Source organism: Cibotium barometz, chromosome 54 (assembly GCF_041138505.1).
Source record: "Cibotium barometz isolate CiBa-2024 chromosome 54, ASM4113850v1, whole genome shotgun sequence".
NCBI classification, from domain to species: domain Eukaryota; kingdom Viridiplantae; phylum Streptophyta; class Polypodiopsida; order Cyatheales; family Cibotiaceae; genus Cibotium; species Cibotium barometz.
The window spans coordinates 33,269,100-33,341,188 of NC_141099.1; the positions used below are offsets into that span (position 1 = coordinate 33,269,100).

At 41.0% G+C, this 72,089-nt stretch overlaps 2 protein-coding genes and 1 non-coding gene across 4 annotated transcripts; all 3 read left to right on the forward strand.

Annotated features, from left to right (window-relative positions):
- The first annotated feature begins 545 nt into the window (after nucleotides 1-545).
- Nucleotides 546-752, forward strand: LOC147608065 (small nucleolar RNA U3). The gene has a single exon (XR_015264648.1). It is a non-coding gene; the product is annotated as a small nucleolar RNA U3 (small nucleolar RNA).
- A 19,858-nt stretch (nucleotides 753-20,610) lies between these two features.
- On the forward strand, nucleotides 20,611-24,067 carry LOC147608066 (pentatricopeptide repeat-containing protein At3g16610-like). Its single transcript, XM_086790155.1, has 2 exons — nucleotides 20,611-23,688; nucleotides 23,861-24,067. The coding sequence occupies exons 1-2, from the start codon at nucleotides 20,611-20,613 to the stop codon at nucleotides 24,065-24,067; spliced, it is 3,285 nt and encodes a 1,094-aa protein (XP_086646281.1).
- Nucleotides 24,068-66,245: 42,178 nt separating this feature from the next.
- On the forward strand, nucleotides 66,246-71,769 carry LOC147608067 (ent-kaurenoic acid oxidase 2-like). Of its 2 annotated transcripts, XM_086789823.1 has the most exons (9): nucleotides 66,247-66,601; nucleotides 67,342-67,675; nucleotides 68,672-68,821; nucleotides 69,595-69,849; nucleotides 70,246-70,323; nucleotides 70,402-70,483; nucleotides 70,690-70,796; nucleotides 71,005-71,126; nucleotides 71,542-71,769. In XM_086789823.1, exons 1-8 carry the CDS (start codon nucleotides 66,369-66,371, stop codon nucleotides 71,092-71,094), a joined length of 1,329 nt encoding a protein of 442 aa, XP_086645949.1. In that variant the 5' UTR covers nucleotides 66,247-66,368; the 3' UTR covers nucleotides 71,095-71,126; nucleotides 71,542-71,769. The 2 variants fall into 2 exon arrangements, with proteins under 2 accessions (XP_086645950.1, XP_086645949.1); XM_086789824.1 differs by lacking the exon at nucleotides 69,595-69,849 and having other exon boundaries at nucleotides 66,246-66,601.
- Nucleotides 71,770-72,089: the final 320 nt, after the last annotated feature.

A 72,089-nucleotide genomic window follows, 5' to 3' on the forward strand; every position in this document is an offset into this window, starting at 1 on the left:
CTCTACAAGGACGCTTCCGGGATGCTCCGATCCACGAGAAAATATGCCTGCAACTCATAAAAAAAATTAACTCTGGAAACACTTATCCCTTGTCTCGGGATTATTTCTTGCGGGAATGATTCTCCTTCTCAGCCGAGAGAGAAAGGGTCTTTGAATTTTCTGATTTTCAATTTTTTCAAATTGAATAATGAAAAAAAATATATATATATATAAAAGAAATGGTTTTTTTTCTTTTCCTTTTTTTTTTGGCTTGTCCCTGGCCCGCTGGTGGGCGTCTGGCGTGTGCTGGGCGTTTATCGCCGGCTGTGTGGTGGCCGCCGTCGTTGGCTGGCCGGTGCCGGTGCCGCCGCCGCTGGCCGCCCATGGCTGGCCAGCCGCCGCCGCCACTGGCCGCCGCCGGCCTGGCTGGCTTGGTCGTGTTAGGCCAGAAGGCGACGCTGCCAGATAGTTTGGAGGGTACTGAAGCTCGCGCCCCACAAACACCGTCACACACAGCTTCGAGTAGCTAAATGCGACGGCTTGTTTCTCTCACGGCGCATCGACGAAAGCAGAGAATGTTCGGTCGTACATCTTGCCTGAGCATTCCTGCTCTGACAAGTTGCACAGCCCGGACGACGAAAGGAGTCCAGCCGCCAGAGCGTGAATAACTTGCCAGGGCTGCTGGGTGTCCCCGCCCTCCGCCCTGCGCCTTGATGACCGTCCCGCCGTGCTCATTCCGCCGGTGGTGAAGTCTGCTGGGCGATCTGACGGGTGTTATCCCCACCCCGCCATTAACGTATAAGTGGGCTGGCCTGGCTGGTTTTCGCCGCCCCACCCCCCACACACATAGGTTTCGTGGGGTTGGTCTGCGCCCCCCCCACCTCAACACACAGGCGGTTTTTTTGAAAACCTTCAACGCAGAATATTGCGAAGCGATTCAACGCAGAAAAACACAAGAAAAATGAAAACAAAACAAATTTTGCTTACCTCTATGCTGTGTGTGACGGGGAGAGAATGAGAGAGAGAGAGAAAGAGTTCTTCCCTTCCAAAGTCTTGGCCCTCCTCCCTCCACACATTCCCTTGTGGAGATAAGGGTGAGGAGATTGTGGATGAAAACCACCGGCGAACGAGTGGGCTCCGGTCCCCCGTTCGCGCGCGGACTCTCACGATCCCTTCGAACCATGCTCTGATACCAGTGTTAGATACCCGTAACGCCGCTACGGGCGTTACCACGAGAGGGGACGGCCTCTGGCTCACCACCCAGCCATAGAGGAAGAATGAGGATTGCCCCTCATCCCCCAGGCTATATAGTGTGTGGCCTGCCGTCCACACTAGCCTGGCCGCCCATGACTCCGCATGGGCGTCCTCTCCCACTGAACCCCGGATATGGCCATTCGACGTCGGTCACGGGCATTACAGCCTACGTGACACCCTACTTGTATCTTCTTGTGCAAAGATTCCATCAGTTCACTCCATCTCCTCCTTTCCTGCCTTCTTTCTTTAGCTCTCAATTTCCCAACCCCCCTAATGGTACCATGTATCCCACTAGCAAAGGATCTCTAGGATCCCTCAGAAGTCCCTCTCTTTTTAAGTTTTCAAATGGCCTCTTCAATAGTAAAAATAAAAAGGTCATCCTTGAGTAGCAAATTGTTGACTCTCAATTTCCTTGTGGGATATTGATTTAGTTTAACCTCCTCCCAGTTAGTCATGTGCCACTCCAATTTCCAAGGCATATGATCAGAGAGAGCAGGACTAGAATCAACTGTCATTGTCGTCAAAGTGTAAGGAACCCAAACTGCTGCTCTGCTGATTGAGAAAAACCCTATTAATCCTAGAGGATGAACCAAAATAATGCAGGCTAAAGTAGGTGTGCCCAGGGTCAGACCCCCAATCACCCATGTTCCACCCGTCAATCAATCCCATCTTTCCTCTCAGTTCTTCCCATCTCCTTTTCTCTTGACCCATCAAAATGGTGCTCCCCCCACACCTATCCAGTTGTTTTTCAACCATATTAAAATTGCCCAAGAGGATACAATGGCCATGAATATTGAGATTATCAATCCATTCCCGCATTACACTTCTAGCCTTATGATTGTGAGCACCATAGATATGTACCACCTACATCCATTCCCCATTAACTTGAATCTCAACCACTAAAATCTTGCCATTTGGATGGTTAGCAATTATATTAGGTTTTAAATTATTTTTAATAATAGTCATCACTCCACTATACCCCCCATTCACTCCCCTATACAACACAATCCAGTCTTTCTACCTATCCTTCCTAAAGGATTTTAATCCAAACAAATTATGCTCCTGGATAGCCATAATGGAAAGCCCCCTAATCCTTGACTAATCCCAAAAAAGTAGAGCTCTTTTTCCTATCCTCAATCCTACATTCCATGTACAACCTTTAACTTCCATTGACTTACTCATGTAAAGGTTGTTTCCGAAACCATGTCCACCTCCTCATCATCTCCTTTTTGTGAAGCACCTTTTTGGATCTCCTTCCAAGCCTCTTCCACCTGCCAATTGAACCTTTGTACATAAGATGTCCCCCTATTTGAGTATCTCAAAGGGCTCAGATTGCTTTGGGACTTACTCCCTCTAGCTTCTCTTACAACCGGTTTGTTTTGGGCCTTTCTTGCCTCTTCCTTGGTTTGCATGAGATTCCCGAGATCAGCTTTCCCCTTAGTTTTTATCTAGGCTCCCTCAACCCGACCCCCCCCCCCTCGCTTGCTAGAACTTGTTTCCCTTTTCCTTCTTTTAATACCTCTATGTTTGCCTCTATGTCTTTAACAATACTATCCCCACTAGTTTCTCTTTTCTTCCTCTCCTTATTTAAAGGTTTTGCATGAACCCCCTGATGCAGTTCTTGGCTATATGCCCAAAGCCACCACACCTAAAACAAGCTCCTGGCGGGAATGGGCCAAATTTCACGCTCAACTCTATCTTTCCTAGTTTTCCTAAGTCCACCTCCAGAGTTTAAGGGGTCTCCATCAGGGTATTCCATGTTATACACACGCTATTCGCTTGGTGCCCTCCCACTTCACCTTTTGGAAGATGCAATATAGGTCCAAGTGCACATGCAAGTTCACCCCAACGTCGGCCTAAGCTAAGGAGGCAAGCCCACTATTTCTACCCAAACACAACAAGCCTCTTGCAGATTTTTGTTCACATCAAAAAAGGGTCAAAAGGAATAGCCGGTACAAGTCTATGCCCCATGAACCTTGGTGCTTTTGCAAACAACTCAAAAATTTCTTATCCTTTGGTGAACAACACATTGAAAATCTCCTTACCAAGATAGAACACTTGAGATACCACATTATGATGAAAGATATCTTCTTGCAACCACTTGCCTAGATTGACTTTGGATGGGGGCTTGCCAGAATAGACTACAATCACACTACACATTGAGAAGAGACCTACCTGATTCCTAATCAACTCCGAAGAGACTCTCATGGGATACCTTACGTGCACTCGATTGTGACTTCTGAGTTTGGGCATTGATGCTCACCACGCAATCTAGTTAGGAAGTATCCTCTTTCCCTCCCTCTCCCCGTCTTCTACTTTGCACAGATGCTTCGTGTCTTCAGGTCCTCTAGCTCCTAATCCCCTACCATATCCCTCTACCACCTCATGTGCCATTCTCTCTCCATCTGGGTTGCCAGCATGCGTTAATCGGTGCCCTGCCTAGCATACGAGACCATACACTTCACACGCGTAAATTAAATCTCCGTATCCCCACATCCCCACTCCCTCCTCAACTTCACTGCCTCATGGATTGGTTTTAGGGCCTTTTTAACGCAAGACATCTTGCATTTTTGACTTTTTAGAATTTCAGCCATGTGTTTTTTCAATGCTTATTCTCTCTCTTTATCTCCCTCCCTTCTCTCTACATCTCTCTCTCTCTCTCTCTCTCTCTCTCTCTCTCTCTCTCTCTCTCTCTCTTTATCTCCCTCCCTTCTCTCTACATCTCTCTTTATCTCCCTCTCTTCTCTCTCTACATCTCTCTCTCTCTCTCTCTCTCTCTCTCTCTCTCTCTCTCTCTCTCTCTCTCTCTCTCTCTCTCACATAAGGGATTGTTCTCTCTTTTTCTTGTAATTTTGGAGCTACAGGCGACTTGCTCTTTCTCTCCCACTCCATCAACATATGGTCCAAGTGCTTGTTGGAGATGGTGGTGTGGGTAGCTGGAGCTATTGGTTTGTAAGTGGGGTAGCTAGAGATACAGGTTTGCAAGTGGGGGATTGGTCTGCCTCTTCAAGAAGATAAAGGAGGGGGTGGAGGCTCTTTCTCCTATCTCTCTCTCAGGAGATGAGGTGGGGCTCCATCTCTGCATTCATCTTCTTCATGTGTGTTTGCAGGTGGGAGGAGATGAAGTGGGGGTTTAAGCTAGGAGGAGAGGAGGGGGGATTTGAGGCAGGAGCAAACACGTTTAGGTATACCTTGGGACAAATGATGCTTGAGATATCTGTCTCTAAGAATTGTAATGTGGTGAGAAGTAGTGCATGCTAGAAGCACGTGGTAGGATGCATGTGCAAGCCGCGAGAGAGCAAAACGATGATGTGAGGAGGGGTGGAATATGTGCACGACAAGGTAAGCATGGTGATACCACGTCGTTATGTTATTTTCCATGCTATCATACGTGCTTCCGTGCACATCTATCTGCATGCAAAGGCAGTTGTCTTTTTTTATTTGCCATGCCATTGTGCCTTCTTGTCGTCATGCACGTCCACCCACACGTTGCACCTAGACATTCTTCTTCTATCTCTTCCACCATCATTGATGTGATGGATGTCTTGCATGTGTGGTTCGCTATTGCTATTGCTAAGTCTTCTAGGTTCTTTTGCTCTACTAATAAGCAGCGATTTATGCTCCAAACCATCATTCCTTGTTGTCACACTCATGCTATAGCAGCTTGGGTATGCCTAACATCCCTGTATTCACACAAGAAGGTGGCCTAGACGGCTAGATGGTTTAGAGATGGCTTGGATTAGATTTAACACATTGCCAAATAGGCTACGTGCTACACTAGAACACTAAACGATCGCATAGAGTAGGTAGACCTTACTCTTGGAGGGTAGATACCCTATCTTCACACATTGTAGGGTTGTGGGAGGTGGAAAACCTATGTAGCAATTTCTATTTCTTCTTTATAGGCCGGGTCTACACTACGAACGGTTTTGAAATGACTAGTTATAGCCTCCTCGTGTATACCAGCCTATAACATGACCAACCCCTTCTCCACACAGTTCATCAATCATGATTGTGAGTTTACTCCCTAGCTTCTACTAGCATACAACCTCTGTCTTAGCAATTCTAGATCAGCCAGTCTCACAGGAGCACATGAGTGTGGGGGATTTGCTATCAATTATATCACTTTAGTAATACAATCTCTATTATTGTGTAATTCCATTTTTAAAGTTTTGTGTTGATCCTACTTCTTGCAAGTGTTCTCTTGTATACACTGCATGTTGTATCCTCTTACATGGTATTAGATCTCCGGTTTGATATAAAACTTCTTTAGTAATTAATGTCTAGTAGTCCCTTAAGAGAAATAACATCTGCTGCTGCAAGACCCTATCCACCATGATTTGGTGTGCTGATGAAAAGTTTAATAGCACCAATTATCCTCTATGGAAGTTCAAGCTTAAGGATATTTTTTCCTCTTTATGAGCTTTACTGAGACACTCTCATTGGTGTTGATGTTCAACCCAGGGATGTAGATGGAAGCTCGTATAACCTGTTGACCTTGTCCAAGCTTGGAGAAGAAGGGATTCATATGATCTCTGCAACATCATCACATAGAGAGCTTGTCCAAGCTTGGAAATGAAGGGATTCACATGCTCTCTGTGATATCGTCACACTTGCATGATGGAGGATAGCGTGCTCACCATCGTTTAGCATGAAAGATATCATACTCACCATGGTTCAACATGTCTTCACAGTTGCAGAAGCATGGTTCAACATGTCTTCATAGTTGCAAAAGCATGGGCTTTGTTTTGCAGACCTAGTACAAGACCACTAATTCCTCAAGGATTTAGAATCTCAAAAATCAACTTCAAAGAGAGGTTGAATGAAGGTGAGGCATTTCTCACCAAAATAAAATATCTTCATGACTAGATGGTAGCAATTTACATGAATGTTCTCTCTCCCAAATTTTTCTCGTTCGCTATCTAAGGAGTGGAAAGATAAGAATGCCACATATGATATTATATGGTGTGTGAGTGTTGACCAAAAGAGTGGAAAAGAGTGTGCCGCATGGATGCACACATGTAAAGTGAGATGAGGGCTATCTATATTAGAAGCCTCATTGTATGGTTCATTATGATATGCAATAGAACTTGTGTTGAGTGTGCTACTCTCTCTCTCTCTCTCTCCTCTCTCTCTCTCTCTCTCTCTCTCATGGAGTTCTTGGTGTGGTTTAACCCACCTTAGTTATGCTTAATCTAGGTTGCTAATCACCATGATCAATCCCATATTAGGAATCTCAACATGATATCAGAGTTAGGATGGGCTCTTGATCATGGTGCATATCTATGTATGGTTTTCTTGTTTATGAGGTCATTTAATTAAGCATTATTTTCATTTTAAATAGATTCTAGATCTATTATTGTTTGGGTGTTGCTGCTAGGTATCAATCTCACTCCCTTGACAATGAAGGTGTCTCCAAATTGAATATCCAAGTGAAACATATTGTTCTCTCAATGGTATACACTAGGCACTTCAAAAGACACATTATTGTAAGTCGCCCACAAGTAATTGGTAGAGTGTCAACCTTTTGAAATACCAAAGGTAGAACATAATTTCTCCTTAGTAACAGTTGCAACTCCATTCGTTGTTAACAAGATGCAAATTCTTGCATTGTGATATTCATTAGTCAAGGTTGCCAATTCCATTACTCCATAATCCACAATGGCATCATTGTTCCTCTAGAAAAGCATACACATCAAGATTTAAAAAAACCTTGATCTCAATAGCTGTGATTTACTACTAGGGCTTTTCTTAGAAAGGAAATAGATGACTCATGTTTCAAGGGAATTATTTATTTTCTCCTCCTTCTCAACCGTGGCTATCATTATTTCCATTTGGTTATCCTAGGACATTGGTTTTTGCATCCTTACCACCGCCACACATTTGGATGTTTCAACCATTACCAACATTTTTTAGAAGATAGACTCTTGACAACTTGAAGATAGTTTATCCAGTGGCAAAACAGGTTGTAATTAGCAGAGATGTGATCTTTGATGAGATGGGAACTCGGTACAAAGAAAGTGAGCATGTCATAGTTGATGACATAGATGCAAATGAGGATGTGAATCTTCCTAATGCAGGAATCTACAAGTATGAGTGGACCACTTGAGTCATCGAGTGATAATGTGAGTCCATGGTAAGGAAGATTGAGACATGATGTGAGCACTAAGAGTAGTGTTGTAGTGGACAAAGGAAAGAAGAAAGTTGAAGGTATTGGCATTGATACTACAGGTTATGATTCATCAAGCTCAGAAAGCCTTGATGAAGAATTGGGGATTCCAAAAATAAGAACTCTAGGTGTTAGAAATGACAAGTATGTGCCACCACATGCTAGAGCACATGAAGCTCATAGTAGTGAGCCACAACCAGTGAGGAGATCACAAAGAGTGAGATACCCAGTACATAGGTTGACATACAGAGGTTATGCTATGCATTATGCATATATGACATCAGTGGTAAAGCATGTAGAGCCTTCATGTTTTGAAGAGGCTATTGGCAAGGAGACATGGGATAGAGCCAGGGATGAGGAGATGGATGCCTTGGTGCTGCATAATGACACGTGGGATTTGGTAGATTTGTCAGATGTCAAGAATGTGATTGGTTGTAAATGGGTTTACAAAGTGAAATGTAAATCAGATGGTTTAATAGAGAGGCATAAAGCAAGGTTGGTTGAAAAAGGATATGCACAGACACATGGTTTGGATTATGATGAGACATTTAGCCCAGTGGCTACAGTTAGGTCTGTGATATCTATGGTTGCTTCTTGTGGATGGAATCTATTTCAAATGGATGTGAAGAATGCCTTCCTCAATGGTGAGCTACAAGAGGAAGTATTTATCGACGAACAGCCAAAGGGGTATGTACACCCTAAGTATCCCACACGTGTATGCAGATTGAAGAAAGCATTATATGGTTTAAAGTAGGCACCAAGATCTTGGAGTGACAAAATAAGCAAGTATCTTATGAGCATTGGTTTTCATGTGGAAAACTAAGATTCTTCACTTTATGTGAAGAAGACACATAATGGATTGGTTGTGATAGTCATTTATGTGGATGATTTGATTGTGACAGGTGATCATGGGAAAGACATTGAGGATGTGAAGACATCTTTAAGCACACAGTTTGATATGAAGGATTTGAGTGAACTCAGATTCTTTCTTGGTATTGAGGTGATCATGGCATCTCATAGTATATGGCTGGTGTAAAGGCAATATGCCTTAGACATGTTAGAAAAGTATGAAATGACAGGTTGTAAGCCTATGATGACACCTTTGGAGCAAAATATGAAGCTTATGGCTAATTTGGGTAATGAACTGGAAGATGTCACCATGTACAGGAAAATGGTTTTGGTAGTCTTATCTACCTGACTATTACGAGGCTGGACTTATGTTATGCTATAGAACTAGTAAGTCAGTTTATGCAAAGTCCCAGGAAGCCTCATTTGGATACTTTCAGGAGGATTATGAGATATGTGAAGACCATTGCCCATTCTAGTCTAGTCAGGGAAAGAGTTGAATGTGTTATGGTTACACAGATGCAGATTGGGTAGGAAGTTCATATGACAGGAGATCTACTAAGTACTGAGCTAAATGTTGAAATCCTACTATGGGATTGATCATGGTGATTAGCAACATAAATTAAGCATAACTAAGGTGGGTTAAACCACACCAAGAAATCCATGAGAGAGAGAGAGAGAGAGAGAGAGAGAGAGAGAGAGAGAGAGAGAGTAGCACACTCAACACAAGTTCTATTGTATATCACAATGAACCATGCAATGAGGCTTCTAATATAGATAGCCCTCATCTCACTTTACATGTGTGCACTCATGTGGCACACTCTTTCCATTCTTTTGGTCAACACACACACCATACAATATCATATGTCGTATTCTTATCTTTCCACAATATCTTGCACCTCTGGGGTGCCTCCACACACTCAATCAAATAACCAAAGCTTTAGTTTACATTGTACATTTCAACACCCCTCCTCAATGTAAACTTAGGTATGTGAACTAATCATCTGTCTAACCAATTTGATCAACTCACCTCTCACCCCCAACAATTTGGCACTGCCAATCTCAATATGCCAATCTCAATACTCCCCCTTAATGCAAATTGGAGTGTTCAACAAGTGTGTGTGCATGTGCCTAGCTAACCTAGACACGAAGTCCATTTTGAGCCCACTTGCTCATAGTGGAACCACTGAGTCCAATTTGAACATAAATGTTCGGATGGGAAACAACCCCATGTAGTGTGACGCCTATGCATGCACAACTTAACGCACACCACAATGACATCCATTTCAAGCACAACTTAACGCACACCACAATGACATCCATTTCAAGCACCTACGGGCTCGGACAGGGGACCCTCATAACATGGGTGAGTTGCAAGTTATAATCCTTTTTAAGGCTCTTTGTGGCCTGGGTAGTAGGGCACCCTCATACGTATACAAAATAAACCTTGTGCCACTCATCACCTTCATAGATCACAACATGGCTACGTCAATATCCTTTGCATCTCTTGCATATATCATAGCGGGCTCACATAGCTTCAAGAGACTGAAAAATGTGTGTGTGTGTATAAATGCTATAAAGCATGTTAATGAGGGCTTATGCTTGGATTTATTTACACCATACAAATTTTAAACCCTTATCTCTTAGGGTTTCAAACGACCACTTGAGTTAATAAAAATAAAAAAAAGCCTTATCGCTTCTCTATGGTTGGTCACTCTATGTGCTTCTCCCAAGGTCAGGCTTTGTCTTCTCCAATGCTACCCTGCACCTGCAGTTCATACCCACCATGGCTTTCTCCTCTCTACTGGCTACTACAGCTGCCATGCTGTTTGTTGATAATAACAAGCATGTTGTCGCCCTGGTTGCTCTACTATGAAGGGCCTCAGTCCTTCGCTTCACCACCAACACACTTATTGATGGACTCACAGCCGTTCTTGGTGCTACTTCTTGTAGGCAGCTTCGATGAGTGGGAGAGTCAACAAGCACATGCTGCTCTTCGTGCTTCTCTTCTCATCTCCAACTCTTCCTCGTTGCTTTCATTGGCCTCCATGACTCTAGCTACAATGCTACTCCTTTGTGGCCCACTTAACACGTCTGCACAACCAAGCTCTCTTCTCTAGAGCTTTCATGGCAACTTTGACTACAACTCTTCCGCGTTGCTTTCATTAGCCTCCATGACTCTAGCTACAATGCTACTCCTTTGTGGCCCACTTAACACGTCTGCAGAGCCAACGTCTGTAGCCAAGCTCTCTTCTCTAGAGCTTTCATGGCAACTTTGACTACAGCCTTGCTATGTCAACTTTGACTATAGCCTTGCTATGTCAACTTTGACTACAGCCTTGCTATGTCAACTTTAATGTCTTTTCTTTGATAATCATTGTGTTACTTACTCTCCCTCTACCAAGTGCTACCGGCTCTTCTCTAGCTGATGTTGATGTGCTACTTGCAATTGCCAACTCTCCTTGCTGTTGTGACTGTGTGTTTGCCTCTCTCTACTGCATTTAACAGTGACTATGTTTGCCTTCTTGTCGCTTTTCTCAGTGATTGCCTACCACCTCTACTACTTTTGGATTGCATTCTCTCTCATTAGAAACCCCAAGATGTTTCTCAACTACGCCTCTTACAATTTCTGCAACCTCCTTTCCATAAGGTTCTTGTAGTCACCATTCTTGATACCTTTAGCTCTCATATGAGCTTCAAAACTCCATAGCATCTCCCATTGCTAATTTGCCTCTCCAAGACCTCCAAGTTAAGGTTCCATGATCATTGACATGGCCTTCATGAGCTCCATGATGTACATGCTCCAACCATGCATGCACATTCAACAAGGATGCTTTCGTTCATGGATTTCCCGCAAGAAATCCGAGGTGCCAATTCTATGAAAGAACCTGCAAGTCTTCCATCTTTGTTGCCCATCCTCCGTGAGCAACTCCATGAGTATCCTTCTTTGATACATAACACCATGTACTCCATCTTGAGCCCATATTCATCTTGCCACCAATTTGGCAAGAATGCACCTCATACACTCTTTGCCCGCAAGCAAAGATCCATGGGATCCACATATCACACCACTAAGCAACCCTTCATTTAACATTGAGAATTTTCTCATGCTCAAACCAAAAAATTTAAGGAAAACTACAAAACCAACCTTATCTTGAGACACCATTGTCTCCTTGGCACCTCCTTATTGATGACGATGTAGACTCCAAAGGTCTTCATATTGCTAAAATCTCCATTTTCAACTTTCTAGGCAGCTTCATAATCTCTCCAATCACCAACATAATCTCTCTCCAAATGCAATACCTCGGGGTGTGCACTGCTAAGAAATGCAATACCTCGTGCAATACTAATGACAATGAGTGTGCTTAAGTTTTTCTCATATTTAAATGAAAATAATGCTTAATTAAATGACCTCATAAACAAGAAAACCATACATAGATATGCACCATGATCAAGAGCCCATCCTAACTCTAATATCATGTTGAGATTCCTAATATGGGATTGATCATGGTGATTAGCAACCTAGATTAAGCATAACTAAGGTGGGTCAAACCACACCAAGAACTCCATGAGAGAGAGAGAGAGAGAGAGAGAGAGAGAGAGAGAGTAGAGAGAGAGAGAGTAGCACACTCAACACAAGTTCTATTGCATATCATAATGAACCATACAATGAGGCTTCTAATATAGATAGCCCTCATCTCACTTTACATGTGTGTACATCCATGCGGCACACTCTTTTCCACTCTTTTGGTCAACACTCACACACTATATAATATCATATGTGGCATTCTTATCTTTCCACAATATCTTGCACCTCTAGGCTTGCACCTCTAGGGTGCATTCACACACTCCACCAAATCACAAAAGCTTTAGTTTACATTGCACATTTCAACATTGAACTCCTCAAATATGATAGAGTAGGCCTAACACCAACATTCAAAGATGTAATAAAACTATCATACATGGGTAGCCCTTAGATAATAGCGAACGAGAAAGATTTGGGAGAGAGAACATTCATGTAAATTGCTACCATCTAGTCATGGGTAGCCCTTAGATAATAGCGAACGAGAGAGATTTGGGAGAGAGAACATTCATGTAAATTGCTACCATCTAGTCATGAAGATATTTTATTTTGGTGAGAAACGCCTCACCTTCATTCAACCTCTCTTGTTGAAATTGATTTTTGAGATTCTAAATCCTTGAGGAATTAGTGGTCTTGTACTAGGTCTGCAAAACAAAGCCCATGCTTCTGCAACTATGAAGACATGTTGAACCATGGTGAGTACGATATCTTCCATGCTAAACGATGGTGAGCACGCTATCTTCCATCATGCAAGTGTGACAATGTCACAGAGAGCATGTGAATCCCTTCATTTCCAAGCTTGGGCAAGCTCTCTATGTGACAATGTTGCAGAGATCATATGAATCCCTTCATCTCCAAGCTTGGACAAGGTCAACAAGCTATACGAGCCTCCATCAACATCCCTGGGTTGAACATCAACACCAATGAGAGTGTCCCAGTAAAGCTCATAAGAGGAAAGAATATCCTTAAGCTTGAACTTCCATAGAGGATAATTGGTGCTATTAAACTTTTCATCAGCACACCAAATCGTGGTGGATGGGGTCTTTGCAGCAGTAGATGTTATTTCTCTTAAGGGACTACTAGACATTAATTACTATAGAAGTTTTATATCAAACCGGAGATCTAATACCATGTAAGAGGATACAACATGCAGTGTATACAAGAACACTTGCAAGAAGTAGGATCAACACAAAACTTTAAAAATGGAATTACACAATAATAGAGATTGTATTACTAAAGTGATATAATTGATAGCAAATCCCCCACACTCATGTGCTCCTGTGAGACTGGCTGATCTAGAATTGCTAAGACGGAGGTTGTATGCTAGTAGAAGCTAGGCAGTAAACTCACAATCATGATTGATGAACTGTGTGGAGAAGGGGTTGGTCATGTTATAGGCTGGTATACACGAGGAGGCTATAACTAGTCATTTCAACCGTTCGTAGTGTAGACCCGGCCTATAAAGAAGAAATAGAAATTGCTACATAGGTTTTCCACCTCCCACAACCATCCGAGCTCATCTTAGGCCCCTACAATGTGTGAAGATAGGGTATCTACCCTCCAAGAGTAAGGTCTACCTACTCTATGCGACCGTTATGAGATAGTGTTCTAGTGTAGCACGTAGCCTATTTGGCAATGTGTTGAATCTAATCCAAGCCATCTCTAAACCATCTAGCTTTCTAGGCCACCTTCTTGTGTGAATACGGGGATGTTAGGCATACCCAAGCTGCTATACCATGAGTGTGACAACAAGGAATGATGGTTTGGAGCATAAATCGCTGCTTATTAGTAGAGTAGAAGAACCTAGAAGACTTAGCAATAGCAATAGTGAACCACACATGCAAGACATCCATCACATCAATGATGGTGGAAGAGATAGAAGAAGAATGTCCAGGTGCAACGTGCGGGTGGACGTGCATGACGACAAGAAGGCACAATGGCATGGCAAATAAAAAAAGACAAGTGCCTTTGCATGCAAATAGATGTGCACGGAAGCACGTATGATAGCATGGAAAATAACATAACGACGTGGTATCACCATGCTTACCTTGTCGTGCACATGTGCCACCCCTCCTCACATCATCGTTTTGCTCTCGTAGCTTGCACATGCATCCTACCACGTGCTTCTAGCATGCACTACCTCTCACCACGTTACAATTCTTAGAGACAGATATCTCAAGCATCATCTGTCCCAAGGTATACCTAAACTTGTTTGCTCCTATCTCAAATCCCCCCTCCTCTCCTCCTAACTTAAACCCCCACTTCATCTCCTCCCACCTGCAAACACACATGAAGAAGATGAATGCAGAGATGGAGCCCCACCTCATCTCCTAAGAGAGAGATAGGAGAAAGAGCCTCCTCCTCCTTTATCTTCTCGAAGAGGCAAACCAATCCCCCACTTGCAAACCTCTATCTCTAGCTAGCCCACTTACAAACCAATAGCTCCAGCTACCCACACCACCATCTCCAACAAACACTTGGACCATATGTTGATGGAGTGGGAGAGAAAGAGCAGGTCGCCTGTAGCTCCAAAATTACAAGAAAAAGAGAGAACAATCCCTTGTGTGTGTGTGTGTGTGTGTGAGAGAGAGAGAGAGAGAGAGAGAGAGAGAGAGAGAGAGAGAGAGAGAGAGAGAGAGAAGGGAGGGAGATAAAGAGAGAGAATAAGCATAAAAAAAACACATGGCTGAAATTCTAAAAAGTGAAAAATGCAAGATGTCTTGCGTTAAAAAGGCCCTAAAACCAATCCATGAGGCAGTGAAGTTGAGGAGGGAGTGGGGACGTGGGGATACGGAGATTTAATTTACGCGTGTGAAGTGTATGGTCCCGTATGCTAGGCAGGCACCGATTAACACATACATGCTGGCAACCCAGATGGAGAGAGAATGCCACATGAGGTGGTAGAGGGATATGGTGGGGGATTGGAACCTAGAGGACCTGAAGACATGAGAAGCATCTATGCAAAGTAGAAGACGGGGAGAGGGAGGGAAAGAGGATACTTTCTAACTACATTGCGCGGCGAGCATCAATGCCCAAACTCAGAAGTCACAGCCGAGTGCACGTAAGGTATCCCATGAGAGTCTCTTCGGAGTTGATTAGGAATCAGGTAGGCCTCTTCTCAATGTGTAGTGTGATTGTAGTCTATTCTGGCAAGCCCCCATCCAAAGTCAATCTAGGCAAGTGGTTGCAAGAAGATATCTTTCATGATAATGTGGTATCTCAAGTGTTCTATCTTGATAAGGGGGTTTTCAATGTGTTGTTCAACAAAGGATAAGAAATTTTTGAGTTGTTTGCAAAAGCACCAAGGGTCATGGGGCATAGACTTGTACCGGCTATTCCTTTTGACCCCTTTTTGATGTGAACAAAAATTTGCAAGAGGCTTGTTGTGTTTGGGTAGAAATAGTGGGCTTGCCTCCTTAGCCTAGGCCGACGTTGGGGTGAACTTGCATGTGCACTTGGACCTATATTGTATCTTCCAAAAGGTGAAGTGGGAGGGCACCAAGCGAATAGCGTGTGTATAACATGGAATACCTTGATGGAGACCCCTTAAACTCGGAGGTGGACTTAGGAAAACTAGGAAAGATAGAGTTGAGCATGAAATTTGGCCCGTTCCCACCAAGAGCTTGTTTTAGGTATGGTGGCTTTGGGCATATAGCCAAGAACTGCATCCCGCGCCGGGGGGGGGGGGGGGGGGGTCATGCAAAACCTTTAAATAAGGAGAGGAAGAAAAGAGAAACTAGTGGGGATAGTATTGTTAAAGACATAGAGGCAAACATAGAGGTATTAAAAGAAGGAAAAGGGAAACAAGTTCTAGCAAGCGAGGGGGGGGGGTCACGTTGAGGGAGCCTAGATAAAAACTAAGGGGAAAGCTAATCTCAGGAATCTCATGCAAACCAAGGAAGAGGCAAGAAAGGCCTAAAACAAACCGGTTGTAAGAGAAGCTAGAGGGAGTAAGTCCCAAAGCAATCTGAGCCCTTTGAGATACTCAAATCCCTGTAGCCCTTTGGGGGATGTTAATAGAGGGACATCTTATGTACAAAGGTTCAATTGGCAGGTGGAAGAGGCTTGGAAGGAGATCCAAAAAGGTGCTTCACAAAAAGGAGATGATGAGGAGGTGGACATGATTTCGGAAACAACCTTTACATGAGTAAGTTCAATGGGAGTTAAAGGTTGTACATGGAATGTAAAAGGGATTGAGGATAGGAAAAAGAACTCTACTTTTTTGGGATTAGTCAAGGATTAGGGGGCTTTCCATTATGGCTATCCAGTAGCATAATTTGTTTGGATTAAAATCCTTTAGGAAGGATAGGTAGAAAGACTGGATTGTGTTGTATAGGGGAGTGAATGGGGGGTATAGTGGAGTGATGACTATTATTAAAAATAATTTAAAACCTAATATAATTGCTAACCATCCAAATGGCAGGATTTTAGTGGTCAAGTTAATGGGGAAAGGATGAAGGTGGTACATATCTATGGTGCTCCTCACAATCATAAGGCTAGAAGTGTAATGTGGGAATGGATTGATAATCTCAATTGTCAAGGCCATTGTATCCTCTTGGGCAATTTTAATATGGTTCACAAACAACTGGATAGGTGTGGGGGGAGCACCATTTTGATGGGTCAAGAGAAAAGGAGATGGGAAGAACTGAGAGGAAAGATGGGATTGATTGATGGGTGGAACATGGGTGATTGGGGGTCTGACCCTGTCAAGAGAAAAGGAGATGGGAAGAACTGAGAGGAAAGATGGGATTGATTGATGGGTGGAACATGGGTGGATTGGGGGTCTGACCCTGGGCACACCTACTTTAGCCTGCAATATTTTGGTTCATCCTCCAGGATTAATAGGGTTTTTCCCAATCAGCAGCAGTTTGGGTTCCTTACACTTTGACGAGACGATGACAGTTGATTCTAGTCCTGCTCTCTCTGATCATATGGCCTTGGAAATGGGAGTGGCACATGACTAACTGGGAGGAGGTTAAACTAAATCAATATCCCACAAGGAAATTGAGAGTCAACAATTTGCTACTCAAGGATGACCTTTTTATTTTTACTATTGAAGAGGCCATTTGAAAACTTAAAAAGAGAGGGACTTCTGAGGGATCCTAGAGATCCTTTGCTAGTGGGATACATGGTACCATTAGGGGGGTTGGGAAATTGAGAGCTGAAGAAAGAAGGCAGGAAAGGAGGAGATGGAGTGAACTGATGGAATCTTTGCACAAGAAGATACAAGTAGGGAAACTCAAAGAAGAAGAAACTAATATGTGTCTTAGGTGGGTGTCAAATAGGGTTGAAATGTGAGGATGAAAAATTTGCTAGGGAAGAGGAAAGTAATTTAAAATGGAAAACCTTTAGTAATAACAAAAGGAAACCTAGTAAACATCTCTTAAGGCTAGCAAAGGAAAAAAACAACAAGGAAGTGGTGGGAATGATTATAGATGAAAATGAGCAAGGATTGAGAGGAATTTATCTAATTGCCAAGAAGTGGGTAGAATTCCTATGCTCCACTCTTATCATGAAAGAATATTGTTCAAGCAGAAGGTTTCAAGCTGAGAATAAGCTGTTAGGGCTGGTTAATCATACAATGGACACATATGAGGCCAAGGGGCTTGAGAGAGAGGTGGATGCAGATGAATGCTAGGTGGCTCTTCTAAAGTTGGGGAGAGAGAAGTCCCTTGGGTGGGATGGCCTATCTGTTGAATTCTTTATTACCTTCTAGCCATCCTTAAAGGACCTGGCATGGAAAATATGCAGAGATGCCTTTAATTCCCGTAATTTGGATAAAGACCTGAAAGAGGGGCTGGTGAAACTTATTCCCAAACAAGCATCATGCAATAGGTTCAATCACTGGAGACCTATCACTTTGTTGACTGTTATATACAAAATCCTAGCCAAAGTCATTACCTTGAGAGGATATTACCGCTATTCTTCAAGAAATTAGACAGTATGGCTTCATAAAAGGTAGATCAATCTATGACAATATCTATGCAGCCATGCTAGGGAGGGATGTGGCCTTGAAAATCCATCAGAAGTGCATACTGTTGCAACTTGATCTAGAGAAGGCCTATGAGACAGGGTTCATTGGTCATTTGTGGCCAGGGTAATGGAGAGGCTATGTTTTGGAATTAGAATGGCTACTTGTATTTACACTCTTAGTTTAGGTGGACATTCTAAACTGTAGTAGAATGGACAAGTGGTGGGGGGTTTTGAAGTTAATAGATTTGTGAGGCAGGGTTGCCCTCTTGCCCCCCTACTATTTGCTTTTGCATCTCATCCTTTGATAGTGGCTTTGGAAGATGCCTATTCAAAAGGTAGGGTGACTGGACTGAAATTGAGAAATGGTGAGTAGTTGGTGATACAATGCTTTGCTGATGACTCATTACTTTTCTTGAAAGCAGATAATGACAATTTGAGACAAGATTTGTCTATAATTCAGGAATTTGCAAAAGCCTCTGGTTCCAGGTGTAATATACATAATTCTAAGATCATAAGCTTGTCTGAGGATAATGATTTTGACTTCGAGAGATGGAGATGTGAGGTTATTAAGAGGAGACAGATTGTTAGACAGAGGAGACAGATTGTTAGACACCTAAGAATTCCCGTTGGGGAAGAGGTTACAAATAAACAACTGACTGACTGGGCTTTAGAGAGGTTTATCTTGAAGGTGAAGAAGTGAGAAGGCATTAGAGTTCCCTTTCATGATAGGGTAGTAATTTGCAATACTGTGCTAAATGCTTACATCATGTTCTTGTGTCCTGTTTTAGAATTTGGCAAATGTCACTGGAAGAAGATTGTGGGTTCTATAAGGGATTTCCTATGGAGGAATGGGAAAGCTAATAAAAAAACTTCAGCTTGGCTTTCCTGGGACAAACTATGCTTACCCAAGAGTGAAGGTGGTATTGGTATTCTGCACTTACCCTCTCAGACCATAGCCAGGACTGCTCTTCTCCTCCCTAAGTGTCTTTAGCAAGAGGAGATATGGACCAATATGGTAAGGGAGCTAATGGAAGATTCTCATATCTAATCAGGTAGGTGGCAAAGACTAGGATGGAAGGATAAGCTGCTCTCTTATGCCCCCCTAAAAGTCACAGGCTCCCCCCTCTGCAAGATGCTATGTAGCAAATAGAAGGAGGCTTTGGGGTTGATGGTCTAGGATGGATGTTGTAGAGCATCAAGGAACTCTTTGTTAAGTCTAGGGACATTTGTGGAATCACAAGTTCAACCGTCCCTTAGCCCTCTAGAACATCAGCTTTGCTAAGAAACTAAATAATAAAGGGCTAAGAAGGCTAGCAGATTGTTGGGATTGGTCCCAGCAGTGGGGTGGAAAGAATTCAAAAAGCTAGAAGAGGAGTTTGGACTTTCTTCAAAGGAAGGGCAATTGGTTAGGCAGGTACTAGACGAGGTACAGAAGGACTGGACATCCACATCTTTTGATGAATCTTGTAGAGTTAAAGATTGGGACTGGTATAATAGTGTAAAATTGGATAAAGGGGCAACCAAAGACCTGCACAAGGAGTTAAGGAAAAGTGAGGTGAATGTAGATTATTGTAACAAAATATGGGGGTAAATTGGAATCCCAATAGCTAGAGGAGGAGATGGAAAGCAATATGGGAGGCATGTATCTCTATAAAGTCTCAATTATTCCTATGGAGGGTATGCATGTGGGCCTTACCTATTGGGATCAAGCTGCTTCAGAGAAACTTTACTAATGGATGTTGTCCTAGATGTGCAAGTATGTTCTGGAAGATGGGAAACATGCCTTTTCGGATTGGCCTGCCATTAGAGGGGCATGGGGCAGAGTTGGGAAATGGGTCTTTGTAGTATAGGAATCCAAGGCCAGTGGGGGGATTTGATCTTAGGGAGATGGGAAGCTAGTGAGATGGGGCTGCTAATTTGATCTTCAATATAATCAGGTTTTGCTGCTTGTGGGAGATATGGAATACCAGAAATTGCACTGTCTTTCGGAAAGAAACCATTCTTGGGGTGGATGTGACAGAGTTGATGCACAAATGTATATACATGTGTTGGTCTGTTTATTATGTGAACAAGCTAAATAAGGACGAGATGGCATAGCTAATTCAGGCCCTGCAAATTGGCATAGCTTGACCTTTATATTAACTAGGGAGACTCTTATGCAAAGGTGATTTATTGGAGAGGCATTCTCCCAAAGGGTGCACATGTGAAGCGATGATTATACAACTAAGATAGCAAATCTCCTGGGAGCAATCTTCTTTTGTGTTGGAAGATGAAAGGTGGAATCTAATATGTAGTCTACTTAACAAGGATTTGTAAAGCCGGGCATAGAGTTTTTCTAGAAATATATCTATCTATCTATTACATATTAACCATGGCACAAAGAGAGGAGAGAAAAAATAAAGAGAGGAGAGAAAAAATAAATCTTGGATTTCTAAAAATAGATTGACCCTTTGTATTCCAGCTTCCATTCCTGCGTTTAGCTTCTTAATGTCTCCATAGCAAAGAGCGGATTGAGTACTAATATATATAACCAAATTAATTGGGTGCTGCTAAGCATCAAGGCAAGCCATATTGGATGTCAAGCGCCAAAATGGCAGCTTCCTTGCCCTTACGACTCTTGGGCGAACAACCGCCTCCATGGTAAGCTCAACTCGCCTTGCTTCAGAGCTAAGTGTTAACAAGCTTAACATAACTAAACTGTCCAAAATAGATGAAGATTATCCGCATTTCAAGTCCTATGGCCTGCTTAGCACCCAACGCATGTGTAGTTAGGTTTGGATTTCGGCGGATGTAACCCTCTAAAACAATGGCTTTAGAGCTTGGTTTGGGTATAGATAAGCTGTGGTGGGTGGTCGAGGGAAAGGAAAGGGCAAACAACACGTTGCTTGGTGGTGATCAAGGCTTTCTGTCCAACTTTGAAGACTCTGCCATTGTTGAGGGGCTAGCCAATTCTAGCTTCAAGTTGAAGACCCACTCGGATGCATCTACATCACACGAGCTTCAACTGAACATCCCATGGGAGACTCGACCTTGCAAACCAGGGAGAAGGGCACACTTGGGTCCATATCAAGCACATGATAACATCCCATTGGAGACACTACCCAGCATAGAAGCAAGAAGGGCACACTTAGATGCATCTAAACCATATAATAACATTCAATGGGAGACACTATGTGGCAAAAAAGAGAGAAGGCCACCCATGGATGCATCTAATAACATTCAATCTGAGACACTATGTGGCAAAGAAGTGAAAAGGCTACCCATGGATGCATCTAAAGTACATGAGGTTCAACAAAACATCCAATGGGATATGCTATGCCCCAAAGAAGCTCTTGTTTCTTTGCAATGCATGGATGAGTTGCCCTCATTGTATAGCTTGGTCTGTGTCATGCAGACATTCCGAAAACATAGAAATCTAGCATATGCCATGAGCCTGCATGTGTACATTTGTGACCATGGGCTAGAAGTCCACAATTTAGTCGGGAACTACCTAATCCCCATGTTTGTGGAGTGTGGAGGCAGGCCGTATGCTCAGCAGGTTTGCAATAGATTGGATCACCGGAATGAGTATTCTTGGGTTTCTCTCATACAAGCATGTACTGATGATGGTGAGCCACAGCATGCCCTTGACCTGTACCTGAAGATGCAAGAAGATTGCGTGCATCTTGGAAGGCATGCATTTGTGGCTCTATTGAAAGCTTGTATCAGGTTAAATTGTGTGGAACAAGGCCGACATCTGCACGCTGAAATCGCTGACAAGGGATTACATAGAGATCCCTATGTTGGCAGCACTTTAGTGGATATGTATGCTAAATGTGGCTCGCTTGCCGAAGCACAAGAGACATTTGATGGTCTGTCGATTCGACCTGTTGTGTCCTGGACTGCATTGATTGCAGGATATGCTCAACAAGGGCTTATCAAGGAAGCGCTGAATCTTTTTCAACAAATGCAATCTGAGGGTGTGCCTCCAGATTCTGTTACATTTGTGTGCTGCCTCACAGCTTGTGGCAGCATAGGAGCCCTAGAAAAGGGCCAAGATTTACAGGCCGAGATACTCAAAAAGGGTCTCGAAAGAGATCCATATGTCTGCATGTCATTGGTTGATATGTATGCCAAATGTGGCTCACTTGCAGAAGCACGGGAAGTGCTTTACAAGCAGCCGGTTCGAGATGTGGTTTCATGGACGGCACTTATTGGAGGATATGTTGAACTTGGGATGGGTGAGGAAGCTTTGAACTGTTTTCAAGAAATGGACCTGGAAGGTGTGCCTCCAGATCCTGCAGTGTATATGTGCACCTTGAAAGCATGTGGCAGCATACGATCCATAAAGAGGGGCCGAGAAATTCATAAGGAGATGGTCAAACGTGGTCTGGAAAGAATCCCATTTGTTGGCAATGCATTGGTGAATATGTATGTGAAGTGCAGCTCTCTTGCAGAGGCACAAATGGTATTCAACTTGCTGCCAGTTCAAGATGTAGTCTCATGGACAGCAATGATGACAGGATATGTCGAGCTGGGGCTAGGAGAGAAAGCACTGAACTGCTCTGAACAGATGCAATCAGAAGGCATCTCTCCAAATGATGTCACCTTCATTTGCGGCTTGAAAGCATGTGACAGCACAGGAGCAATAGGTAGGGGCCAAGAAACACACTCTGAGATCATCAAGAAGGGCTTTGAAAACGATGGTGTTGTCGCAAACACACTGATAGATATGTATGCCAAGTGTGGTCTTCTAGCAGAAGCACGGGCTGTGTTCAACAAACTGCTAGTCCGAGATGTCGTGTCGTGGAATGCACTAATTGCAGGATATGCTGAACATGAATATGCTGAGGAAGCACTGAACTGTCTGGAAAGGATGCAACTGGAGAGTTTGTCTGTGGATGTTTTCACCCTTATAGGGAGCCTGAGAGCTTGTGGAAGCATCCAAGAATTGGACAAAGGCAAAGGAGTATATATTGAGGTTGTTAAGAAGGGATATGAAAGAGAGCCTTTTGTTGGGAACACCGCAGTGGATATGTATGCCAAATGTGGATCACTTGCAGATTCTTGTGTTGTATTTGATAGGCTGCCAGTACGAGATGTTGTTTCGTGGAATGCACTTATGACAGGCTATGCTGAGCATGGGTATGATGAGGAAGCTGTCAAGTCCTTGGAACAGATGCAACTGGAGGGTGTGTCACCTGATGCCATCTCATGGAATGCAGCAATATTCTGCTCTGCTGAGCAAGGAAAAAGTGAGAAAGCTATTAAACTCTATGCACAGATGCAAGAACAAGGCTTATTACCTGAAGGTGCAGTTGGTTTGAGTGTCCTAAAAGCATGTGGCAACATAGCAGCTCTAGAAATGGGGAAAAAAATTCATACTCAGATCTTCAGAGTGGGTGGATTCAAGGCTACTGAAGTGTATTTGGCAAATGGCTTTATTGACATGTATGGTAAATGTGGAAGCATGAATAGTGCTCAGCAGGTGTTTGATGCAATGCCGGCAAGAGACATTGTCACATGGAATGCATTGATTGGAGGGTATTCCCGTCAAGGAGAGGGCAGACTTGTTCATAATTTGCTACGGAGAATGATAGAGGAAGGTGAACAGCCTGATGAAGTGACTTTTCTAAGTATTCTTGCTGTATATAGCCATGCAGGTCTATTGCGTAAGGGCCACAAGTTTTTCGAAGCTATGAGAGCAGAGTTTGGTGTCAGTCCTACTATCAAACACTACTCTTCCATGGTTGATCTTCTTGGTCGCGCTGGACAGCTAGATGAGGCTGTTTTGCTGTTGGAGGAAATGCCCTTTGAACCAAATCTTACAGTGTGCCATTCATTAATGTGCGCATGTCGAGGATGGGGTAACATAGACATTGCATTCCAGGCCTTTGAATGTGCAGTAAGATTGGATCCAAAACATCCTGCAGCATATATCTTAATGTCCAGTATCTACTCAGATGCCAACATGTTAGAGGATGCAAGGAAAATTGATGCAAGGAGAGTAGATATACAAAGATGGAGGGAAAAGAGAGAGTTGAATTAGGTTGAGTGCTTTGATCTGCAAATTGCAGGACACCAAGGTAGCAGATTCCTCTTCAGGAGGGCTGTCAAAGGAAGCCAGGAAACAGCTGCAAAGGCCACCAGCTAAGGCACCCTTCAATACAGTCTTTTTTGGCATTCCCCCCCTCACCACCACCCCCGGCCCCCCCTTCTTTTCTTTTTCTAGAGGGGCCAAGCCTGCTTATTTTCCCTCTCCTTTGCAACAAGCATTGCAGTAGGCATCCAGTTCTGCAATGTATCAGATCCTCAGCCTTGGCATGTGTACAAGTTTGTAGGATAGTCAGCTTCTGTTTGGAGCCCAATATTTAGACTACAAGTCTCACACACTGATGCATGTGGACATTATCTCCACCTTGAGGCATCATACTTTGGCCATAGCAGGAGAACCGGCTGCAAACATGTGGATCAACAGGCATAATAAAGTTGAGACTGACACAATAAAGTTGACAAACTTGCCATACTCTCTGATCTACATGATCAATAATATATAAAGTCTCTCCTTGCCAACTATTATGTCCATCAGCAAAACTTGGAAACCCAGAGACATTGGAAACCCAGAGACAATATACTTGATCTACATGATCAATAATATATAAAGTCTCTCCTTGCCAACTAGTATGTCCATCAGCAAAACTTGGAAACCCAGAGAATTTGATCATCAACCTCCATGTCACATGCAAAAGCCTTAATCATACATAATTGAGTTAGCTGTGCAATTACTGTGGTGCAAACACTCATACACATGCAAAAGCCTTAATCGTACATAATTGAGTTAACTGTGCAATTAATGTGGTACAAATGCTCATAGAATTGGACGGCCTTGTACTTCTCTGTTTGGCTTTGTACACCTACTGATGACTAAATGTGGTTCTTCATGACGGAGTCATACTTTGGCTACATGGCTCCATCGAATTTGCATTTGCATACCTTAGCAAGACTTGTACCATTATTATATCTACCATAGTGTAATTGACAAGGTTTGCTTGGGTCCTCTTTTGCTCCTCTATCCTCTTTGATTGATCTATGCGGTTTGGTACATCCGGGATGGTTGGTGGATTAGTCCATTCAAAGAGCTACTTCATTTGCTTGTGGAATCGCTTTGAAGCTCTTTTTGCATATGATATGGCTGTTCCAAGAACACTACATCATTGACTCACCACAATCCTCCTTGCCTCAAGGTTATAGAGTTGATAACCCTTCAACTATATATTATACCCAAGGAAGATGTACTTGCAACTTTGTGTCTCTGGTTTGAGTCTGGAACATGCATATGCATATTGAGGAGTCATTCTCTTAATTGCTCGGGTGTAGCTCCAATCTACAAAATTAACTTCCTTGAATAAGAAGGTTTTTTTTTTTCTCTTTGAGCATACTGTGAGCCATTTCAAAAATTATGTAGTTTTTGCATTTTGCTATCCCATTTGCTTTGGTGTTTGAGTAATGGTCAATTATCTCGTTCCATGCTCTTTGCAATAAGCTATGAATTTTCTTGAAGTGAACTCTCTATTATTAGCTTTTTCTTTTAACTTATTATCAACCATTGTACGTGCATTTAAAAATATTCAAAAAGTCTCAACTTTATCTTGTTAACCACTCTGTTGGTTGATACGGTTTCAACCACTCGACTTATTGTAAGGCGCTTTGCCATCTTACTCGCTCGAACATGCATTTACCTTTTGTACAATGGTGCTAGAACATATAAAGCACCTTACCTTGTTCTTAATGTCAAATAGAGAAAGTCTAAAGACTCCGTGTACATACTTTCTTAAGACCAGGAATAAAGGCCGTACCATTCTTAAGTTTGGCTTTTGGCCAGCCAAATCTTTTGTAAGATGACACTTGAACACATAAAGATGACAATTGAGAAAGTCAAAGGACTTTGCTAATTCTAGTAATAAAGTCCAAACTATTTTTAAGTTTGGCCAATCTAGTGTGTGTAAAAACTAGTCACTTGTATATAAGTCATTTTTGGCAATAAGCAATACACAATCATTCCCTTGCAATAGAATACTTGTGAGCTCTTCTCTTCTCTATTCTTGCTTGCATGTATGTTATTGGATCTTGCTTGCTTGATGGATGCATGCTAGATAGGTTTGTTTGTAGGTTTTCCTCTTGCATTAACATCTTCTTCTTTTCTCACCTTTTGTGAGAGAGAAACATTGCGAAGGCTATCCCTTTTTGCCTCCATCTAGGCACAGAGAGCTTTTTCTTCACCCCATTGGTAAAGGAGAATTTTGGTGTGACAATGGATTGATGACATGACGACGGACAAGCTAACGCACCCACATAGGGAAGTTACAATCGTGACTCAAGACCAATAACACATGCTTCGGAAAGGCTAAGGTTAGCTCTTGACTTGAACATATTTGCACCATTGTTGGGACTAGCCTAGGGCTTAGCTCCATTCATCCATCCATTCCAAGATATTAGGATTACCCAATATTTCTTAGTGTTGATTAGGAGGTCATACTTCAAAAACATACAGTTTTGGAGTCTTGGATGTGTTGTTAATTTTTTAATTTAATTTTAATTTTTCTATTTTCATGACTTGGAAGGAAAAAATCATGTCTTGGTGTTTTGCATGATTTTAAAGCCCATAAAGCTTTGATCTTATTGTATTGAGCCAATGAATAGCTTAGCAATCATAATTAGGAGTGGAAATCCACTCCAAAAACATAAGCGTTAAGCTCCATTAGGTATGAGATAGTTAATTGTGTTCATGCATTTCATAAAATTTTCATGCATTGTAAATCCAACAAAAACAATTAAAAAACACTTAGTCATTTTTGCATAAAAATCATTCACTAGAATTAGGATCCTTAAGCACCTCCAAATCAAGACCAAAAAATCTCAAAAACTCACCTCTCAGGTTGACATGAGCCTATGGTCCTTCGAAAAAAGACGTGAGCCTGTAGATGTGAACTTGAAAATGTGAGCCTATAGACGTGAGCTTGGATATGTGAGCCTACAAATGTGAGTAAAGAGGTAGGTATACCTAATATTATACCAATCCATTATTATTACTACCTTAAAGACTTGTAAGGACATACCTACTCATGTTCTTTAAGGCTTTTCTTGTCATACAATCTACGAATTCTAAGAAAAATTCTTATCATTTGTAATTATTGGAGTATTAGAATATAATTACCCATAAATACACACTAACCTCGTCATTGGCCTATTACATAAAAGTGTGTGCCTAGGTAGGCCTTTTTTATATTTGAAAAATACGTGAGCCTATTTCATATAAAAAAGCAAGAGTCGACCAGATGTGAGCTGTAAAAAACTTGAACATATGACCCTGCATACATGAGCTTGGACACATGAGTCTAGAGGCATGAACTTAAAAACATGAGCCTGAAAAAAAATAGGGCTTCAAAAAACCAAAACTAATGTGTGTGTGTGTGTGTGTGTGTGTTACCAAAAAAAAAGTTTTTTTGTAGCTTAAGTAGACGTATTTGAAACCAATTTCAGATATGATTCAAAAAGCACTAGAGACCATTTTACCAAAGTGAAACCCTTAATACATCCCGATCTAGACTAATTATTAGAAAGGACAATACAATCAACTATAATGTATTAAACCACACTTTCTCAAAGCTACCCAGCCTTCATAAATAGCCAACACACTTAGTAGATCCCTTGATAAGAAAGCTAGACTCCTTCGGATCCACCTCAAGTAAGGAGCTTTGGGAAGAAATGAGCCAACTAAACACAAACATGAGTGGAGAATGGCGAACTTGGAAATAAGAGCCACCACACGGTCCTCTGAGCCCTAGATTCACCAATTGGCTTTGTAAACAATGCCATAAACTTCATGAAAAGGCACTAAACCGCCTTATCTTTGGGCAAAGCATCAGTGATCGGTAGTAAGAACCTCAAGGTTTGCCCCCTCAAGAAATGGTCAAACCATGTTGGATGCCATAATGTTTCAAACATTTAGTATCGATCCTAAGGTGGGTTTATCCCAAAAGCTAGCCACCATAACTAATAAATAGCCTAACAACTACAATTAACGGTAATTGGGACATGTCTCTTTTGATGTACCGTTAGGGATGAGTGTTCCTTAAAACACATAATAGCAAGTGGGAGTTCTACTCTCCATAGGAGCTCATTATAGAAGCGTCTTTGCCATGGAACCAAGTTCTTCTGTCCATTCAGAAGAGGAACATGGAACATGGGGAAGGGTAAAGAGCTAATGTTGGGGGGATACCTAAAACCAAAGGGATTTGTAAGGGCATTCACATAACATGTCCTCAACTACAAGCAAGCTTGCAACCTCAAAGCCAGGCCGTCGGAGGAGGACAAGTGCTAGTGGAAACCACATAGCCCAACCCATGGGGCAAGAGATCCCATTCCTTGAAATAGAGGGTTTTGCGCAACCACCTTCTTACGTTCCATTGACATGTGAATGTATAGAAGGCATGCTTAGGATGAGGTTTAAAATGGGAAGGGGGTTTGTGACAAAACGTAGGTCCTAGACGCTCAGAGTTGGACAAAACAAAGCTAATCCACATCTCAAGGATGATGATCAAATTTGATAGAAGTGGAGATCCCATTCAATATCTAGATAATTTTAATCAAATTTTTAAGGCCATGGAAAGGATTTATGATCCCTACCAAGATCTATTCATTTGGACTTTACCTTAAAGGCAAAGCAAGCTAGTGGTTTCGGTCTCTAACCCACATAAAAATGCCAGCTACTATAACAAGGTCTTAAGACACATTCAGTGGATTCTTGCCTAGTGGAGCTAGGTAGAGCCTTATCACACAAATCTACAATCTTAAACAATAAGAGGGAGAAACAATGCATGACAGCATTGGTAGAAACAAGTATCTCTACATAAGATGCAACCCTCGCAAAAAAGATTAGGTAACTTACCGCTCTCATCGATTGGTGTAGAGATTGGTCTCAAGACTAAGAGGCTTCGTGACCTTCTCTACAGTTCTAGACTTTGATGAGTATTATTGATGAGGCAATAGAGCATCTTTGATGAGAGTTTTCCATTGATATGAAGATATTATTCTAAGAAACAAACCAAGATTTCAATAATTATACACCATATACATATCCAAAGTGGTTTAAACCATCACACAAGCTTGATGACATATCATACCTCTCCACCATTCGAAATTCCTAGTTTGATCCTTGAAGTACTCTCCTAGCCTTGATGAAAAAAACTCGCAGATTTCTCATGAAAAAGAGGGGGGGGGGGGGAGTATACTAGAAAATGGCAGAGCTATGCACACTCTACAAGCACCATTATTTCACTCAAGGTTGATAGCTCACAATATCCCATGTAACTCAACCTTAGACTTTATGCATCCACCCATTTCTCATGCACTCAACCACTCCTAAATGCATCACACAAGCTCAATGGCATACCGTAGTTCTCCAATAGAGCCGAAACCCTTGGTTTGATCCTTGGTAAACCAACCTAGGATGTCTTTGAGAATGTACTATATTGAAAACCAAGCAAAGTACTATCCTAGCCTTGATGGAAAAAAATTGTGGATTCTCCTAGCCTTGATGGAAAAAACTCACGGATTTCTCATGACAAAAGGGAGGGAGTATACTAGAAAATGACAGTTACACACACTCTACAAGCACCATTATTTCACTCAAGGTTGGTAGCTCACAATATCCCATGTAACTCGACCTTAGACGTTATGCATCCACCCATTTCTCAAGACGTTATGCATCCACCCATTTCTCATTCACTCAACCACTCCTACATGCATCCACCTATAAATCTTGTTAACTCCTTTATTTATACATTGCTAGAGTTATCTATTAGTTCACCATGCTTATCTCCACATTAATAATTATTTTTCTTTCTAGAAATCACCCCTAAGGTTTTTGCACCCACCTTCCAACCTTAGACTTTAGTCTTTCACCCATTCAACATTGGATTAATTGAAATGTGCACTCTATTTATAGTATTTACCAAGTCTAATGTACACACACATCCTAGCATAATTTCTGGATATTTATTGTCATTTAAATTTCTCAAGAATAGCTCATTTATTTTTTAGAAAAAATTAATATTATTTTCATTATTTCTTTCTCTTTCTAAAATTAATGTGCAAGAGGGACACACTTGTGCACATGTGCACATGTGCACATGGAAAAACCCTAATTAATTTATGCATGTGGTAACTTGGCTATTAATCTTAATTTTTATTTTCTAATTTCTTAGTTTTTTAGGCTCCCAGGTTTCTCATTAAAATACACATCTTATTAAAATTTCACATTCTCTCGCTAGTAATATATACCTTAGAAACTAATATATCGGTTGTATTAGGATAAGGGAAGAGGGAACTTCCATTCTCCCCCACTTGAAGATTTGAGATGTCCTCATCTCGCAAACTGGGTTAATATCTTTCTCTTTCTCCCAAGTAACATCCTTAGTAGTCAAGAAAAAACTTTCATTCTCCCCCACTTGAAGATCTGAGATGTCCTCATCTCGCAAACTGGGTTAATATCTTTCTCTTTCTCCCAAGTAACATCCTTAGTAGTCAAGTAACATCCTTAGTAGTCAAGAAAAACTTCCATTTGAGTAAATATTCTTTTAAGATTGTGTTTATAAGGGGATTTTCTTTGACATCTAAAATTACTTCTGGTTCTAATTCCACTTGACCTTGGGCAGGAAAAGCAACCTACTCATCATCTAATATATGATTCAAATATGGGACTTCAATAAAATTACATGAAAGACATTGTGGATTTTTAAGTATAAAGGAAGTAAAAGTTCATAAGCTTGACCTCCAATGCTCCACATAATAACATACAGTCCACAATATGTGCTTCAATGATGCTGAGATGTATTGTAAGAAAATTCTACAAGATGTAGATAATTAATCCATCTTTTGGATTCTTGTCCATAAAATGTTTGAAAAATATCTTTGATCTCACCTGGTTTACCCTCTCTGTCTAGTCACTAGTTTTCAGATGATAGACAGTATAAGATCTAGAAAGTAGTCTAAAAGCGAGATGTGAATGTAGCATCGCTATCACTAACACTATCCTTCTAGGTAATCTACGGAGTGAATATATCTTTCAAAAAGACAATCAAGAGTAGCATAAGTCTTTTTCACTAGAATCAAGTGAGAAACTTTCGTCAAGAAATCTACCACTACTAAGATGGACTCATATCCTACATTAACTAAAGGTAATCCCATAATGAAATCCATACTTATGCACTTCCATTTCATCTATAAAATGTCTAAAGGATGCAAGTTCCTTGGCACTTTTATCCTTTCGGCGCCTTTGATCTTTTGGCAAACTAAGCACTGGTGAACATGTTGTAGTACGTCCTTTTTAAGTCTAAGCCAAAATAAATGCATCTTTATAGCCATGAATGTCTTCACATAGCTAGGGTGTCTTGCTCTATAGGGATATCATGAGCCTCATCTAGAATCCTTCTCTTCATATCTCCTCCTTCAAAAACACACAATTGATTATTGAAGTGCAGGCATCCATCCTCTAGCTTGTATCCTCCTTGAACTTTCTTCACTTCTTGGGCCATCTTACTTTCTTTCTTAATTAGGGAAATAAAAGGGGTAAAGAATTTATCTGAGCTAATCTTCTCCTTAATCTCAATGAGTAAGGGATTTGAAATTATTGTGATTGCAAGTAAGGAGACTTTCCCACTAAGTGTGTCATGCGAGTAAGGGATTTGAAATTATTGTGATTGTTGCAAGTAAGGAGACTTTCCCACTAAGTGTGTCATGCGAGTAAAGAGACTTTCTCACTAAGTGTGTCATGAAGTAAGGAGACTTTCCCATTAAGCATATCAGTGAACACATTCTCTTTATCTAGCCTATACTTGATTTCAAAATCAAACTCTTGACATGTTTACATATATCTTCTATGTCTCATGTTAAGATCATTTTGAGTGAGAATCCACTTTAAGCTCTCATGATCTGTAGCCAAGGTGAAGTTATGCCCAAGGAAGATAGTGTCACCAAAGCTTCAAGACATGTACTATTGCAAGAAAATCTAGATCATGAACAACATAGTTCTTTTTATGAGGTCTTATTTTTTGAGACTCATAAGCTATAATGAGGCATCCTTTCTACATTAGGATTCCTCCAACAGTGAGTCCATTGGCATCTATGATAATTTCGTAGGATTTTCCTAATTTATATAACTTCAACACTTGGTTTGTCACTAACATAACCTTTAGCTTATTAAAGGTACTCTAACACATGATTTTTCACTAACATAACCTTTAGCTTATTAAAGGCACTGTAACATATGGAGAACTATAAGATTCCTCCCCAGCCTCTCAAGAAGTCTAGTATCTTCCCCTGTAATCAAATCCCTCTTCAGAAATATATAAAAACTTATTTCTACCTGTTTTTTGGCCTAGAGAGAGAAAATCTTCTAGAGAGAGGTGTTTTAATTTTTAAATATTTTTGGATGGAAACATATCTCATCTTATTAAAAAAAATTCCCCCGAAACAGAAGTTCAAAAAGAATTTCAGAAGGTGCATTAGAAATAAATTATAATTTGTTCAAAAGGCCTTATCCTAAGGGTCCAGATTTTTTGAAAATTTTAAATTAAGGTTCCTATGGACCAATAAGATTAATCCAAATGTAGGGAGGAGGTAAATTGAAGAAATAAAGAAAATACCCCCAAAAATGAGTAAATACTCACAATAAAATTAGATATTTCATCTCTCCTCTCTCCTAGTTCAAAACTGGATCCAAAAAGTGAACTAAACTGACCCAAAAATGGTCAAAAATTGACCAAACTGTTCTGGAAAATTATAGAATCAATTTGCTTGGTTAGAAGCTCACTTTTTCCTATAAATAGAAGCCTCCCCCTTTGTAGAAGCTTAATAGTGTTTTATGCACTGTTACTCTACTCCTCTCCCCAGAGCCAAAAACAGTGAATTTATTGATAGTTCATTAGTTTTTGACCATTTCCTCTTCAAAAGAATTGGTGGCCACTCTTGTTGCAAACAAGAGTAGATCCCTCAAACCATCAAGCCAAAGGAAAGCTAACAAAAATTCATGTAAGCTAGAAATCCTACTTTTTCTTTATTCCATTTAACTTTTTCTTTATTCCATTTAATGGTTTTTTAATTTTTGTTTTCTTTAAAATGAAAAATGATGTTATGCCTTGTTGGAAAGGCTTTCCCCCTCTCTTCATTCTTGTTACCATATTATAGTAGTGATGTGTGTGAACACACTTAGGACCGCCGGGGCACTTTTTCCCTCACTAGGAGGTTTTTTCCCCCGTGCATTGTATATACGCCCATTATCTTCTAGGGCTTGTTATCTTTCTTTTTTGGCACTCATAATACACTACTGTGTTGTGCTCAAGCTTCCTCATCTTCTTGAAGGTGTGTGTGCATTCCTGCAACCCTAATTCCAACAATTGGTATCAGAGCAGGCTTCCTCCTCCCGGGCAGCATCACCGGCACTTGCCGCTTCATCTCCTCCGATTGCGACGAGGTTTCACGAGCGACTGCAGGTTAGTATATGCCGTGGGAGAGCCCGAAGGGATCGGTCATTTCAGAATTTTGATCTGAGGTCATTTCGCCCTCCGTTTTTGCATTCCAAGTACTGCGCAGGCAAAATCGTCCTACTGTGCAGATTTTCTGTCAAGATTAAAATCTGCAGGACAGGTGCCCATTCGTCTGTTTTGGGCTGTGCTACATAGCACAGGTCGATTTTATACAGGTTTGCCTCTTACAGACAGCATTTACATCTAGTAGTACAGTCATTGGCCATGGCTGACAACAATGATGTATTCCGCATGTTGGCTGCTGAGGATAAGTTGGATGGCACCAACTATCCATTGTGGGCATATATGATGCGACATGTATTGGTAGCAAAGGGGTTATGGAACATTGTGCAGGGTATTGATGCACGTCCTATTGTGGCTGGGAATGCTGCAAACACATCAGAAACAGGTACTGTTGATGATGGTGCAGGCACAAGTGCTGTAGCAGCTGTTCGAGAACCACCACTTTCAGCAGAGCAGATTCGTTGGGATGGTAGAGATGCGCAGGCTCATGCCTTGATTGCGCTGTCTGTCAAACGTACCATTATCCCACATATTCGCTCCTGCAGGACTTCTAAGGATGCTTGGGATGTACTTGCCACATTGTATCAGGCAAGAAATGAGGCTCGTGTTGCTTACCTCCGAAAACAGTTGGAGAGTGAGCATATGAACGAAGGTGATTCTATGGATAGCTTTTTGACAAAGATCAAGGATTTCAAAGAGCAGCTCATTTCTGCAGATGAAATCCTGTCTGACAGTTCACTTGTGCAGACTGTTTTGAATGGTCTACCAGATTCTTATCAGGGTTTTGCTTCCACTCTTCGCTTGATGATGAAAGGCAATCCCAATGCCTTATCATTTGAGGAGTTAGTTTCTGTTTTGCTGCAAGAAGACCAGTCAAGGCAAAACAGGAATATTATGCGTGTCGCAGATCAAGCTTTCGTTGCTAGTCAGAGAAGCGGGAAAGGTAAAGCTGGCTTTTCTTCTAGTAAGCAGAAATCTGCAAATGCTGCGCAACCAAAGAAGGAAGACAAAGATGAGAAGAAGGGTGACAAACAGAAGACATTTTGCAAGTACTGTAAGGGAAATGATCATGTCATCAAAGCGTGTCCTAAGCTGGCTGCGAAAGAGGCTAAGAAGAAAGAGGCTGGTATGGCTGTTGCAGATGCCTCTCCTTCTAACAATGAATCTGCTAATGTTGTGCTAGATACAGAATGGGCATTCAATGCGCAGTGCAGTTATGACCCATCTTTGCATGACACATGTATGTCTGCAGTAGATTCAGATGTATGGTACTTTGACAGTGGTGCCACTAAGCATATCACCTCACAGCGCAGTTTATTCACTTTCCTTGAGTCTGCTCCCACAGGGAATACTGTCACTTGTGCCAATAACTCCTCTTATCCCGTTGAAGGAGTTGGACAGATTGTGCTGAATGTTGCAAATGGCAACACCTTTACACTTTTTGATGCATTGTATGTGCCAGGGATCAAAAAGAATCTGCTGTCAGTCTCCGCATTTGCCAAAACAGGTTTGGTTGTAAAATTTGTGGATGACAGATGTACTGTTCATGATCTCTCTTGTGGTGACATCATTGTAGCATCTGGTTCACTATGTCGAGGGCTGTATAAGCTCAATATGGATGGCAAATGTGTAGAGGATTCAGCATGTGCTATTATGGATACGCAGGCTATTTCAAATGCAAAACTGTGGCATGCACGTTTTGGTCATCTGAATTTTGCAAGTTTGCTGCGCCTGCAGAAATCTGAAATGGTGTCTTCTTTGCCTAAGCTTGAGGCACCTGTCAAGCATGTTTGTGAGGGCTGCATATTGGGTAAAATGCAGCGTGCTTCCTTTCCCAAAGATGGATCAGTGAGAGCTGAACGCAGATTGCAGCTTGTTCACAGTGATGTTTGTGGTCCCATGCAAACTCCATCATTTGGAAATTACCTTTACTTCGTGACTTTCATTGATGATTTTACCAGGCATGCATGGGTATATCCTTTGAAGGCAAAGTCCGAAGTGTTTTTGTGCTTCAAACAGTTTTTGGTTATGGCTGAAAATGTGTCAGAAAGTAAGATGGGCACCCTCCGTTCAGATCGAGGGGGGGAGTATATGTCTTCAGAATTTAATGCATTTCTGGCTGAGCGTGGGATAAAACACCAATGTACAGTGCCGTATACACCACAGCAAAATGGTGTGGCTGAGAGAAAAAACAGGTCTCTCATGGAAATGGCAAGATGTATGGTTAAGAGTCAAAGTCTACCACATGGTTTTTGGCTTGAGGCTGTCATGTGTGCCACTTATGTACTAAACAGGTGTCCCACCAAAGCATTACAGGTTGTCACTCCATATGAGGCTTGGCATGGCCGCAAGCCATCTGTTGGCCATTTACGTGTTTTTGGTTGCCTGGCATATGCATTAGTGCCTGTGCAACATCGCAGAAAATTGGATGACAAAGCTGTCAAATGTATTTTTGTTGGATATAGTGCTGAGAGCAAAGGCTATCGTTTGTATCATCCACAGACAAAGCGCATTTTGGTTAGCCGTGATGTTGTATTTGTGGAAGATGCAGTTCAGCCCTTGGTTTCATGTACTAAGGAGACAGATATCAGCTCACGTGATGTCTATGATACATTGTTGCCTCTTTTCAATGGTGCACAGTCAAGTGCAATACCTCATGAGGCAGTTTTTCAGCCTATGCAGGTTTTAAATGATGGCACAGATCAGCCTATATCTGATGCAGATGTGCATGATGCACTTGAGGATGAGAGACAAGAGATTGAGGGCTCTAGGAATATGCCTAGATGGCTGGTGCAGACTTTGCGTGACAGCAAGTTGGATGCCCCTTTGTCTAGTCGCACTCGTTCTGGCTCTCATGGTGCCTCTTATGCGTCAGATTGTTATGCATTGGCTGTTTCTAGTATGTGCGATGAAAGTGAGCCTGTTTCATTTGATGAGGCACAAAGTTCAGAAAATTGGATGGCTGCTATGCAAGCAGAATACGATGCTATTATGAAGAATGGTACATGGTCTTTATGTGACTTGCCTCCTGGCAAGAAGGCCATTGGCACTAAGTGGGTATACAAATTGAAGCGTAAGCCTGATGGCACAGTGGATCGCCATAAGGCTAGGCTTGTTGCAAAAGGTTATGCTCAAGAGAAGGGCATTGATTTTGATGAGACTTTTGCTCCCACATGTCGTATGACCACTGTTCGTAGCATCTGTGCATTAGCAGCTCATAATGGTTGGAATGTACATCAGCTGGACATAAAGACTGCGTTCTTAAATGGAGATTTGCATGAGGAGGTGTATGTATCGCAGCCTCGTGGTTTTGTTCAAAGAGGGCAGGAAAACAAAGTGTGCAGGTTAAAAAAGGCTTTATATGGTTTAAAGCAAGCTCCACGAGCTTGGTATGAAAAAATACATGCATATTTGACTGCACATGGGTTTCAGAATAGTCCAACAGAAAGCACTTTGTATGCTAAACGTGTGGATGGTGTACATCTAATCATTGCTCTCTATGTCGATGACATGCTGCTCACAGGACCAAATGAGAGTCATATTGCTGATTTTAAGGCTGATTTGAATGCCTCTTTTGAGATGTCAGATTTGGGGCATTTGCATCATTATTTGGGGATACAATTTAAGCAGTGTGATGGAGGTATTGCTTTGTGTCAAACAAAGTATATTGAAACATTGTTGCGGAGATTTGGCCTTGAAGACTGCAAGCCTATTGCTACTCCAATGGAGACAGGTTTGAAGTTGAGTCTTCATGATGCTGGAGATCACTTTGATGTCACACTCTATCAGACAGCTGTTGGTTGCCTCATTTATGTATGCATTACGAGGCCAGACATTCAGTTTGCAGTCTCACAGGTGAGCAGATTTATGCATAGCCCAGGCATTAAGCATTGGCAGGCAGTGAAGCGTATCTTTCGCTATTTGAGTGGTACTCGGCATCTTGGGTTGTTTTATCCCAAGGGGGGATCATTGCCGCCAGATTTACATGCTTTTTCAGATTCTGACTGGGCTGGTTGTTATGACACACGCGTGTCCACGAGTGGTTTTTGCTTCATGCTTGGAAGCTCATGTATATCATGGTTGAGCAAGAAGCAGCCTACTGTGGCCACTTCTAGTTGTGAAGCTGAGTACAGGGCAGCTTTCACAGCTACGGTTGAGTGTGTGTGGCTCAGACGCCTTATGGCTGATTTGGGTGTTGGGCAGCCATCTGCCACCACCATCTTCACTGACAGTCAGAGCGCATTGGCAGTTGCGCGGAACCCAGTGTTCCATGCTCGTACGAAGCACATTGAGGTGCACTACCATTATGTCAGGGAGAGACTCTCTGCAGGAGAGATCAGTTTGGCTTATGTGCCAACACAGGATAACCTTGCAGACCTTTTCACAAAGGCTCTGCCTCGTGAGAAGTTCGAAGCTTTTCGCAAAGCTTTGGGCTTACTCCCTTTTGTGGATTCGTCCACATAGCTAGACACTTCCCTATACATGAGTGCTAGCTCTTGTTCACCGCATCACTCCAGGGGGGATTTGTTACCATATTATAGTAGTGATGTGTGTGAACACACTTAGGACCGCCGGGGCACTTTTTCCCTCACTAGGAGGTTTTTTCCCCCGTGCATTGTATATACGCCCATTATCTTCTAGGGCTTGTTATCTTTCTTTTTTGGCACTCATAATACACTACTGTGTTGTGCTCAAGCTTCCTCATCTTCTTGAAGGTGTGTGTGCATTCCTGCAACCCTAATTCCAACAATTCTTGAATTCAGCCTTTCTTTATCTTAGATATGTAATCAAATTCTTGGAATTAAACTTTTCATATTGTTTCTCTTTATTAAAAAGTGGAATTTGATTAGCTTAGAATGCTTTAAACCATTTGGGATAATTTCTGAGTAACTTGAGAATGAAAAAAATTGAAAAATGGTCAGCCATACAAAGGAGGTTATGGCAAAATTTTCTTGAATTTTGTGAAATAAGTTTTATCTTTTATTATTCAAAAAGAGTAATCCCCACCGTTTGTGTATTCTAAAAGTGTTATTTTCATTCTATGCATAGAAAAATGCATATTATAAATATTTTTATTATAAAAGTGTTATTTTCATTAGAATTAATTTCTATGCATAGAAAGATGCATATTGGATATTTTTTTAATTATAAAAGTGTGATTTTCATTAGATTTAAATTCTATGCATAGAAAGATGCATATTTGGAAATATTTTTATTATAAAAGTGTTACTTTACCAATATTGATTTTTAAGCATAAAGTGATGCATAAAAGAATTTTTCTAATTATAAAAGTGTTACTTTCACCAATATTGATTTTTATGCATAAAATGATGCATAAAAGATTTTTTTAATTATAAAAGTGTTACTTTCATCAAAAATGATTTTTATGCATAAATAGATGCATGAAAGGATTTTCTTTTATATAAAAGTGTTATTTCCATAGAAGTTGGATTTTATGCATAAATAGATGCATACAAAATTTTTATATCAAAATAAGAGTTCTCTTTAATCCTATGTTTAAATCCCATGAATATTGGTAAATGAATAAGTAAATACTTTGTGTGAGAGAAAATTCTATCGTTTCATATTCTCTAGGATGGTAATGAGAAAACTCAAAACGAGGTTGTTGTCAGCAAGGATGTGGTCTTTAATGAGCATGTTCCGGTTTCCTTTGTTGATGAGCCGCCACTTCTTGGAGACCCATAAGATTCTGATGATGATTCCCAGTCTATTGTTCCAGCTGGACAGCCTCAGTCAGTTGAGGAGGTTAAGCCCGCAGCTGGATACACCGATGAAGGAATGATTGGAAATAAGGATTCAATCAGAGATTTTGAGGATTATGATCAGTGACACTATGGTTTCATTAAATGATTGTTTTAAAGATAGCTGAATATGTGAAAAAGGCAATTTCATATTGGGTGTTTGGATTACCTCTACCTTGGTGGATCGGCTACAATTCCTTCCTTGGAGATGATGCATGAAGTGAATTCTAATGCCATAGGCACCGATAGTTGGTTGAGCCCCGAAGTGCAGTCCCAATGCCGTAGACATCGATAGTTGGTTGAGTCCCGAAGGGCAGATAAGTCCCTGTTGGGATTACCCCGATGGGATTACCCCGAAGGGCAGAGCAGTACCTACATCATAGTTCGTATAGTTCTTCGAGGAGGAAATGAATCTATCCTTGCATCCCAACGTAGAATAAGAATCAATCGTTGTGAACGGGGTGAAAATCCTTTGTTCAAATAGCTCAAGTAGTGGGGGCAATTAGCTTAGTCGATAGAGTGCCTCATTTACATCGAGAGAGTTAGCAGTTCAAATCCGTTATTGCCCAGGGCTGTAAACCCGATTATTAGGATGCCTTAGTTCCTATCAATCTAAAATAGAATGATCAATTACAATGCTTAAACCTTTTATGAAATCAACGATTGCGGCTTACATCCAACATGGGTCCCACCCATTATCTGGCACCCCCTCGTAATGTATCACTCTTGGCCTAGAAGCATACCACTTTGGATGGCAAAGGCACACTTAGTCGGATGATTCAGGCTTAATCTGGAAACTCGGCACTTGTCCAGGCACAACTGTAGGTACATCAAATATTGAGATGATTTCTCGAAAAACACTAAAATCATCAATGAATACCCACATGAAAGTGGTCAGAAAATTGGTAAAAATTTCTTGGACCATGCACTGAAATATTGTGGGAGCTTTCTTAAAGCCCAAAGGTCATGACGTTGGATGCAAAGGCTCCCCATTCTGTGATAAAAGCAATTTTTTGCCAATCTTTCGGGGCCATTTGAACTTGATTATATCCACTAAACCCATCTAGGAAGGAGTACATCTCATGGCTGGCCACAACATCAAGCAAGGAATTTGTGAATGGTAAAGGAAAAGGATTTGAGATGGTTGCAGCATTCAGTTTTCGATAATCCACATAGACCCGCAACTTCTGGTTTTTCTTTGGAACAATCACTATATCGGGGACAACCAGGTTGCTCGATCAATTGGATATATGAATCCAACTTGAAGCAGCTTGTCCAGTTCCTCTTTTACCCTTTTGGCATAGTTGGGATTCATCTGATACCTCTGTTGCCAGATAGGGATGGCATCCTCCTTCAGATTGATCCGATGTTGGTAGAACCCAGGATCAATCCCTTTCATCTCGGTGTAGCTCCATGCAAACATATCCTTGAAGGATGTGAGCAACATCCAAAATTCCTCCATGAACTCAGCATCCAGTCTGGCACTGACCTCTGGCACTGACCTGGACCAGCTTGGGGTCATTATCAATTCCTAGATTCATCTCCATCAACTCATCTTCCTTGACGAGCTTGGAGTGCTTAAGGTCCCTGGCTGTCAAAAGCTTTTTCTGCTGCAATGATCTATTATAGGCTCAGGGACTGCCATCACCGGCGGCGGCCAGAGCCTCATAGAAATCTTCAGCTTGTTCTGGACTTTGCCCTGTGCATTGTGGATCAGACCAATCCTTGGGGACTTCATCCTTGCCTGATGGCAAAGTTCCTATTGGCTGCAAATGGGTGTACAAGGTTAAATGTCATGCTTGAATTCTATATTCTAGATCCTACCAAATGTTGATGTTGACATTTCTTTCCAATTGAGATGCTTCAACGTCATATTAATCTATTCAAAATATCCACTTGCTTGTAGACATCTGGGATAACTAGTTGGGTTTCCCTAGAACCATTAGTCATTGTTTTGCTCTAGAAGAAATCAAGGATCTCTGTCGCCAGTATAGGCAAAAGGTGGAGAAAGTACCCTAGCCAAAAGTAGCCGAGGGAGTCAACATGCTGGAAGGATTAGACCTCAATGAGGAGGAAGAGTATCTACAGAAAAATGCAAACCTGGTCAGCTTGTTCAAGGTTGACGTAGTCCGGATAATGGACAGATACCGCCCAAGTGATGAGAAAAGATGGAAATATTTTTGGAACTGTATTTGTATGTGAAATCTGTTTTAAATGACTGTTTTATGTCAAGAATGCTGGGGAAGCATTTTGACCATCTTGTGAATGAGGTCGTGGAGACCTATCTGTTAAAGTTGCAACTGCTGAGACGGAGAGTCAACGGGGGACATCTCGCGTAGCAAGGTCGGCCGAAGTCTTGACCAGCCTTGGTTTGATTTAAATGGTGAGCTTCCGGTACAGTGGATGAGGGACCAAGGAAGCAGCCTATGAGTGAAGCGCTAGGTGACCTGCGAAGGATCCTAGAGGGTGCTGACCATACAGTGCTCGGGCTCTGGGTCACCGAAGATACCCACACGTACGTCGGGGAAGATATTGGAACAAGGAGTAAGAGTTGTTTTCTGAATTCGGGCATGGATCTGGTTGATTGACCTTGCTGGTCCTCAACGGATGAGTCCATGGCTCTTTTATATGGATCTGTTGGTTGACCTTGCTGGTCCTCAACGGATGAGTCCTCAACGGATGAGTCCAAGGTCAATTCTATTCTGGTTTGATAGATGAAGTAAATCCTGGACAAAAATTGTTATATGGAAAAGAATCAATGGCTGTGCCTCTCAATGAGGAAAAAAGCGTTGGTCTCTATGATCCAAGTACAATCTTTTCCCTGATCTGACTATGGGACTTATGGGTTCGGTCAGATCAGTTTAGTTAGTTAAGGCTTTTGACTACGTTAGAGAAAAGTTATCCTAGAAGAATTGCCCGTGCTTTTCGGGCAAGGGAAGTTTTTCTGGGTTCGGTTTTGGAAGAACCGATGGATTAGTCTCTTGTTCGGATATCCATGGGCGAGGCCCTGAGTGTGGGACCCTGCCCTGCGCAAGAAGTGCTACTTCCGCTGCTAGCACCCCTGAATTCATTGCGCGGTGGGGATAGGGACCTCACAATATTTCCTTGTTTCTTGTCTAGGTTGGCATGTTGGAAGAGGGAGGCCAAAATAGAAACAGGTTCTTCTGCACAAGGATTTGATGCTATCTTACAACTTAAGAGAAAGTGTACTTATGACTTCTTTCAGATAATGGTTTTCCTAGGAAAATAGACCTTCTCTTCTTTTGATCAATTTCATGTCTTCAAAATGTCCCCAAAGGGCCAGGGAGGAGTGGAGTTGACCTAGTGAACAAGATGATACCAAGAGGTGAGCTTGGTATCTCCTAGGTGTGTTTTGACTTTGTGAAAAGAACGTAGATTGGTCAAACATGGCATGCCATGTGTATAACCCCTATGTACAAGAGTTGCAGACCATTGCAATTGGATACTTTAAGGTAGAGGACATGTAAGCTCAGACATTGTTTTGGGAGTTACTTAACATGATCATGCCAAAATAGGGCTACTCAAAGGCAAAATTTAGAGGCTTCATGGTGGCTGACGAAACTCAAGCCAATCAGAAAGCCATTAGAACTATGTTTAATGGAGACCTAAACAAATTATTCAAAAACAAGAAGAGATCTTTCTTGTTCCATTGGGAACAATGCCTTGAAAATCACTCAAAGAAGTGCAAGACGAATTCAAATTTAGGTGCAGGCAATGGAAAGATGCACCATCCCAAGAGGCAGTAGAGATAGAACTCAAGAACCTTCGTGCATGGTTCAAAAGGGACATGTAAACAAAAAAGAGATCTTCATGGTTGAGACATGGATTACTTGGTGGCATGTAAGATTTGCGCATTGGACTGAATACATGTTAAAGGTAATCTCTATCAATATTCAACTTTTGATATTAGCTTTCCCTCCCTTGCTTTTTCAACATGCACTGACATCTTCATTACATTATTTTAGGGTATGAAAATCAAGGATGGATATTTAATTCCTAGAGCTAACCTTGCTAAATCAATGCATGGGAGCTGGTTGGCATCAAATGACGGTATTAAGTACGTGACACTTCTGAATGTGTGTACCACTGATTTAACAAGTGTGTTACTTGAAAGTTCACGATATATGCAATATATGAAGGGCTTGAACTTGGGAAGTGGTCCCAGTCTTAATAGGTTGGCAAGAAGATATTCGACTATAGGTTGTAGCTTTATGCCAACTAAGTTCATGTCAAGCTCATTAACCTTACAAATGAGGTGGCTGATGATATGAACGTTGTGGGTGTGGATGCTAACATGGGAGACATGAAATAAGAAGGAAGAGGCCCCACTCCTTTCAAGGAAGCATACATGACAACAGCTCTCATCGCCCCAGAATACCAATATGTGAATGTGCCAAGATCAACAAAGAAACAAAGCAGAGCTATGAAAAGTGAATCACACCATGGAGAAGCAAATATCCATAAAATAGCATGGGCTATCCAAAGAACTAATGCCGGTAGTGAAGTGAAGTGTCAAGGATACCTAGAGGACAAAGGGTTCAAATGCAACAAGCTCATTGGCATTAAGGGAAGGTCAAAAAAACAAGGTGTGTCTGCGCCTTGCTTCTTTGGGAGAATCAATACACCAATAGGCATACATCGACAAATGATATGGTTTTGTGGTGATATTGTTGATCATGCATGGACTCCTTCCAACATTGTTTTGAGGATACTCCTCCAAAGGTGCCATAATAGTGGCCTATTGATAAGGGGACATTCTTAAGGGAAGTATTACAAAATTTTTTCTTGGAATTTGTATCTGGAAGTATAACAGGAAAAGCTTCCAAGGACATGAGTAGGTATATGTCCATACGAGTCTTTATGGCAATTTCAATTGGGGTCGGTACAGTGTTAGGTATACCTACATCTAGACTATTGGAATCAAGGTATTGCATATCTTCATGTATGTGTGCCCCAACTCACAATTAAGGAGGGTGTTGGAATATGTGCAATTGTGTATTTGTGTATCCATATGTGTGTGTGTGAACATCCACAAAAAGGGTGTACACACTCATTTATATGGTTGTGTGTGTTTATGTGTGTGTGAACCACCTCTTATGGGTCGATAAGTGTGCATTTAATAAAGGTCAATGGGTTTGGTATGTGGAAAGGCCTATACAGAGAAAATCTTGTACTCCATATTATGAATCAATCAAATCAAATCCATTTTAGTCGTGTGTTTTACTCTCTCTCTAGCGTTCACTCTCTCTCTAGCGTTCACTCTCTTTCTAGCGCGCTCTCTCTAGCGCTCACTCTCTCTCTAGCACTCACTCTCTTTCTATATATTTGTCTAGTTTCCAAACACCATAGCCATGGCTTTCTTATTTGAACCTTCTTAAGTATGATAACCCTAACCCTAAGATACCAACAATGGTATCAGAGCTAGTTTGCACATCTCTGTGTTGCAACAACTAGCGCTCACTCTCTTTCTATATATTTGTCTAGTTCCCAAACACCATAGCCATGGCTTTCTTATTTGAACCTTCTTAAGTATGCCAGCCCTAACCCTAAGATACCAACAATGGTATCAGAGCTAGTTTGCACCTCTGTGTTGCAACAGCTAAGCTGTGGGCACCCTAGATGTTTGGTTCCTGTTGTTATAATTGTGAGACTCTGTTTAGCACCCATAGCGCCTGCAACATCAGCCTCGTCATTCCTTGTCAGGATCTTTTCCACACAAGAGAATCAAAGTACCACAAATTCTTGCATAAATCAAGAATTAGTAATCAACTCCATACAAATAAAAGCGTACACATGACATCACCCAATCACAGCATACATAGCATAGACCTCCAAAGCATATGCGCTTAAAATGTAGTATTTATTATGATATCACTCACGATACTAATTGCAAGCATGGCACAATGGTCGGACGGGCGTCCCCAATAGACCATAGAGGGCTAATAATGTAACATTCCTAGTGTTGCCATTGAGCCTAGCTTGACGGGTCCAAGGCTCTTGTGGTGTTTTACCTCTACTCGAGCTCTTGGTGGCACACTTTCGAGCCACACCCACAGCACGCGACTGTAGGAGCAACACATCTCCCTAGCGCAAAGTCCCCTCAATGAACCTGATGTGAAATGAGTAGCAGCAACAAATAGTATCGTTTGTAACTTCCTTTGACATCATCAATTCATTGTGGAGAGACTCTCTACAATATTCGACATAGCTCTTCGTCTACAATGCATCTGACATTGCCTTGCAGCCCCTATTTCCTGTCTTCCATGCCTCTGTCCCCAACACGTGACATGACTTTCTTCCACATCTATAGCACCTGCAACAACTGGATTCTTCTTCGCAACAATGCGCCTGCAATCAGCTTCCAGGGGGGCTTTTGTTTGTGCAACTGTTGCTGCTCAGCCTGCAAGTCCATCACATATACTTGCATCTGCGCCACAACTTCCACGATCTTTCCTGCCACATTGAAGAGGATAAGGTGTTAAAAAAATATAAAAAAATAGTTTGGATCAAGTTTTAATAAAAGTTAAAAAAAACCTAAGCTCTTGTTCACATGGGTGCTTCCACTACTATGTGTTGAGATTGTATGGGCAATCTTCTTCAAGCATTCACACTCACGTGGTGGCTTTCATTGACATATGCTTCATCAACGTGATCATCATCACCAGAATGTGAACCCCAAGTATTCATGGCTTGGAAACGCCACCATAAAAAGATGGCTACATCTTCATTGACATTGGCATAATATTTCCATCACTTGTACCACCTTGATTTATAAAAATAAATGTCGTGTTCTTTTGTGTGTGTTGTTATTATTGTTGTCATATGATTGTGACCTAATTCCCATGTGACTCTACCCAAGTGGCACCTCTATAGGCATGAGAAACTGGGACATAAGCCCATGATTTATCTTTGCAATAGCAAGAGAGGTAGAGGGGTTTGTTGGGAACAAGGTCTTGTCTATATGTGTTGTGTTATGAGTGTGTACCCTATTCCTTATTTGTTCCTATCCTTGGGAACCACCTACTAGCATGAGAAAATAGGCTATGGGCCTAAGATTAATCCTTGACTAGAGTGTGGCAATCCCTTGAGGGGGAGTGTTGGAATCAAGGTATTGCCTATGTTCATGTATGTGTGCCCCAACTCACAATTGAGGGGGCTATTGGAATATGTGCAATTTTGTGTTTGTGTAACCATATGTGTGTGTGTGTGTGTGTGTGTGTGTGTGTGAACATCCATAAAAAGGGTGTACACACTCATTTATATGGTTGTGTGTTTATGTGTATGTGAAACACCTCTTATGGGTGGATAAGTGCGCATTTAATAAGGGTTAAAGGTTTTGGTATATGGAAAGGCCTATATAGAGAAAGGCTTGTACTTCATATCATGAATCAATCAAATTAAATCCATTTCAGTCATGTGTTTTACTCTCTCTCTATCACTCACTCTCTTTCTAGATATTTTTCAAGCTCCCAAACACCATAGCCATAGCTTTCTTGTTTAAACCTCCTTAGCTTATGCTAACCCTAACCCTAAGATACCAACAGTGTCACGTAGGTTGTAACGCCTGTGAGGACCGACAGCGGCGGCAGACCGGATGGCCAGACGGGGCTTTAGCGTCAACGCCTTGGCCGGAGCACCGAGGACGTGGCCATCCGGGTTCAGTGGGAGAGGACGCCCATGCGGAGTCATGGGCGACCAGGCTAGTGTGGACGGCCAGGCTAGTGTGGAAGGTAGACCACACACTATATAGCCTGGGGGATGAGGGGCAATCCTCATTCTTCCTCTATGGCTGTGTGGTGAGCCAGAGGCCGTCCCCTCCTGTGGTAACGCTCGTAGTGGTGTTACGGTGATCTAACATTGGTATCAGAGCGTCAGTTTCATTCGGTCAGGGTCTGTGCATGACCGAGGACCGGAGCCCACTCAATGGTTTTCAACCATTCAATAAAAAATCTTATCCTTATCTCCACAATCGACTGTGTGGAGGGAGGCGGCCAATAGGGGGTCCCATTATCTAGGCAGGACTATAAGTCTCCGCTTGACTTTTAGGTCATGCACTTAGCCAGAACAGACGTATATCTAGGCAAGGAGTGGCTGTATGGCTTGGGCCCTAGTCTAGCTCGGAGTTACCTACATAATACGCTACGTTTTGAGCATGGAGGTAGAGTCATTACCCTGCAGGGCGACCGTACTATCCCCGCCACACCACTTATTTCCTCCATGGAGCTCTGCACAGCGGTCCAGAGACTAGATAGCAGCAGAGGTATATGCTTGTTACCCTCTTTTAAATTCTGTTTTCGTAGATAAAACTGTAGATGATGTTTGCATAGACAAACAAGGAAAACAAAATAGCCTTGGACGAGCCCCACTGTTTGAAAACCCTGTTTGGCATGCATGCGATTCAAACAAGAAAAAATCCAAGGCGAAAGAGACATTGAAGAAAAAGTACGTAGATACTTTAATGAATTTATTAGAGGAATTTCGGGATGTTTTTCCTGATGATTTGCCAGATGGCTTACCACCATCTAGAGAAGTAGACCATGGCATCGACGTTATGCCAGGATCAAAACCTATAAGCAAACTTTCTTATAGATTAAGCCACTCCGAGGCACAGGAGGTGGAAAAACAATTGACGGAATATTTGAACAAAGGCTTATTCGGCCTAGTTCAAGTCCGTGGGCATCGCCTATTCTTCTGGTAAAGAAGAAAGATGGATCTATGCGGATGTGCATAGACTATAGGGCTCTTAGTGAGATAACGATTAAGAACAAGTATCCGATGCCACGCATGGATGAGTTATTTGATCAACTCTATGGATCGAGATACTTTACAAAAGTAGACCTGAGATCAGGGTATCATCAGGTTAGAATTAAAGCAGAAGATGTTGCCGATGAAGACATCATTTAGGACCCGTTTCGGGCATTTTGAGTTTTTGGTTATGCCATTTGGGCTAACCAATGCTCCAGCGACGTTTATGATGCTGATGGACAGCATTTTATGTCCATATCTGGGAAAATTCGTAGTAGTTTTCTTAGATGATATTCTTGTGTATAGTAAGACACAGAAAGAACACATAGAGCATTTGCATCTAGTGTTCGAGTTGTTGCGAGAGCACAAACTATTTGCAAAGAAGAGCAAATGTGAATTTTTTGAAACAAAAATTCACTACCTTGGCCATATTATATCCGTCGATGGTACGCGGATGGAGCCAGAAAAAGTAGAGGCTATTCTTAAATGGCCAACGCCACCGAAGAATCTCGAGGAACTGCAGATTTTTCTTGGCATGTGGGGATTCTACTGACAGTATGTGAAGGACTTCTGACCAATTATGGTCAAAAACTAAAAACATTAGTTGGGGGGAAGCCCAACAGAAGAGCTTTGATAAGCTCAAGGTGGCCATAGCAGGTGCACCTGTTTTGACTATTGTCGATCCAAATGAGCCGTTTGTCTTGGAAACAGACGCTAGTAATGAGGCCATTGGGGTCCTACTTATGCAAAGGGGATGCCCAATTGCATTTGAGAGTAAAAAGTTAGATCGTGTGCAGTGTAACTACTTGGCTTACGAGACAAGCGAGAGTTACTAGCGATAGTTCATGCACTGAAAAAGTGGAGACACTATTTATATGGTGCTTCTTTTGAGGTCCGGACGGACCATGAAAGTCTGAAATGGCTTTGAAGTCAAAGTGAACTGAAGGGTAGAAAAGCTCGGTGGGCGGAGATTCTATAGGAGTTTGACCTTCAGATACGCTACCAGAAAGGTAAGTATAATATGGTGGCAGATGCACTTAGTCGCATGCCACAGATTAATGAACTTAGTTTCACAGTCTCTTCAAGAATGATTTCTTGGAGTCACTACGTGGTTTATGTGAGCACGATCCATCTTTTACAGAGGTCTAGCGCACTGTACGCGTTCACACATCTTCACAGATGCGACCACCTCCCTCGGCATGGATTGCTAGTCTAGAGAGATTGGCTGAAGGTGCAACGGGAAGGGAAGCGAGAGTTAGTCCGGAGAGACTAGCCGTGTCTTCTGGGTATAATTTGGAGCCGGAGAGCTCTGACGTAGGCCCTTCATCACCTTTGACTGCCACGGCTTCAAAGGGGGGTGATAAACTTCGTTGGGGGGAGAAATATGCTAATTACTCCATTGACGACGGGTACTTACTCTACAAGGGCACAACATGTGTACCAACTATTGGTGACTTTCGGGCCCAAATTCTTAAAGAAAGTCATGATAGTCCAAGTGCGTGTCATCCCGGGATTCAGAAGACCTATGCACTAATAAAAAGACAGTTTTATTGGCCTAGTCTGTTTTAAGGACGTCCAGACTTCTGTGCTGAAATGCAATAAGTGCCAGGTCAATAAACACAAACGTCTTAAGGTTGGAGGACTACTCCATCCGCTAAAGATTCCTCAGGGGAAATGGAAAAGCATTTCCATGGATTTCATTACCGGTTTACCCAAGACGAGTTGAGGGGATGACTCGGTGTGGGTGGTAGTGGACAGGTTAACTAAAATGGCAAAGTTTAACGCCACGAAGAAAACTGTTAAAACGCCAGAGTTGGCAAAACTCTTTATTGAACATCTCTACAAGCTATATGGCCTGCCCCCACAGATATAGTGTCGGATAGAGATAGAAAGTTCAACAGTCATTTTTGGAGGGAAGTCTTCAAAAAATTGGATACTACTTTGAGTATGAGTACAGCAGATCATCCGGAGTCTGATGGTCAAACTGAAAGAGTTAAACCAAATTCTAGAGGATATGTTGCGTTCTTATGTTAGTAAGAAGCAATCTAATTGGGAAGAGTACTTGCCCTTATTGGAGTTTGCCTATAACAGCTCCAAACACTCAGTGATTGGATTTACACCATTCATGTTAATGTATGGATTCCAGCCGACCGAGATCTCCGATGGCTGTAGGCCTAGAAAAGGAGAAGATTCAATCTTTAAGGATTTCCTTGAAGATATTGTTGGGGAATATGGGAATTTTCCACAAGTTTGGGACACGTGGTCAAAAGTTTGGATTAACCATAACTTGAACACCACTAATCCAAAATGAGCGCTTTATAGCTCTTTAGATTCCATTTTTCAAGCGCTTTCCAACGATAGGTCATATGATAGGGTTTTGAGAAACTTACAAACATGTTATCCATGTCTCCCTTTTTTAAGTATTCAAAAATGGGAATTGGGAAATTCCCAAATTCACTAATATGGTGTTGGTTAGAGAACGCAGTTTCTCTAGAGATTTTGGTGGACTTGATAGAGCCACCAAAGATACCACATGAACCTTAAAAGATTCTAGAGTATCATGATAGACAAATCCGACATAAAGTGTACCAAGAGGTACTTGTTAAATGGAAAGACAGGGATGAGGAGGCAGCTACTTAGGAACGCCGTAGTGCAATTTCCAAGAGGTTTCCCCAGTTTGTTTTCGAGGACGAAAACTCTTCTTAAGGGGGAGTAATGTCACGTAGGTTGTAACACCCGTGACCGCGGCAGACCGGATGGCCAAACAGGGCTTTAGTGTCAACGCCTCGACCGGAGCGCTGAGGACGTGGCCATCTGGGGTTCAGTGGGAGAGGCCGCCCATGCGGAGTCATAGGCGGCCAGGCTAGTGTGGATGGCAGGCCACATACTATATAGCCTGGGTAATGAGGGGCAATCCTCATTCTTCCTCTATGGCTGGGTGGTGTGCCAGAGGCCGTCCCCTCCTGTGGTAACGCCTGTAGTGGTGTTATGGTGATCTAACACATAGACTCATGACGCACACTTACAGGCTTACGTGTCTAGTCTCATGGCTCACGTCGTGTCCAGACGCGTGACTCATGTGTCTAGGATTATAACTTATGTGTCCAAGCTCACGGCTCAGGTGTCTAGGCTCATGGCTCACATTTCCAGACTCGTAGGCATGTCTAGGCTTATACCTTATGTGCCCAACTAGGCTCATGGTTCATAGCTCATGTCTTATATGTCTAGTTGGGCTCATAGCTCACATGTCTTCGAGCGGGTTGACATGTCCAAATGTGTCTTTTTATGCGAGTGCACATCCCCTACTCAAAAACTAGTTTGGCCAAGTTTTATGATTTTTGGATTTTTTTACTTAATAGCATGTGATTAATGGTCTTAGTGCTAATGAATAGTCGTTATGTAAGTAATTAAGTATTTTTTTATTGTTGTCTAATTTGCATGCTTCGAAGATAGCAATTAAATCAATGTATGAATTTTTTTGAAATGCATGAACATAAAATTAAAAATCCCACACTAATTCACCCTAACGGAATTCAAATGCTCATGTTTTTGAAGTAGATTACACTCCCAATCAAAATTCCTTATCTCAAAGCAATGAAATCTATGCCTCTTAGGTTCCAATTTCATGCAAATCATCAATGAACTATGGTTTTTCCCTTTTAATATATGAAAATAGAATGTTTTAATGTAAATAAACTCCAAATCAAAATTGAACACAATAAACAAACACCTCCTAGGATCTGTAACCATAAATTTTTTTGGGAGTATAACCTCCTAATTAACATTAAGAAATATTGGATAATCCTAATAGCTAGGAATGGATGGATAAAAGGAATGGATGGATAAAAGGATCTAAAACCTAGGCTAGTCCCCATCGTTGCCAAATATGTTCAAGCTAAGAGCTTACCTTAGCCTCATGATGAAAGCATGTATAGCTAGGTATTATCTTAGAGCCGATATAACTTCCCTATGTGGGTGCACTAGCTCTCCAATCATGTCCTCACTCCATTTTCACATTGGAATGTTCCTTTTCTAAAGGGTTGAAGGTAGAGCTCTCTATGCCTGGATGGAGGTAAAAAGAGATGGTCCTTAATGATGGTTCTCTCTCACAAAAGGCACAGAATGAAGGGGAGGCTAATGCATCCATCAAGCAAGCAAGATTTAATGACATAGAAGCAAGTAAGAAGAGAGAAGACGAGAGCTTACAAGTAAAATATTACAAAATAATGATTGTGTCTTATTATTATCAAAATGATGTATATATATAAATGACTATTTTTCACAGTAGACTAGACAAACGTAAAAATGGTCTGGCCTCTATTACTAGTCTTAAGCAAGTATGTACATGGATTCCATAGACTTTACCAATTTGACATTAAACACAGGGTAAGGCTGTTTTATATGTTCTAGCACCATCTTACAAAGGATAAGTGTATGTTTGCATGGGTAGGTCACACAAGAGAAACCATGCTACAGACTGTTATCAAAATGATGTATATATATAAATGACTATTTTTCACAGTAGACTAGACAAACATAAAAATGGTCTGGCCTCTATTACTAGTCTTAAGCAAGTATGTACATGGATTCCATACACTTTACCAATTGGACATTAAACATAGGGTAAGGTTGTTTTATATGTTCTAGCACCATCTTACAAAGGATAAGTGTATGTTTGCATGGGTAGGTCACACAAGAGAAACCATGCTACAGACTGGTTAACATAAGAGAATATACAACACTTTTGGGGTTTTAGCAGCATGGCTAACAAGCTCGAGACTCCAGCATTGAGTATCAACATCGAAAGTACCAGGGGGGAGTTAATGGGCCAATTTTAGTGGAAAGAGATGGTGCATGCGAGACCAATCTAAAGTATCCTTCTTGTGTTGCGACGGTAGGGTATGTGATGCTCCCACGAGCAAAAGGCCGACTGAAGCGGATGTGATAGAGGTTGCAACAAAGTAGGAGTTGGTTAAAGATTTAGGGAGGGTGGTGGTGGGAGCCACCTCATGGGTCACTTGGTGACTCTTTTGATGGGCATCTATAGCTTGGGCTCCATGGGTGTGAATAAGTCCTCTAGCTCAAACATATCGCTAGTGGTCCAAGAGGAGCTTCTCTTGGCGTGGACTAGGGAGGTTGAGAGTGTAGTTAGGCTTGATCCAATGGTAGTGAGTGGGTGGTTTAAGGTTCCTCTAGAAACAAATGGATTACATGATGGCTCCCATTTATGTTTCTTTGAAAGAGATTGGGGCTCGGGGTGTCAGTGGAATGAGGCAAGACAAGGCAAAAAGGTTGGGTGGAGTATAGAGGTGGGAAGATCTTTGTCAATGGCATGAAAAATATCTTTGTGCACATATGTACGTAATACCTTGCCTGTCGAGTTTTTGGAAGAAGTCAAAAGGAATTTTCCCCATACTTGCTCCTTCTTTGCATGACTCTTGCTTGGAATTTTTGAGTTCTATGGTACATAATATAGGTTTTCTCTTTCCTTAAAGCTTGAAAGGAGAATGAGATATTGTGAGGTGCATAGGCTATATGAGGTACCCAAGCTGCTATAAGATATGGGAAAATCTATGGGGATGCTGATGCATGGCATGTATTTCACATAAGAACATTGAGAATAATGCCTAGCATGTTTCTTTCCATGCCTGTGGAGTATCAATTGACATGACTTGATGAAGGGTAGCTTAGTTGAGCATGTTTCTATGCCTCAACAAAGGAAGACAATGTGTAGGGCCATGCTTAAGAAAGATTTCAATGCTTTTCTAATGTGCTATAGCTTGGACTCCTCAAGTGCAAGAGTAATGTGTGAAAAATGTTATGTTAGAGTCGCCAAGGGTGTTCCTATCTCAAACTACTACATGAGTAAAGTCCAACCAAGTGCAAGTGTAGCTTTTTGAAGCTATCCTTGAGGATAGGTCAATCCACTTCTATTATGTTGTTATAATGTTTTCAAGATTTTTTCCCAAGGAAGTAAGTCTTAACACAAAAAATTAGTTGAAGTACTATCAATCACTAAAAAAAATTTACAGATCATAGTTTTCCATGGTAGTCATTTAGGTATTTTTTACAAAATTCATAATGTATGAGTTTCACTTTGCAAACACCTCAAATTATTTTCTAAGCACACTATAATCTACATGATTATACAAACATTTTTTCATCCCTATAAAGTTCTTCTTAATATTACACAAAAAATCATTGATTACATTTAATTTTTTCATAAATGTAAACATCTATATCAAAGATATAGCTAGAAATAATTGAGTAATAAAAAGAATTACTATTACAAAGCAAAAAATTATAGTGCTTATTATAATAGTGAAACGTTTTTCAATATTATTGAAAAACATGGGTCACTTTTGCGAGGTGTCTTAAAAAAAAGGATACCTTGAAAAGCACTATAAATGAGGTCTTTTTGAGAATGTTCTTTTTTCTTAAAATAATAAGTATTTATTAGTAATCTCACAAATCATCATAAAACGTATAGGTGACACATCAACAAAACTTGAACTCTAACATCCAAAGATCTACCAACAATATCCCATATGAATTCCAAAAAAATAAGATCAAGGAAAAACGTGAGAGAATTATACTAGAGTTTTCCAGCAAAAATAGTTTCCTGAAATAGGCCTCCTTTCATGACTTTGTTATGTATACATTTAAATCTCTCTCTCTCTCTCTCTCTCTCTCTCTCTCTCTCTCTCTCTCTCTCACACACACACACACACACACACACACACACACACACACACACACACACACACACACACACACACACACACACACACAGAGCTTCTCTCTCTTCTTTTATATTTTCTTCCTTGTTCACATTTTTCAATGCCACATGGCCTAAGGAGCCTTAGTTTTTATCCCATTTAGAATTTTGAGATCATGTGGGTATCTTGAATGTGTAATACCATTTACCAAACAAGAAATATGTGATGATATGCATGCAAATGAGAATTGCTACTTTGGAATCACTTTAAAGTCCTAAATCAATCCCTAATATTTATTATTATAAGATTTGTGATATCCTTATAAAGCATGTTATCCCGACCTTTGAAGGTTAAACTTTACATTACAAATCATATTTGTAATCCTAATGATGCATTTAGCATAAAATATTATGTTCCCATGCTTTTTACATCTCACCCACATATTTAATCATGATTATTGACCTTTTGGTTTCAAATCTATGTTTTAATTTTGATATAAAAAAGTTAAAATTTTTAGTGATATTATAGTGTTAGTTTTACATCATGGTTGATTTATTTAAATCGTGTTTTTTATCCTTTAGTTTTCATTTACCTATTAACACTAAATACTAACTTTCAAATTTATTATATTTTATGCATACTTTGTTTAATGTTCTAATCTTTTTTTATTACAAATATTTTAATGTATTCTCACATAAAGTCAATCTTGTATTAATCTTACTATATTTTATGCATGCTTTGTTTAATGTTATAATTAATTTTTTATTTACAAATATTTCAATGTATTCTCAAATAAAGTCAACCTTGTATTAATCATTTTCTATTTTCATCCTTCAAAACTAGCTCTATATTGGGCACACTGACCTTTTTTCTCTATGTTACTAAAATTTGCGTGCATTTAAATTGAATCAGTACTAAAATTTGAGTGCATTAAAATTGAATCAGTACTAAAATTTGAGTGCATTTAAATTGAATTAGTGATATGAGTTTTGGATTTTGTTTACTCACTACTATTTTCCATAATATAGGATCAACACTCTCACACACACACTTACTACAAGCAACCACATGGCAAACCCATGCATAAAAGGGACATATATTCTCCATGATGAAACAAAGAAGGGACATGTATTCTCCCATTTATGTTTCTTTGGAGGAGTTTTGGGCTTGGGGATGTTCGAGTAGAATGAGGCAACACAACGCACAAAATAGGTGGGAAGCTCTTTGTTTATGGCACAACAAAATATCTTTGTGCACATATGTATGCAATGTACCTTGCCTGTCAGGTTTTTGGAAGAAGTCAAAAGGAATTTTCCCTATATATGCTCCTTCTTCCTTTCATGACTCTTGCTTGAAATTCTTGAGTTCAATGACTCTTGCTTGGAATTCTTGAGTTCAATAATGGTACATAAGATAGGTTTTCTCTTTCCTTGAGATACCCAAGCTGTTATACCCAAGTTTCTATGAGTGTGGCATGTATCACATAAGAAAATCGAGCATAATTCCTAGCATGTTGGTTTCAATGCTTGTGGAGTATCGATTGATAGGACTTGAAGGGAATCTTAGTTAACCATGTTTTGGTCACTTGCAACACAATATTGAGATAAGAACATCGAGCATAATGCCTAGCATGTTGCTTTCCATGCTTGTGGAGTATTGAAAGGACTTGAAAAGAAGCTTAGTTGAGCATTAGGCAAAATATGGACTCTCATTTTTGCCCCTTAAGGATTTTCACACCTCCTCTCTCTAGAAAAATGGGCTCATGGGTGAAATTTTTACAATCAACTCAAAAGTGAGTGGAGTTTGAAAATTTGGAATCTACTCTTCGATAGCTTTCCAATGATATATAGCATGATGGGCAATTTTGCATATTAAGGAAGTCCCCAAATTGGTGATGATGTGGCATGTTACATGTGGCGTGTAACATGCCACATCATCACCAATTTGGGGACTTCCTTAATATACCACGTGTAACATGCCATGTCATCACCAATTTGGGGACTTCCTTAATATGCAAAATTGCCCATCATGCTATATATCATTGGAAAGCTATCGAGAAGTAGATTCCAACTTTGACCTATCCTTGAGGATGGCTTCAAAAAGCTGCACTTCCAATTGGTTGGACTCTGCTCACGTAGTAGCTTTCTCTGATAGGCACACACTTGGTTACTCTAACATAACTTTTCAAACATTACTCCTACACTTGAGGAGTTTGAGCTATACCATCGTCCAAGGATTGGAATCTTTCTTAAGCATGGCCCTACACATGGCCTTCCTTTGAGGCATATAAACATGCTCAACTAAACTTTCTTTCAAGTCCTTTCAATCGACACTCCACAAGCATGGAAAGCAACATGCTAGGCAATATATCGATGTTCTTATGTGATACATGCCATGCTCATAGCAACTTGGGTATCTCATATAGCCTATTTACCTCTCACAATAGCTCGTGCTCCTCCTGAGCTTCAAGAAAAGAGAAAACCTATCTTATGTACCATAGAAGTCAAGAATTGTAGGCAAGAGTCATGCAAGGAAGAAGGAGCATGTATGGGAAAAAATTCTTTTAATTTGTAATTCCAAAAACCTAGTAGGCAAGGCACATTGTGTACATATGTGCACAACGATATTTTGTCCTGCCACCATTGACAAAGAGCTTCCCACTTTTTTGCACCTTGTGTTGCCTCGTTCCACTTTGACACCCCCAAGCCCCAACCTCCTCCAAAGAAACATAAATGGGAGAATACATGTCCTTTATTTGTTTCAACATGGAGAATATATGTCCCTTTTTGTGCATGGGTTTGCCATGTGGTTGTTTGTAGTAAGTGTGTGTGTGTGTGATGTGAGAGAGTTGATCCTATATTATGGAAAAGAGTAGTGAGTTAAAAAATCCAAAACTCATATCCAATCACTTGATTCAATTTAAATGCACTCAAATTTTAGTAATATAGAGAAAAAAGGTTAGTGTGCCCAATATAGAGCTAGTTTTGAAGGATGAAAATAAAAAGGGCTAATACAAGATTGACTCTATGTGAGAATACATTGAAATATTTGTAATAAAACAATAGATTAGAACATTAAACAAAGTATGCATAAAAATATAGTAAAATTTAAAGTTAATATTTAGTGTCAATAGGTTAGTAAAAACTAAAGGAAAAAAACACCAAAAATAAATCAACCATGATGTAAAACTAGCACTATAATATCACTAAAAAATAACTTTTTGTATCAAAATTAAAAATATAGACTTGAAACCAAAAGTCCAATAATCATGATTAAATATGTGGGTAAGATGTAAAAAAACATGGGAACATAATATTTTATGCTAAATGCAGCATGGTACAAATATGATTTTTAATGTAAAGTTCAACCTTCGAAGGTTGCGATAATATCCTTCACAAGGATGCCACAAATCAATTCAAAACTTATAATACATATTAGGGATTGATTTAGGACTTTAGAGCGATTCCAGAGATCAATTTAGGGATTAAAGTGGAATTTCAAAACACTTTTGAATGCAAAACGCATACCAACATCATCTTTTAAAAATGGAATTTAAAAACAATTTAAAACTCAAATCACATGCCAATTTCATCTTAGAAAAAAAAGAATTTAAAAACAATTGAAACCAATTTCATCTTATAGAAAAAATGGAATTAAAAAAATGAAGGTGAAGGCCCCATCTCGTAGCAACTAGAGATATAGATTTGTATATGGGAGGGTTGCCTAAACCAATGGACATGTCATGGTACTATTGGAAGATTCTGACAATAGCATTGTGATGAGCAAAAATGCTCATTCGCATACATATCATCACATATTTCTTGTTTGGTAAATGGTATTACACATTCAAGATACCCGCATGATCTCAAAATTCTAAATGGGATAAAAATCTAGGCTCCTTAGACCATGTGGCATTGAAAAACATGAGGAAGGAAGAAAATATAGAAGAAGAGAGAGAAGCTCTCTGTGTGTGTGAGTGTTTGTGTGTGTGAGTGTTTGTGTGAGTGTTTGTGTGTGTGTGTGTGTGAGAAGCTCTCTGTGTGTGTGAGTGTGTGTGAGTGTTTGTGTGTGTGTGTGTGTGTGTGTGTGAGAGAGAGAGAGAGAGAGAGAGAGAGAGAGAGAGAGAGAGAGAGAGAGAGAGAGAGAGAGAGATGTTAACAATCCTGCTTATATGGTACATGTCAGAGAGAGCTCATAGGTCATTGGTCCCTTAGGACAATCATATCATCATTCGTAGTTATGGGGTTGGGTTTTATTAGTAATCATAATCCACAGCACATGCAAGATTAGGGAGAGACTGAATGCCCTTTGTCCCCCATCACCTACTTTTGAACCAAACAACAAGACTCAAAGGGTAAATTTTGTGCTCACAACGGAAAATGTAGCCATAGACCTTGAATGTCTATAATTCATAGTGTGCTTCATTGACACTATGAAAAAAGTGGTCTTGTAAGCACATACACTACAAGAATGGTCTATACATAGCGACCCTCATATAAATATGAAGAAAATAGGGGGGGTCGCTTTCAGGGATGCTTATGCGACCTTTAAAATGCAGTTGTATATGCCACCGTAGTAGCGACCTTGAAATGAGTGGTATAAGCATCGAAATTGCGATGCATAACCCACCTTTTTTTGGGTCATTTATGCATCTCAAATCTTTAAAAAAACTAAAATGTGTATTCAATTTCCTTTCGCCCGTTTCGCGTGCACTGTATAGCAGCTTCAAACATTCGCTTCCTCTCACAATCCCAAGCTCACGGCGGGGGCCAGCACAGGTAACGTGTGTGTTTTTTGGTGGTATCGATGCTTTGTGTGGTGTGTGTGTGTGTGTGTGTGTGTGTGTGTGGTGTGTGTGGTGTGTGTGTAGTGAGGGGGACGGGGAGATAGAAGGCTGTCTGATGGAGTGTACGTGTGTGTGTGTGTGTGTGTGGATGTGGTGGCCTTTCTGCACCGACTTTACCTAGTAGCTTCTCCATCGAATTTTGCTTGATCCTAGCTCTTCCTCGCTGTTCATTCCGTGACGCTTCCTAGCCTCAACATCCCCTTTCCTTCCTGTGTATAGCTTCAGCATCGTTTATGTTGGAATTAGGGTTGCAGGAATGCACACACAACTTCAAGAAGATGAGGAAGCTTGAGCACAACACCGTAGTGTATTATGAGTGCCAAAAATGAAAGATAACAAGCCCTAGAAGATAATGGGCGTATATACAATGCACGGGGGAAAAAACCTCCTAGTGAGGGAAAAAGTGCCCCGGCGGTCCTAAGTGTGTTCACACACATCACTACTATAATATGGTAACAAATCCCCCCTGGAGTGATGCGGTGAACAAGAGCTAGCACTCATGTATAGGGAAGTGTCTAGCTATGTGGACGAATCCACAAAAGGGAGTAAGCCCAAAGCTTTGCGAAAAGCTTCGAACTTCTCACGAGGCAGAGCCTTTGTGAAAAGGTCTGCAAGGTTATCCTGTGTTGGCACATAAGCCAAACTGATCTCTCCTGCAGAGAGTCTCTCCCTGACATAATGGTAGTGCACCTCAATGTGCTTCGTACGAGCATGGAACACTGGGTTCCGCGCAACTGCCAATGCGCTCTGACTGTCAGTGAAGATGGTGGTGGCAGATGGCTGCCCAACACCCAAATCAGCCATAAGGCGTCTGAGCCACACACACTCAACCGTAGCTGTGAAAGCTGCCCTGTACTCAGCTTCACAACTAGAAGTGGCCACAGTAGGCTGCTTCTTGCTCAACCATGATATGCATGAGCTTCCAAGCATGAAGCAAAAACCACTCGTGGACACGCGTGTGTCATAACAACCAGCCCAGTCAGAATCTGAAAAAACATGTAAATCTGGCGGCAATGATCCCCCCTTGGGATAAAACAACCCAAGATGCCGAGTACCACTCAAATAGCGAAAGATACGCTTCACTGCCTGCCAATGCTTAATGCCTGGGCTATGCATAAATCTGCTCACCTGTGAGACTGCAAACTGAATGTCCGGCCTCGTAATGCATACATAAATGAGGCAACCAACAGCTGTCTGATAGAGTGTGACATCAAAGTGATCTCCAGCATCATGAAGACTCAACTTCAAACCTGTCTCCATTGGAGTAGCAATAGGCTTGCAGTCTTCAAGGCCAAATCTCCGCAACAATGTTTCAATATACTTTGTCTGACACAAAGCAATACCTCCATCACACTGCTTAAATTGTATCCCCAAATAATGATGCAAATGCCCCAAATCTGACATGTCAAAAGAGGCATTCAAATCAGCCTTAAAATCAGCAATATGACTCTCATTTGGTCCTGTGAGCAGCATGTCATCGACATAGAGAGCAATGATTAGATGTACACCATCCACACGTTTAACATACAAAGTGCTTTCTGTTGGACTATTCTGAAACCCATGTGCAGTCAAATATGCATGTATTTTTTCATACCAAGCTCGTGGAGCTTGCTTTAAACCATATAAAGCCTTTTTTAACCTGCACACTTTGTTTTCCTGCCCTCTTTGAACAAAACCACGAGGCTGCGATACATACACCTCCTCATGCAAATCTCCATTTAAGAACGCAGTCTTTATGTCCAGCTGATGTACATTCCAACCATTATGAGCTGCTAATGCACAGATGCTACGAACAGTGGTCATACGACATGTGGGAGCAAAAGTCTCATCAAAATCAATGCCCTTCTCTTGAGCATAACCTTTTGCAACAAGCCTAGCCTTATGGCGATCCACTGTGCCATCAGGCTTACGCTTCAATTTGTATACCCACTTAGTGCCAATGGCCTTCTTGCCAGGGGGCAAGTCACATAAAGACCATGTACTATTCTTCATAATAGCATCGTATTCTGCTTGCATAGCAGCCATCCAATTTTCTGAACTTTGTGCCTCATCAAATGAAACAGGCTCACTTTCATCGCACATACTAGAAACAGCCAATGCATAACAATCTGACGCATAAGAGGCACCATGAGAGCCAGAACGAGTGCGACTAGACAAAGGGGCATCCAACTTGCTGTCACGCAAAGTCTGCACCAGCCATCTAGGCATGTTCCTAGAGCCCTCAATCTCTTGTCTCTCATCCTCAAGTGCATCATGCACATCTGCATCAGATATAGGCTGATCTGTGCCATCATTTAAAACCTGCATAGGCTGAAAAACTGCCTCATGAGGTATTGCACTTGACTGTGCACCACTGAAAAGAGGCAACAATGTATCATAGACATCACGTGAGCTGATATCTGTCTCCTTAGTACATGAAACCAAGGGCTGAACTGCATCTTCCACAAATACAACATCACGGCTAACCAAAATGCGCTTTGTCTGTGGATGATACAAATGATAGCCTTTGCTCTCAGCACTATATCCAACAAAAATACATTTGACAGCTTTGTCATCCAATTTTCTGCGATGTTGCACAGGCACTAATGCATATGCCAGGCAACCAAAAACACGTAAATGGCCAACAGATGGCTTGCGGCTATGCCAAGCCTCATATGGAGTGACAACCTGTAATGCTTTGGTGGGACACCTGTTTAGTACATAAGTGGCACACATGACAGCCTCAAGCCAAAAACCATGTGGTAGACTTTGACTCTTAACCATACATCTTGCCATTTCCATGAGAGACCTGTTTTTTCTCTCAGCCACACCATTTTGCTGTGGTGTATACGGCACTGTACATTGGTGTTTTATCCCACGCTCAGCCAGAAATGCATTAAATTCTGAAGACATATACTCCCCCCCTCGATCTGAACGGAGGGTGCCCATCTTACTTTCTGACACATTTTCAGCCATAACCAAAAACTGTTTGAAGCACAAAAACACTTCGGACTTTGCCTTCAAAGGATATACCCATGCATGCCTGGTAAAATCATCAATGAAAGTCACGAAGTAAAGGTAGTTTCCAAATGATGGAGTTTGCATGGGACCACAAACATCACTGTGAACAAGCTGCAATCTGCGTTCAGCTCTCACTGATCCATCTTTGGGAAAGGAAGCACGCTGCATTTTACCCAATATGCAGCCCTCACAAACATGCTTGACAGGTGCCTCAAGCTTAGGCAAAGAAGACACCATTTCAGATTTCTGCAGGCGCAGCAAACTTGCAAAATTCAGATGACCAAAACGTGCATGCCACAGTTTTGCATTTGAAATAGCCTGCGTATCCATAATAGCACATGCTGAATCCTCTACACATTTGCCATCCATATTGAGCTTATACAGCCCTCGACATAGTGAACCAGATGCTACAATGATGTCACCACAAGAGAGATCATGAACAGTACATCTGTCATCCACAAATTTTACAACCAAACCTGTTTTGGCAAATGCGGAGACTGACAGCAGATTCTTTTTGATCCCTGGCACATACAATGCATCAAAAAGTGTAAAGGTGTTGCAATTTGCAACATTCAGCACAATCTGTCCAACTCCTTTAACGGGATAAGAGGAGTTATTGGCACAAGTGACAGTATTCCCTGTGGGAGCAGACTCAAGGAAAGTGAATAAACTGCGCTGCGAGGTGATATGCTTAGTGGCACCACTGTCAAAGTACCATACATCTGAATCTACTGCAGACATACATGTGTCATGCAAAGATGGGTCATAACTGCACTGCGCATTGAATGCCCATTCTGTATCTAGCACAACATTAGCAGATTCATTGTTAGAAGGAGAGGCATCTGCAACAGCCATACCAGCCTCTTTCTTCTTAGCCTCTTTCGCAGCCAGCTTAGGACACGCTTTGATGACATGATCATTTCCCTTACAGTACTTGCAAAATGTCTTCTGTTTGTCACCCTTCTTCTCATCTTTGTCTTCCTTCTTTGGTTGCGCAGCATTTGCAGATTTCTGCTTACTAGAAGAAAAGCCAGCTTTACCTTTCCCGCTTCTCTGACTAGCAACGAAAGCTTGATCTGCGACACGCATAATATTCCTGTTTTGCCTTGACTGGTCTTCTTGCAGCAAAACAGAAACTAACTCCTCAAATGATAAGGCATTGGGATTGCCTTTCATCATCAAGCGAAGAGTGGAAGCAAAACCCTGATAAGAATCTGGTAGACCATTCAAAACAGTCTGCACAAGTGAACTGTCTGACAGGATTTCATCTGCAGAAATGAGCTGCTCTTTGAAATCCTTGATCTTTGTCAAAAAGCTATCCATAGAATCACCTTCGTTCATATGCTCACTCTCCAACTGTTTTCGGAGATAAGCAACACGAGCCTCATTTCTTGCCTGATACAATGTGGCAAGTACATCCCAAGCATCCTTAGAAGTCCTGCAGGAGCGAATATGTGGGATAATGGTACGTTTGACAGACAGCGCAATCAAGGCATGAGCCTGCGCATCTCTACCATCCCAACGAATCTGCTCTGCTGAAAGTGGTGGTTCTCGAACAGCTGCTACAGCACTTGTGCCTGCACCATCATCAACAGTACCTGTTTCTGATGTGTTTGCAGCATTCCCAGCCACAATAGGACGTGCATCAATACCCTGCATAATGTTCCATAACCCCTTTGCTACCAATACATGTCGCATCATATATGCCCACAATGGATAGTTGGTGCCATCCAACTTATCCTCAGCAGCCAACATGCGGAATACATCATTGTTGTCAGCCATGGCCAATGACTGTACTACTAGATGTAAATGCTGTCTGTAAGAGGTAAACCTGTATAAAATCGACCTGTGCTATGTAGCACAGCCCAAAACAGACGAGTGGGCACCTGTCCTGCAGATTTTAATCTTGACAGAAAATCTGCACAGTAGGACGATTTTGCCTGCGCAGTACTTGGAATGCAAAAACGGAGGGCGAAATGACTTCAGATCAAAATTCTGAAACGACCAAGCCCTACGGCCTTTCCCACGGCATATACTAACCTGCAGACGCTCGTGAAACCTCGTCGCAATCGGAGGAGATGAAGCGGCAGGTGCCGGTGATGCTGCCCGGGAGGAGGAAGCCTGCTCTGATACCAATTGTTGGAATTAGGGTTGCAGGAATGCACACACAACTTCAAGAAGATGAGGAAGCTTGAGCACAACACCGTAGTGTATTATGAGTGCCAAAAATGAAAGATAACAAGCCCTAGAAGATAATGGGCGTATATACAATGCACGGGGGAAAAAACCTCCTAGTGAGGGAAAAAGTGCCCCGGCGGTCCTAAGTGTGTTCACACACATCACTACTATAATATGGTAACAGTTTAAATCTATCGTTGCTAATCTATACTCCCTCTTCCATCTCTATTTTATATCCTTCATTGCTTTTACAAATTTCTGTATACAGCTTTCTTCCAGGTGTCTATTATCTCATCATGGCTTCTCCTACAAAATATTATGCTCATAAAAAACAAAAGCAGGCTGTGGGTGAGGATGACCCTGTGCATGAGACGCCCGAGGCTGGGCTGATCTATGAGGTAATGCATGAAGGATTTCCGGATACACGCAAGAATTGGAAAGATCCTGTTCCTATGGTGGGGCTTGCAGTGGATGTGGATGAAATCATAGATCCCATTCGAGAATATGCGAACCAAACAACAAGACTCAAAGGGTAAATTTTGTGCTCACAATGGAAAATGTAGCCATAGACCTTGAATGTCTATAATTCATAGTGTGCTTCATTGACACTATGAAAAAAGTGGTCTTGTAAGCACAATATATGATACGTTATAATAATGAATTTTTACACTTTTGACTATGGCATACAGTCGAGTCCTTTGATGAAATGCTATAAGACCCCTAGGTGGCATTAGCCACTCTATAAAATGTTGTAATTATAAGAAGGCACAAAGTGTGGATTAACAAAATGTAAATTAATTAAAAACACAAGACGATATCGTAAACAATATAATAGCAGCTAGACATCTTTCTTCATGCTTATTTGGAAAATACTAGATCATGCATTTGGATGCATGCATGTATTTAAGGCAATGATGATAACGGAAGCATACTTAATAAATACTTAGAGATAGTTTTGAATGATTCAATTTAAGTATCTGTGTGGACTGAATGTCTTTTTGGTGCACATATTAGTGATAATTCAAGAATAATTTGTCTACTTAAGGAACACTTGTTAGGAGGTATTTTGGGATGTACTCAAGGCACATTTCGGTACATATGTTAGTCGCAATGCATGTATATAAGCCATTTTCATCCATGGAGGAAGTGATTTGGATGTTCTTGAAGTAGGATCATGGTACAGCTCTAGTGAATGAATAGCTCTAAAATAGAGGAATAAGGGGTTTGTTCTCTTCTTTTATCTCTTTTATAAAGAATATTCATGACAAAGTTTGGGAAAAACTTTTTTGTACACCTTACATCAATTCTTCTCACCATGGATTGAAGAGGAAATATACATCAAGTGTAGTTCATGATCAAGAATTGAACCCATGACCTTGCACTTGAGACTTCAACTCTTACCAACTCAACTACACTCCAAGGAGAACAAGCATTTTACTCATATTTCCTCCCGTTATACTTATTTCTTAGCAATGTTGAGGAAGTTAATATAAATAAATATTATTGGTCCCAAAAAAAGATTTGTCAATTTGCTAGCAAAAAAAGATTTGTCAATTCGCCAGGAGGGATATGCGTGAAGGGGGTCGAATGGCATCTTCTTTGGTTTTAATATATGTAAGGTTTGTCTTGTGTCTCTTCATCTGTGCAAAGGGAGTAAGGTTTGTCTTGTGCCTCTTCATCTGTGCAAAGGGAGTAAGCGGATAGCCATGGAGACGGCGGCGGCGGCTACGATCACAGCAGTGCTTGTGGTTAGCTTTGCAACGTTGATATGGGTGCTGAGGCGCGTGAACGAGTGGTTGTATTTCCCAAGCTCCATCCCTGCGGGCTTGAAGCTCCCACCAGGCAGCATGGGCTGGCCCCTCATAGGCGACATGCTCAACTTCGTGCCACTGTTCAAGAGAGAGCCGGACGCCTACCTGCAGAGGCAATTCCTGGCCAAGTAAATCGATTCATCTTGCCTGCACAGTTAGAATCAAACATCAGAATGCCAGTGTTTTTAGGGTTTTCACATTGAATTCTTTAGAGTACGAGCTCTGCACACATTAGGTTAACGATGAATCTATCCATTGATCGATTCTTAGCGGTTTAACCGGCTAAACAAGCCTGAGAGCCTGTGTTAGGGTTTACAATTCTTCAGACTAAGAGCTCTACATTAGGTTAACGATGAATCAATCAATTGATCGATTCTTAGCTGCTTAACAGGCTAAGAGCTGCCAGGCGAGAGGCATATCTTGGCACAGTAATTGGATTAATAGATTGTTAGGGTTAGGGTAGGCCTATACATTAGGTCAACAATGAATGGATGGATGAATTCACTGATCAATTCTTAGGTTAACGATGAATCAAGCAATTGATCGATTCTTAGCTCCTTAAAGGTTAAACAAGCCTGAGAGCAAGTGCTAAGAATCATCAATTGATCGATTCTTAGCTCCTTAACAGGTTAAACTTTGAGAGCCAGTGTTAGGGTTTACAATTCTTCAGACTAAGAGCTTTACATTAGGTTAACGATGAATCAATCAATTGATCGATTCTTAGCTGGTTAACAGGTTAAGAGCCAGGCGAGAGGCATATCTCATTAGGTTAACAATCATGAATGGATGGATGAATTCAGTGATCAATTCTTAGGTTAACAATGAATCGATCGATTAATTGTCGGTTCTTCGATAACCCATGATGCAGGTATAAGGAAGACGACGGTATCTACAAGACCCATCTGTTCGGGAGCCCTTGCATCATCACGTGCAGCCCGGAGATGAACAAGTTTGCGCTCGGACCAGAAGGGGGGGGGACTGCTTTTCTGACGGGTTGGCCATCGCCGGAGCTTCTCGGGCCAGCTTCCATGGCGATTGTTGAAGGGGTGCAGCACAAGAGGATGCGAAAACTGCTCTTGGAAGCTGTGAGTCACCCCGCGGCCTTGAAGAAAGCCCTGGGCCGGCTCGAGAAACGGTTCACAGCCTGCCTTGCCGAATGGGCCGAAGAGGGGACCATCACACTTCGACAAAAGTTAAAACAGGTTTTTCCCCCTCCCCCCCCCCCTCTCTCTCTCTCTCTCTCTCTCTCTCACACACACCCACACACACCCCATACCAATTTTTCTTCTCACAACATTGCCAAATACGGATAGCCACCAACCAATCCCCCACAGAATTTCACCACTAAATGCTCACATAGCGCAGTCAACTGGGTGGTAGGAAAAGGCCCTAACCATTGGTAGCTAATGAGGTGGTAGCTCAAGTGGTGAAGTGTTTGTCTTGGTTGCCTTGGGGCTGGAAGGTCCTGCCCTCAAACCCCCACTAGGTGCTCCCTCGACAACATCGCCTATGGGCGGAAAAAAAGCAGCTACTAGCAATGAAATGTGCCTACAGTCGGTGAAAAAAGGTAACTATGGGAGGATCTTGGGCATGATGCCAGTCCGGAAAAAGAAAAAAAGAAGAGCATGGGTAGGGGGATTTCGTGTCCAACACTCCCCACCAATGTGCTTGTCTTTTTGTAATGTCAAGAGCACTAAGGTCAAGAAATTGATGAATTACTCTAAGTGGCTAGTGTGTAGCTTGGGTACTTATTTACCAAGTACATAAATATTTATAATACACCATAAAATATATATTATAGATATACTATGTTACAACAAGTACAATGGACAAGTTACAATGTATATATGATATGTTTTATGTAGGGCCATATGTGTGATTGTTTGTATATTTATCAAATTGTGCATAGTATAAATTATAATATTATATTATGCAATAGCATATTCAATCAAGATATATGCACACACATTTATTGTAATATGATTTTACATAATATATTAAGATAGTAAACAAATCTTGCATTTTGATATTTTATAAATGTTATGTGACATTATATTAATATAGTAAAAAAATCTGGCATTTTGATATTTTATACATGATGTTATAATGATAATTTGAGTGGGTGATACACTTAAATATTGGATTTTCTAGGCGTGAATTTTATTGATAACTTCTCTTTTCATTGAAACTAATGGCAGGCAACATTTGAGGACATATGTGATTCATTTCTTAGCATGAAGCCAGGCCCACTTGTGAACACCATGCAAGCCTCTATGCAAGGGCTTGTAGCAGGAATGCGGGCTATTCCTATCAATCTCCCGGGCTTCACATACCATACATCTATCCAGGTACTTGAGCCACCATGCATCCTATCAGGTACTGTGTAAAAGGTCTCACCACTAATGAGCACAGCCCCGGGTCTCTACAAGGTGAGAATCACAGTCTATAAATAATTGGAACGACTAGGATCTAGGACAAGAAAACCCATCATGCACGTGTGTGTGTGTGTGTTAGAGAGAGAGAGAGAGAGAGAGAGAGAGAGAGAGAGAGAGAGAGAGAGAGAGAGAGAGAGAGAGAATATCAAACAATGCCCCGGGTCTCACTAATCGACATAGCTGAGAATCAGTCTCTAAATAATTGGAACAACTATAATCTAGACCAAGAAAAACCATCATGCACGTGCATGTGTGAGAGAGAATCAAACAATGCCCCGAGTCTCACTAATCCACATAGCCCCGCGGGGGTGAGAGAGAGAGAGAGAGAGAGAGAGAGAGAGAGAGAGAGAGAGAGAGAGAGAGAGAGAGAGAGAGTGAGTGTGTGTGAGTGGGAGAAGCCCTCGGTGTGTGTGTGTGTGTGTGTGTGTGAGTGAGAGAGAGAGAATCACAGTCTCTAGATAATTGGAACAACTAGAAGAAAACCCATCATGCACGCGCGCGCGTGTGTGTGTGTGTGTGTGTGTGTGTGTGAGAGAGAGAGAGAGAGAGAGAGAGAGAGAGAGAGAGAGAGAGAGAGAGAGAATCAAACAATGCGCCCTGCTCATTGCTGAATCAATTTCAATTCCTCGTAGCACCCAATTGGTGTTCCTAATTATTGAATTGACTAAGATACGTTTACGTTGCAGTGTCGTAAAAAATTACTCAAAATCATGTCCTCTGTCGTTGAAGATCGCCGTCGTGTTGGCTCAAGAGCAGAGACAGAAGACTTCTTAGATGTGCTTCTGGAGGCGAGGGATGAACATGGGAATAATCTCACCATCGAGGAAATTTGTGATAACATTATTGGATTTCTCCTTGCAGGCCATGAGTCCACATCCTACACCATCATGTGGACCATGATTCTATTAGCCAAAAACCCAAAAGTTTTGAGTAAGCTTAGAGTAAGACACTAATAAACTTACACTAATAAACTTCACACAATCATTTAGAGTAAACTAGTAAACTTAGAGTAAGACACTAAAATACACTTCACACACAATCATTTAGAGTAAACTTAGAGTAAGTCTCACTAATAAACTTCACACAATCATTTAGAGTAACTTAGATTAAGACACTAATAAACTTCAATAAGACACTAATAAACTTCAATAAGACACTAATAAACTTCACACAATCATTTATTCTAGCACAATATTATTTTTTTAATCATGAATGACCTTTCAGTTTAATCTCTAAGCTTGTTTTCGTTACATTTAACATTTACAAGTTAATTTCCCTTTTTTATAAATTCTGCATTAGTTAATCGAGAGCTAAGTAATTTATGATCTATGTTTCAGAATGAGCACATGTCATTGAATAAGAGAGATGGTGGTGTTTGGTTGGATGACCTCAAGAAAATGCCTTATACAAACCTTGTAAGTTTTTCTCATTCAAGAGCTCTCCTTTAAGAGTCATCCAGATTATAGATTTTTTCATAATATTTTGACTTACAGGTACTCAATGAAGTTCTTCGCCTTGTCAATATTGCACCTTTTTTGTTTCGAACTATTGGAAAAGAGGATGTGCATTATCAAGGTCTCTCTCTATCTCTCTTGTGTGTGTGTGTGTGTGTGAGAGAGAGAGAGAGAGAGAGAGAGAGAGAGAGAGAGAGAGAGAGAGAGAGAGAGAGAGAGAGAGAGAGAGAGAAATGAATTGACATAGAAATTTCATCTTTATATAGAGGAATCACGTATGTCCATGATTGTACTTATTAAGTTTATGAATTTTGTTGAGGTTTCTAGGTTACCTATTTCCAAAGGGATGGAAGGTTGTGACATGGTTACGGGCTCCACACATGAACCCTACCAACTTTGCAGACCCTTGCAAATTTGATCCTGAACGCTTTCAGGTTAGTTGAATGTGTATTGGGTCAACTAAACCTTGGTTTAAAATGTGTATTGGGTTAACACAATGGGTTAACACAACCTTATTATATAATGTTTAAATAATACATGTACTCATACTTTCCAGTGCTATTCTAATTCATGTTTTTTTTTTGTTTTTTGGTTATGAGAAAGCTATGAAAGATTTAAGATTTGCAACTTTGTATATTTTAGGACCACACTCCTCGACCAGGGCAATATCAACCATTTGGATATGGTCCACGACAATGCCCAGGAAATATGCTTGCACTTTTATCATCATGACTTTTCTTACACATCTTAACCATAAATTACAAGTAAGATGTATTATGAGCTTCTTTTTTCCTCAAATTATATTAGTGGCTAGTTTTCAATAAAACAAAAGTTACATTCAAGCTTCTTTCACTACACAAGAAGTTATTTTTCTACTAAATATGTTGGAATTCATTGTTTTATGTATTTGAGTCAAGCCATCATATGGTATTACAATACTACTTGTGAAAGGATTACTTCCCTTATTCGATGTTCTTAACTAGGGAAGTAATAACTCTTGATTAAGATATTGATTTCTCATGTTTTCAACTAGGGAAGTTATAACTCCTTAAACTAGGGGGTAATAACTCCTTTATTGAGATATTGACTATGCATGTTAATCAAATAGTATTTATCATGATAGTAAAATAAATAGAAAAAATATTTTTATATTGATTTTATTATATAACTTGTCTGCAGGTGGGAGCTTGTCAATCCAGACGTAGAGATTACTTATTTACCACATCCAAAGCCTATAGATGGGGGACAAATTCTACTTAGACATCTTTAACAATGTTCTTGTAAAAATGTATTTTTTATGGCTTTAGAGAGTTTTGAAAGACAAACTCTTGAATTATAATGTTTTCAATAAGTCTCAACATAAGAAATTAGTTGAAAAAATATCAATCACACAAAACACCTTACATATCATTGTTTTCCATGGTAGTCATTTAGGTATATTTCTTTAAAAAGGCCATAATTTATGAGTTTCACTTTGTAAACACCTCAAATGATTTTCTAGGCACACTACAAACTACTTGATTATACAAACATTTTTCATCCTTATAAAGTTCTTAATGTTACACAAAAAGAAATCATTGATCGCATTTAATTTATTCATAAATGTAAAAAATATATATCAAAGATATAGCTAGAAATAATTGAGTAATATTTTGATAGAATGTCTTATGATAAGATATACCATAAACATTGTTGCAAGTGGGTCACTTGTGAGAGGTGTCTCAAAA

What these genes read in the sequence shown, in the direction of transcription:
- LOC147608066 (XM_086790155.1), top strand. Translation starts at nt 20,611, where the DNA reads ATGGCTTTAGAGCTTGGTTTGGGTATAGATAAGCTGTGGTGGGTGGTC. An exon ending in TCCAGGCCTTTGAATGTGCA is followed by an intron (nt 23,689 to 23,860) that starts GTAAGATTGGAT and finishes TGCAAATTGCAG; the next exon opens with GACACCAAGGTAGCAGATTC.
- LOC147608067 (XM_086789823.1), top strand. Translation starts at nt 66,369, where the DNA reads ATGGAGACGGCGGCGGCGGCTACGATCACAGCAGTGCTTGTGGTTAGC. An exon ending in AAATGCCTTATACAAACCTT is followed by an intron (nt 70,324 to 70,401) that starts GTAAGTTTTTCT and finishes TTTGACTTACAG; the next exon opens with GTACTCAATGAAGTTCTTCG. An exon ending in TTGATCCTGAACGCTTTCAG is followed by an intron (nt 70,797 to 71,004) that starts GTTAGTTGAATG and finishes TGTATATTTTAG; the next exon opens with GACCACACTCCTCGACCAGG.